Here is a 72,089-nt window from a genome sequence, read left to right as displayed (position 1 = left end):
TGAATAAAATCCAGTAGTTGGTAAAGAACAAAGAAAATTGAATATTAAAAAAAAATGTACATACAGGTACGAAATTATTAATTTGTTACTCATATGTACAGGGTGTCCCAAAATAACGTTTACACTCTTTGGATCATTATAACTTGCCTTGTTTATTGATTTTAACAATGAAACAAGATACATATGATAGCCAAAGGATTTATTTAAATATTTAATACTGAAATCAAGAGAAAAAATAACAAATAAAATTCTTCCCAAGGAAAACTCTCCTTGGTTGAAATTGTAAAATGTCACAATTTGCTTGCTTCACTTCAGGTGTTCAAACTAAAATCCGTTCTGCTCCAGACACATCTCATAATGGGAAGAAATGGAAGTGCACACATCAAACACCATCTCATCTGGTATTAAAGCACATTGTTCTTCAATTGCAACTCTCAATTCGTCAATTGTTGCCCTTTTTGTGCTGTAAACTTTGTCCTTCAGAAACCCCCACAAAAAGAAATCTATGGGTGACAAATCTGGTGATCTAGCAGGAAATTCTACACTTCCTCTTCGTCCAATCCATCTGTCTGGCATCCAGATAAGCTCTCACGTCGCGATGGGAGGATCGCCATCCTGCTGGAAGAAACACTCTTCTCTTCCAAATTGTTCTTGGATGCGTGGCATGGCAAATTCCTGTAGCATGTTGAGATAATTCAATCCTGTTACGTGTCTTGGAAAAAGAATGGTCCGATGAGTCCCCTAGTGGACAGACCACACCACACAGTCACTCCAGGCAAATTCAAGTGATGTTCCTCTGTAACATGTGGATTTTCTGTTGCCCAGTAGGTGTAGTTGTGTCGATTTATTGAGCCATTCAGCGTAAACGTTGCTTCGTCACTCCAAACAACTTTGACTGAAAATTCATCATTGCCTGCACATCTAGCAAGATACCATTCACAGAGCTCAACCCTTCGATCAAGGTCATCTTCATTCAGAGCGTGAACAAGCGATAGGATGAAACATTTGAAGTGGGAACGCTTCAAAATGCGATAAACGCTGGATTTAGGGATACCTGTTTTACGAGACAGTTGGCGCATTGATTTTCTTGGAGAATTCAGAACATTATCAATGACCTCTTGCTCTCTTGTTGGGCTTGTTGATGATCTTTTTTGATCGGAGCGACCCTTTCTCATATGGTGGAGAGTTCCGTGTTCATCAAACTTGGCGATGATGCGTGAAATGCTGGGGCGAGATGGCGCATCCATATGGAACTTTCTAGTAAAACGTCTTTGCACTTCAGCTTTGTTTTTGACTTTCCAAAAAGTTTTGAGAATGAATATTTTGTGCTCGAATGTAAGCTGATTATCCGCCGTCCTTGGACACAAGTCAAATCTGAAAAAAAAGAAACGGTTTATTAGCTATACACAGTCAAAGAGTGTAAACGTTATTTTGGGAGACCCTGTATAATAACATTTGTTTGAGTTCTAGAATTTATTCGTTTGTCTTGAGAATACGAAGTGAACCGAATATAAAATAAATAAATTTGGTGCCGAATATCTTTACTCATACAACTATGAAATATTGTTGGCAGGGTGTGCCAGACTCGTTGCCTACTTAAATACATAATCTGTTTTACTATTCTATTGATAGTTAATAACTGTTTAATAAATATCTAAATATTCTTTCATCTTCTTTAATGTAAAAAACTTAGCATAGTTGAATTAGAAAAAGTAATTTTACAAGTATAATGTACGTCTGTTTTACGCTTCCAGGAAATTTTGAAAACGGAATATTCTAATATGAGTTCAGGCATTTCCCTCTAAAGTTCGATGCCAATAAACTGATAACATTTAGATATTGTGCTTTTGTAAAACTTCCGATTCTGGCTGATATATAATTTTATCCTGATAAAGAGCACACAATTGCACATACCTACATATTTAACAGAACAATAAGGCCACGGCAAAGACAAAAAAAAGGCGAGATGGTTAGTGAACACTGTTCGAAGATATTTGTGTAAGTGATATTTATACCACTACGTTTATTCTGTATAAAATGAATGTTATGGCTACCCGAAATGGAAAATGACTTATCATAGACAAATAATGAAGAAAAATTATAGGCAGCTGTTTTCTCGTGTTTCATACAGACTGAAAGATGAAATCAATTTCTTGTATGAAAAAGGCTGTTGTTAAATGGGATGATAATATATTGTATGAAAAAGGCAATTCTTAAAGGAAAAGACAAGGAGAGCTTCATCATTACAGAGGAGACTGGAAATATGGGTATCTTCACTTATCTCATTGACAAACAAATGTCAGTCTTCAAATCACGATTACGTTGATAAATTTGATCTTCCAGCAATAACGAGAAAAAACAGAAAATGACGTCTTTGCTATTCGTGTAACCACTAATGTATTTTTGCTGCATTTAAGTAAGGGTATCAAACGGAGCTATAAAAAAATAACAAGTAGTGATAGATGAACACTTTATTTATGAAAAATGTACATGAGTTATACGGACGTAACCGAAGTAACGTTTTTATCACGATTTTATATTACATTTCTTTAGGTATAAAATACAATTATTTGCCACATAGATGGGTAGTTTACTATAGTTAGATAAAGAAAATGCATTTAAGCTCTGAAGTTAAGCATCACAGTTGCCTGATGATGCTTTTAAGTTCGCGACTTTATTTGGGAACGACAAATAACTAGAAGCCAAACGCAGCATATTATAAGGTTTCATCATATCCTGTACCATAGGAAATTTATGAACATAAATGTTACTTTAAAGAAACAAAAACGAGTGTAGCAATCGGAGCTATTCATTAACAACTATCATACTACAGAGAGCTTAACGACATTAAACACAAACATCTCTAAGCTATCTGACACAAAATCTGGAAGTTACATATGTCACACATCTTGTACGTAACATGACAGATCCATTATATATTACATTACTTCCTTATTACGAATAATATGCGCTGGAATATTACTTACGTTGCTGTAAGTGTAATATAAGGTCCATTATGATTCATTAAGTTCGTTATAAATATATTTTTATCATAGCTGCGATGGTATAATGATGGAACTGGTGATAATTCCAAAGTTTTCTTTTTATTACCGACTTACTATACCATTTTATTTCAGTTAAAGAGACCATGCCGAAGACAAAAACGTTATTGTTTTAGATTTGTAAACAATAAAGGAGTTGATGTCGCGTGTACTAAGTTTTAATCATTGAACAATCACATATTCAACTATATGTGACAAATATGTTATTAAAGTAATACCCATTCCGATGACATAACTCAGAGGATGTTAGCACACTAATAATTTATAAATTTTATACGTAGAAGATAGCAAAATGTTCGTAGCAGATGCTTTCGTGCTTTCATAAGCCAACGCAGCCAGTCTAATTACTTACAGAATATATTCAATTAATTGTAGACTTTAATTAAAAAGTATTCCCGAGTGTCATCATTTCAGAATTGTTGCAAAAACCGTTTCGGCTAAGAAGATTTTACTTCGATAAATGAAAATATATAACGATCTAAGAAAAACAAAACAACAGATTGATCAACTAGTGTAAAGATACACGAACCAAGCTGTCATTCTCACAGCGCTTATTATCTTGGTAACTTTTGGCATCTAATCGTTTAACAAACACGTACAAAAACTTTAATAAACAATTTTACGTTAAAAGTCAACCTATTGATTAATTTTTTGTAATTTGTTTTCCAAGAGTTTTTTTCTGGGATGTTTCACGGGCTCAGTCACAGCATGTGGATACAATATATAAGATTTATGTAAAATTCACATCTAGTTTAGTAACTTATAAATTGTTTTATAGTATATTAAACTTATCTATACTGTATAATAACATAGTGGCTGAGTGTACAGAATAATTTAAGCTTGTTAATAATTGATAACACGAAAACCTAAAAAAAAGGTTGTGAAAATTTTCACTACATTAAATAATAGTAAAGTAGTTATGTGAAAAAATGTCAAAACATTTCTTCTGTAAATTCTAAGAGCTCTAATGGTTAACATTACATTGTGATTTTGGCAATAAACGTACATAATGAATGGAGTAAACAAAGACCAAGGAACGTTAGTTGTGTATGTACACATATTCTGTTAGATCAATAAAGGCGTACGGGAAAGTAAATAGATGAGTTGATTAAACGAAAATAAGAAAGAGAAACGCGCTTTAAAATTAAAGTTCATAAGAGAAGAAGATAAAGTTTATGCTTAAAAATAGAGCAACAATTTTGAACGTACTTTAGTGCGATGAAAATTATTTCACATCTGCTTTGTGTATCTTTATAAACATACTTCGAGTACTTTAAGTTTGTGTGCACGTAATTTATACTGATTCAAATGTGCATTTTCTTTCATATTTAATTTAACGTTAATCTAGTTACAGTTAACTTGTATCTATAAACATTTCTTCTGAGGGTCGCGGCGGGTTCTGTTGCACCAAACGTGCTCGCCCTTTCAGCCATGAGGGCGTTATAATGTGACAGTCAATCCCATTATTCGTTGGTAAAAGAGTTGGCAGTAGGTGGTTATGACTAGCTGTCTTCTCTCTAGTCTTACACTGCTATATTAGGGACGGCTAGCGCAGATAGCTCTCGTGTAGCTTTGGGGAAATTCAAAACAAAACAAACCAAACTATCAACATTTCATGGAAGTTTAGGTAACAAAACATATTTTCAATCAGCTAAACATGGCTACTCTTTCTAATTACTGACAAATTTTTCTGTCTAGTATTATTTGTCATTATTTCAAGATTTGTAGAGTCTCTTATAATGCATAATAGTACTTACTGGTTTTCACTGACTTTTTAATTAAATACTGCCCAATATCTTTTAATCTCAGTTTAGACGTTTAATTCGGTGTTCTTCAAATATTCGTTGAGTCTTATTACACAACAATTCTTAAAGCATAATCATTTGATAAATTGTCATTACTTCTTCATACCACAGTAAACTCAAATTGTCAGTATAGTTAAACAACTATTGAGGATGCTAATAACATATATTATACAGATAACTGCAATTTAATTTTACCTTGATTGATTAGGAAACTTTTTGTTTATTAAATGTAAAACACATTCTTTCAATCTGTTTTATATTTATCAAATACTTTTTAGTGTGGCTTTACATTACTTAAAAAAAGAAATTCTTATGTGCTGTTATTTTAACTTTTTCTCTAGTAAAGAAGCAAAGATTCAAAATGTTTCTTTTAAGTGTGCTTTTGGGTAAAAAATTGTATTTTATTTTTCATGATTTATTATTTTTAGAGGTATATAGAAAATTGTATGATTTATTTTGAAACTTTGGGGTTCAAATTAACACAAAATAAAATTTATATACAAGTAATAGAGCTAGTAAGTAATGAAATGAGCAATATGAATAACTAATAATATAATACAAACAAGAACAATAAATTAATGGTAAATTTCAAATTCCCGTATATTCTGAAATATAAATTCCAATTGTTTTTCTTTGAATATATTTTTTTCTCAATAGAAATAAAATATATATAATTGAAATGTTCATGTTGTTCTACTTCACTAAAGTGTGTATAAACAGATAAAATTAATCTAGTATTGTATTGAAAACTTAAAACGAACTGATAAACAGTCACGTATATTTTTCTTGCGATTTCACTACAAGCAGTAACGGTTTTTTGTCGTTGTTTTTTATTTCGTGCAAAGCCACACGATGGATTTCTGCACTAGACGTCCCTAATTTAGTAAGCTCAGCATGAACAGGTTTTAAGAAACTCGACTCGCAATCATGCTCGCTCTTTCAGCCGTAGGGGCGTTATAATATGACCGTCAATCCCACTATTCGATGGTAAAAGAGCAGCCCAAGAGTTGGCGGTGGATGGTGATGACTAGCTGCCTTCCCTCTAGTTTTACACTGCTAAATTAGGGACGAATAGCGCAGATAGCCCTTGTGTAGCTTTGCGCGAAATTCCAAACTAAACCAAACCCTACTTTACCAGTCTTAGACTAGGGGTAGGACAGCTAGTCATCACCACCAATTGCAAATTCTTGGGATATCCCTTTACCAATGAATATTGGAAATAACCATGACATTCTAGCAACCTCATGGATGAAGGAGCGAGCATGTTTGATGATGTGACGGGAATTCAAACCCACTGCTCTCAGGTTACGAGTCGAGCTCCTTAACCACCTAGCCATGCTGGGCGAACAAGAACCGACTTTGTCATTATTTCCGACATATCTAACACTTTAAAAGTCATGTAATATAACAAAATATGATTTTAATTATTCAGTCCAGAACAGTAACAAATGATTCGCAACCATTATGAATGAGAATTATACATTTTAAAATAATTCGTTACAGATCATAATGTTTATGGTTACATGACATGCAAAGTTGTTTTATTTTAAAACAACTTTTAAACACACAAATAAAATTCAAATATTATTTCAACTATGTTAGCTGAGAAAAGCAGTTTATTGTTTTTCATACAGAAATAACAATTTTAAACAGTTAAATTTCAGCGTGATTACCTAGGCAAACACAGAAATAATAGCAGAATAGAACAAGATATGAGGAATGTGTTATATACCAAGTATTTCTACTGTGTTCCTTTAACTATAAAATAAAAAAGTATGAACGAAAGTTATCTTTACTGTAATAAATAAACAGAAAATTCAGAGATTTCTTTCCTTCAAAATTAATTTTCATAGATTTATATCATATTATTCTTGAAAGAAGTATCCACTTGACGATATATTTGTAGAAACTGGCTAAACAAAGAATTCCTGATAATTCAACAAGTAAACTAGTTTTCTTTGTGCAAATGACAGCGTCATCTCGTGACGTTCGTTTTTTAGAGCGTTACATATTATGATATCTCATGATGGAATCTCCAATTTATTATTTTACATACTACAATTCCAATAGCCTTAAACTAAGTTAAATCTTCATTGGAATTTAGAAATAAATTCAATGTGGATATGTATAAAATATATGATATTGCTAAGAAGATTAATACAAATATGTTTCAATATCAAAGAATAATACAATCTATAGTAACGAATATTGCAAATAATGACTTATATATAAAATTTTACAAACGTACAAACAATACCACGTCTTCTTTCTTATCTGGAATTTCATTTATATCCAATTGAAAGTACACGATAAATGAATAAATCCGATTTGCTGCAGCTACAATTCACTTAATGGTCAGTTTGATAGCTCTTCGCTGACCACACGCTAGTTTTTCGCAGTTGAAGTCATATAATGCCTTTGTAAAAAGTACTATTCTCCAATGGTAATCCGCTGAAGTTAAACTGTTTGTAAATGCTCAAAATCTATAAACGTTCCTAGTCAAATATATGTATCTGTAGTTTCCTGATTAATATGTGTTCATCACAGTTATAGCGTTTGAGATTTGAAGTACACGAACTGTAGCAAACCAACGATGTACATTTTATAAGCTTTAGAGAAGAGTTTCTAGAAATTTCTTCTAAAACAACAATACTGGCAATAATTAATATTTAAATACACACGTAGTACATTGTGGATTCATACATTCGAGAATTTTTAAGTTTTAGTGAAAAGGCAAGTTTTTGTTTGTTTTTTTAATTTCGCACAAAGCTACTCGAGGGCTATCTGTGCTAGGCGTCCCTAATTTAGCAGCGAAAGACTAGAGGGTAGGCAAGTAGTCATCACCACCCACCGCCAACTCTTGGGCTACTATTTGACAAACGAATAGTAGGATTGACCGTAACATTATAACGCCACCACGGCTGGGAGGGCGATCATGTTTTGTGCGACCGGGATTCGAATCCGTGATCCTCAGATTATGAGTCGAACGCCTTAACCTACCTGGCTATGCAGAGCCGGCAGATTTTTGCAACAAATATTTTAACAGTACAAGTTATAAACAGTTCTAAATGTACATTTAATTAAAACAAACACCCATATTCATCTTTCACAGCAGCATCAGTTTTCTGCAGCGTTTGGTGTACATCATTATCGACCAACAAAGGTTATTAAACTGATAGCCTTCGTGTAGCTTTGCGCAATATTCACAACAAAACAAAACAAAATACTGATGTCATATAACACTGCAATATCCTGTCTGGTAAAAAAAAATATTGTCTATTATAGGAAAAGAAAGAGCGAAAAAGCTATGACAAGATAATTTTAAGAACGTTTTCGGCCGCTTGTTGCTTCAATTACAGTAAGTAAACTCAAAAACAAAAAAAAAAACTAAAATTTTAATTTTACTAAAGAGGTATAAACATGTGATATGCCTGCATATCACACTCCTGTGGTTACACTTCAGCTTTATTTTTATTTTGTAAGTTATTCTACACAAATAATATCTTATCGAATATCATAGTTATATGCTGACTAAAATGTGATTTTAATTTCACACTCACATTCTATTCTTTTATTCTAAATTTGACATTATTTAATTGACATATTATATATATATCACTTGCAATATTGGTACGAGAAAGGGTAACATGATTGAAACAATAATTCATAGTTTTAACCTTAATATTTAAAGAATGCTTATCATTCGAAATTGTTACTAAACATGCTATCGATGATTTTTCTTATTGCTTTATGAATTATATATCGAAAGGAATATTTTTAATCATATTAGAAAATAGAATGGTATAAAAAAATTGGTACTGTTGACAACAATACTTCATTTTATTAATTGTGTTTTCTCTTGCATTTCTCAAATCCCAAATACATCTAATTTAAGTTGTCTATCGGAATATATTCATAACAATAATAATAATAGAATAATAAAAAAATACAGTATCCCAAAGGCAAATTGGACTTACAACGTTAGAATCCGGATTTCGATACATGTAGTGAGCAGAGCACAGATAGCCCATTGTGTAGCTTTGTGCTTAGTAGCAAAATAAACAGAAGATAGCTTGGACGTTATCGATTGTAATCAATTAGCGTATCAGGAAATTTCCTAACATTATAAGACCTGACTATATAGTGTAAATAGTCTCTATTACTGTTGAATAAATTCTGATTGAAGAAAATATCATCACTTTGAAAACAAATACAAAATTTACGGCTATTGTTTGTACTAAGTATAAAAATTTATCAGAATTCTGAAATCATATAAAAAATATCTCTTGACTGGACTAAACTGGATATATAATATATTCTACATAAGTAACAGGTTTAAAGAGTCATTAAAAATCCACCACTATTTAAGTTTCGTATTTTGATAATAAAAAGTTCATAAATGTTGCAAGGGTTATTTTGCAAATATTGTCATATCTAAGATTTTATTTTACTACCTACCAAAGTCTTTGTGAAACAAAAATCTTAAATTATAGAAAATATGTAACATTTTATATTGTTTAAACGAAAATTTCGATTTAGAAGTCAAAATCTCGCTTTCTTTTTCCTGCATTTGATAATGAAAATCAATTTTGTTTAGCAGCTGACCTACGTAACCCCATCAATAACACATTATCCTTAGCTGCTCATAATGACTCTTCATTCTGATACCATTTAAGGATAATTGTGTGGAAAACTCACCGAGATATATCTAAAACAATTCCCATTAATTAATTTTCCAACCTTTCATCTGCGTGTAAAAGCAAGTGCAATTTGAGTACAAAATGTAATAGTAACGGCGTAAACTTCGATTTTGTTCGACGTGAAACGTATATACATACACAACTTTTCACCAGGCTGACCTACCATCTTCATGTAATTGGTCTACATTATTTTGAAAAATAATAAACATGAGCTTAAGTTCAAACCGGCAAAAGAAAATGAATAATACAACTAACGATCCAGCTTAATGTCAATAATATTAATAATAAAATTAAACTACATAAAAAATAATATGTTTATGCTTTTAATATTTTCTCGATTTACTCATGTTTCAAACTGTCAAATGAATAGATATAGTGAGGTAACTATAAGTTATAGTAACTGTTACAACAAGTAACAGACTTGTTGTCAAGAAGTTGCCAAAGGGGGACAAAATTACTGGTCACTGGACCAGAAGCCATTGGGTAATTATCAGCACTACTGGAAATGTATCCACCTGTGTCAAATAAGATAATAAGATGAGAAATCCCAGAAAGTTGAAACAGAATAGGGCTGAGAAAGAACTGGACAGAAAACAGTTACAGGGGTATGCATAGTCTTTGTTCAGTTTCAAGTGCTTATAAACAATCGATTAATTAGCGTGAATTGCTTTGTATATTGCTTTATACGTAATTTCGTTTTTCAATTTCGCACAAAGGTACAGGAGGGCTATCTGCGCTAGTCGTCCCTAATTTAGCAGAAAACAAATACAATTTGTGAAATACAACGATAATTAGAAAATAGTTTTTGCATATATTTGCCTAATCTATGGCGAAAGTAATAAGTTGATATAATATGACGGCATTGTTATCAAGCAATTTATAATCACTAATATCGAGTAACATGAAGGCCTAATTATTTTGCATTTATTTTACTAATTCTTTTAATAGTTATTCGTTATTTCATGACTTAATTTGAGTTACACAAAATTAAATTGAGTTATATAAAAAATATATAAATTTTAACTTCTGGAATAACTAAGATTTAAATTTTATTATTTATCTTTTGTGAATGACTATTGCTGATTTTTAAATCCCAGAAAGCCCCTACGATTATAAATGTGGCTGTTACTTCGAGGCCCGGCATGGCCAGATGGGTTAAAGCGTGCGATTCGTAATCTGAGGACCGCGGGTTCGTATCCCCATCGCATCAAACATGCTTGCCTTTTCAGCCGTGGGGGCTTTATAATGTACGGTTAATCCCACTATTTGTTGGTAAAAGAGCAGCCCAAAAGGTGGCAGTGGGTGGTGGTGACTAGCTGCCTTCCCTCTAGTCTTACACTGCTAAATTAGGGACGGCTAGCGCAGATAGCCCTCGAGTAGCTTTGTGCGAAATTCAAAATCAAACAAAGAAGTAGTGAAAACCCTACAGATGTACTGTAAAATTTTACAATGTGTTTATCTAGTCTTTCGTTAATTTTCTGTTGAATATATTTTAAATAAAAATAATGAATCGTTATTAGGCCTATCAATAATTTCTCATTTGGAGCTATTTTAAGTATAACAGATTTTAATTTTAAACAGCTTTCTAGAGATTTTAAGAATTTTGCAATATATAAAACACTTTCTACCCGACACGTAACCTACATCTAAGTATCAGCCAGCAAAACGAACTTTTGTAATTTTTTACTGTAATTATTATTTAAAATCATGAAAAAGCTCAATGGGCTGAAATAGGGGAAAAATTCACTTTTTCCAAACTATTATTTTGTTTCTATTTTACATACTACAAACAAACTGATAGCGAAACAATTTAAAGGAAATGATAAAGATGATATTAAAAGTAATAAGAAAAAAATTTGCGAAAGAAAAATAAGGATGACTAACACATACAAAATGTCTTAACCTTTACCTGTAATATAAATTTAAGTTTCAATATCGACTTAATGGAGTTTGTAGGAAAAAAAATTGATAAATTCTAATTTATTGCTGCTAAACTCCAAATACATTATTATAATGAACTTATGGCATTTACGCTAATTTTTAGCAAAATATGTTATTTCATTTTAATATTACTTTCCTCTATTTTAGCATTTGTGGTAATTATATATATATTACTGTTATTTTTATGTCTCTTTTTCAACAGGAGAAAAATCTTCAGTGAATATTAACAATATCTCTACTCGTAATTCAATATATATATCTTGTGGTGTGGATTATTTTTATAAATATTATTTCTTAAACTTTCTTTCACGATGCATTACGTTTTTATTCTCAGAATGGATATTCTGCCATTTATATTCATAGTTTCAAGCTGAGTAAAAAATAAGATGACGTTCATATAGATATAGAAATCCACAACACTTTCTATCGTGTAACGTGTTAATCATTCTTCACTGTGTTCATGCGATTTCAGTAAGAAACTAATTTTACGCTTTTCTTTCAGGTTCGTACTCGCAGTTTACATTCGATATATTCATACGTATCACTTTGTGTGAGAGCATAATAGACAAATAAATCTTGTCAGAAGAAAATGTACCTTAAAAAATTAGTGTATTTTTTATTTGCGTTGTGGTAGAAATGAAAAGGTAAACTTTTCTGTATTCTACAAAACGTTTCTCCACTTCTTTAATTCTCTGTCTATGAGAAACATTTATATCACTCACAACATACAATATCATTTGTTAATGCTAATCTATCAAAGTTAGATTCCGCGAAACTTTATTTCCTTTGTAAAAACCGTTTTATTTTAGTAATCAAAGATGACAATGATGAAAACATAATTTTGTAATATTATTAATGATGAGTTTATAAACCCAAATTTAAAGTTACAGTTTTTGTTTTCGCAGCAGCCCTTCACTTAATAAATTTTAAATATTGTATAATTTAAAACTTTATTTTAAACACGAAATCAAAATTATTTGATATAGACATTTTGTGTGTGGTTTTCTTATAATAAAGCCACCTCGGGATTTACGCTCATTCCACAGTGGGGAACCGAATCCATGACTTTAACTTTGTAAATCCGAAAACTTGCTGCTGTCCCAGCGAGGGACTAGACGTTTCATTTAAAATATTATTATTGCTCAGTTATCTTGCCAATAGTATGAATATTTATTGTGAATTACTTGCTTTGTGTTTTTGTAAAAATACGTTATATTTTTCACTGCATTTTGTTTAATTTTTCTTCCATACGAGAAAAAAAAATTACATTTGAAGTAAAATTTGTACAGTTCTCTAAGATTATGACTTGAAAAAAGATATGAAAACTATGGACGTTTTGTTGTATTGTGTTATTAAGAAACAAACAATTATGATCGTTGAACACGAGAAATATCGACTGAACGAGTAATTATCATTAATATATTTATGGTAATAATGAAACTGGCAAATATAAACGGACAACTTAACTAAAGGTGAAAGAACCGAAAATAAAGAGAATGTGAAGTAACTAGATAGACAAAAAAATAAAATTCAATATTTAATGCTAAGAGAAAAGTTATAACATTGAAGATAAAGAAAGAAGAATATATAAGGTGAAGATAAACCTGTAAGTTATAATGGTGAAGATGATACGAGAAGTATGTTCTGTACGTTTGTGTTACGTTTTTTTTTAATATGCTTGTAAATAGATTAATTTTGTGTATTCTGAAGTCCATTTTGTAAGGGTTTTGATTATTAAAGGTTGTTCGTACAATATATTAATGTAAATATTCATTTTACACTTTTATCCTGTTTATGCTTTAATTAAAATCCATATTTTCTTGAAAGTATTATACACTAATCAGAAATGATTTTCATACTAAGTAGTTTCCAGCTATTAATTCTAATTTAAATGCTACACACTCTCTTTCATGTCTAATTCTAAATGTCAGATAAATGTACATTATGAATTGTTGACCACTAAACCATGAGTAAAATGTAGAATATCGTACAAACAAAAAGAAGATTTTAGTTTCAGAAAAAAATATACTTCATGTCACATCAGTGAATTAGAAAATTTGTATTTTAGGTAAATTATAATTTTCATTAGTTTGGAGATTGAACTAGCAGATGTATTGATATGCTAAAATATATTGTACATCTGGAAAAGCTTTTAGATAAAAAATCACTTTTCTGTATCAATAAATTTTACTTTTTATTTTTTACTAAGAAAATATTGAATAAATATCTGTATTCATTTTATATAGTTTAAGATTTGTACATTGTGTTAACATATAAGCCAAGATTTATGAAATATATTTATAAAATTTCTACTATTGTCTCTGAAGTGAAAAAGCAATATATTATAGTATTTAAGGTTAGAAAGAAATGATCCTTAATACCAATGGATAGTGGAATTTTGCAGCCACTTTCATGGTGCACACACTTTCCCAAGGTGCGATTGGCGTTTTTGTGACAGAAGCTCATACTAAGAATATTTACTAAATTTGAAACACTTAGACCTGCATATTTTACGTAAACTTTTTGAATTTCAGAAATAATGTTTATTTTTTTTTACTTTTATATGTACATGGCTCTCACAGACACATGTATACTCAATGCTATTTCATAACTTCGTGCATAAAAATATTTTAATTTATATACTTCCATAACCTTTAAGCTATCTGTAACAAAACTTTTAGAAAATTCTTATGTACGTTTTGCAAAAATGAGTTTATATTTCTAATTCTAACTTTTCTTCGTTTGTATTTAAAGCAACTATTGTCTTTATTTTCGAATAGTCACGAAAAATATGAGAAGCATGCTTTTTATAAATAATCGGACAGTTTTAGGTGTACCAGAAAAGGAAATGGTTATCTACCGTATTTCGAAAAGAAAAGTAAGATCACCATTCATTGATTGCAGATAGAAAATTGAACAGGGTAACAAACGGCTGAATTCAGCCATTTATTTTTTTTTTTTAGTGTGCTTCAGTGTGAAAGCCTGGTCATTAAGGATTCAAAAATTTCAATTCATGATAAAAAATGTCACGTCATTTGAAATTTAACGAGTCTTAGTCAGAAGGCCTTAACATTTATATTTTAAAGAAAATAGGTATTTCTTTGACGATGACGTATATCTGCAATGTATTTTATGCATTTACAGTACGCGTAATACTGCTTTTGTTCAAAGTACATGTGTGTGTATGTATATATACTGAAACAAAAATAAACACTCTGCACCAATTCAAAGGATCCTTAGGGTACAAGTTATAATGTGTATGTTATCATGGTAACATTTCAGATATCTAATTTTACTTAGAGAAATGTGCTTATGAACTATAGATTTGTTACATTGTTTTTGTGTTTAATATGTAACCATCACTTTTGTTAAAAGTCAGCGCAACTTAAGCTGATAGTGAAAGATATGTAAACTTTAATCCGTATAACATCTTAATTTTTTGACCGTCTAGAACACCCATAAAATATGTTATAGTCGTTCATTTTAAAGAAATTCCATGCATAAAGTAACTTCCTTTATGTCACATACGTGTAAGCCAGATCTTACAACAGAACAAATAAACCTAAGAATTCAATACTGCAGTTGAAAATTTATATATTCCCGTAAAAGGTTCTAGGTTCTTAGCTACCAAGGAATAACATGATTTACAGTTTTTTATCATAACGTTAGAGGATAGACTCGGATAGTCAAATTGGGTAAAAAGCTAACAATGCAATCCTCATTATTATAACATAACGTTTTGATACAACATGGAATCTATTGGTCCAGCTCAGCTGTTTCATCCTGAAGAGACATCCTCTAAGTTTAAAAATTATTTAACCAGCCTTTATCATTCATGTACTTACCAAATTTTACCTTAAACACACTTAAATTTACCGACTCTTCAACAACTGAAAGCAACCCATTCGACAGGATAACCATCCTGTCAGAAAAATATTTTTAAAAAAACTGAATATGACTCTTACTTTGCCAAAATTTATACTTGTGTCCCTTAGTTATATTATTCTCACTGTTAAGCATGATAAAAGTGGATGCGTCCACATTATCACTTATATTTACAATCCTAAATAGCTCGTTTAGATCTCTTTTAACTCTTCCTTTTTCAAGAGAAAACAATTTGAGAGATTTCAGACTATCCTCATATTATAAGCGCTCTATCTCAAGCACCATTTTAGTAATCCTTCTTTGAACCCTGTCCAAAATTTAAGGTCTTTCCTAAGATAAGGAGCCAAGACTGAACACAAAATTCCCAGTGTAGCCTAACCTATACAATCAAATTATGACCTGTGATCCGTAATGACAAGAAAACCCACTTGTAGAGAAAATTATATATTTAAAAACGGCTGGTATAGGTAGAGAAGGCACTAATAGAAGAGTGAACAATGTTTCGACCTTCTTTGGTTATCGTCAGGTTCACAAAGAAAGAAAGGGTTACTGACCTGTAGTTGACCACATGTTTGAAGGCTGTTGTGTAATTGAGTGTAGGAATGTAGAGGGCATACTTAAATGTTGGATATATTTATTTATATAGGTATGACACTGTTCCTTTGTATTGACCTTAGACTTGTATACAATATTTCTGTAGATACAACCTACAATCCTTTCTGTCATACTACTAGGAATAGTACATTGCTTGGATGGCTTTAGAGACTGATCGACTATTACATCATAATATCTTTCCTTGATATTACTGTTAAGGCTACTCCCATCCAAATTATATTTATAGTTCAAATTATGATAACCTAAGTGCATTACCTCGCATTTATGATAATTAAAACTTATCTGCTATTTATTTGCCCAACTCAATAAATGACCTAAATCTTTTTCTAAAGCAGCAACATTCTCTTCACAGCTAGTGACACTCAAAACCTTAATATCGCTGATAATTTAAGTGGTTTATTGATCATTCTTTCATCTGTGTCATTGATGTAAAGAGCAAAGGTCCTAAGAATGATCCTTGAGGTACTTTACTTGTAACATTAATCCAGTTTGACTTAATTCCATTTCTCACAAATCTTTGCTTTCTCTTATCAGCCTATCTTCTATCCGATTTGCTGACTTATTCCCAACACCTATAGAAATTGTTTTACAAGTCTTTTATGTGGCACTTCGTCAACAGGCTTTTTGAAAATATACACACCACAAATTCTATACCCTTACTCTCATCTGCATAAGCAATAATCTTTTCGAAAAATGTCAAACGAATTTTAAGGCAATATTTTCCCTTAATGAAACCATGTTTACTGTCCAATAAAATTTTAAGCTTAGTTAAATGACTTTGCAAAGAACTTTTATCAGACTTTTCAAAAGTTTCCCACAACTGCTGTAAGACTAACGGGCCTATAATTACTGGGACAATGTTTATAACCTCCATTGAAAAGAAAAATTACATTAGCTAACTTCAATCCGCTGATATCTGCCCACTATTCAATAACTGTCAAGAAATAGTAATAAATATGTTCTTTTTCGTATATAATTCACTGAAAGGTAACAATGACAAACTTATTATTCACAAAATACACGGGCCCGGCATGGCCAAGCGCGTTAAGGCGTGCGACTCGTAATCCGAGGGTTGCGGGTCCGCATCTCCGTCGCGCCAAGCATGCTCGCTCTTTCAGCCGTGGGGACGTTATAATGTTACGGTCAATCCCACTATTCGTTGGTAAAAGAGTAGCCCAAGAGTTGGCGGTGGGTGGTGATGACTGGCTGCTTTCCCTCTAGTCTTACACTGCAACATTAGGGACGGCTAGCACAGATAGCCCTCGAATAGCTTTGTGCGAAATTCAAAAACAAACAAACACAAAATACACATAAAATTATTCATAAAACCTTCTACTTCGGTCTTCAGAAATCAGTATTTTTATACATATGACTTTTTCAAATATGTCTACCCCACATAGACTACCTAACAAGTGTCCATTTAACTAACAATTTCAGAAAGGTAAAAAAGGTGCCAAGAATGGTGAATAAAAACGTTGATGAATACGAACTAGGAGCTCAGTATGCTCTTCATACTCATTTCGTAGAACCAAAGTGTTCTTGATATTTGAACTGTCGTCTTTGAACAGCACCGGGTTACAGAAATGAAAATTCGGATAATTTTGGGTGGAAAAAAATTAGTAAAAACGTTCCGGATCCCATTAACAATTTAAAAAAAAAATTGTTAGAAACGTTGCCACAAGAACATTCTTCATGGCACTTCCCAAATGGAGCAGTTTTTACAATTGGAAAGTTACTTGCAAAGGCAAGTGTCCTATTATGTTTTTTTCTACGCATGTCTATTCTACTATCAGTACAGATGTTTAATAAAATACTATTCGTCGCCAAGTCCCAATCATCCACAACTTGCATTTTAAACAGTATTAAAGCTTTACTTCATGTATTGTAACTTTTTTGTGCTATTCATATATCATAATTGTAAAAAGCTGCACCCTAAGTTTTCGTGAAGGAGTCGTTAACTAGAGACACACTCTAGCGTTTATTTAACTCTTGCTCTTTCGTCTTGCTTTTCCAGCGATTGATATAACAGATAATTTCGTTTATCATTAATATATATTTATTTTAATATTTATGTTTGTTTAATTAGATATATAATTAGAAATGGATGAAACTTGTACTATTAAATGTCTATAGCAAAATCCTCGCCTATTCACTAAATTTATAGGATACTCACGAGTGTTAAAATTAGCAATATATGTTTTACGAAAGCACTAGCGAATCGTCAAGTATTGTTGAACCAACTGAAATTTCTAGAACCTCACCTAAAGTTTATAAATCGACGAGCCAAGAAAGAATATATATTGTTGGTTTCCTACAGTTGGTACGTTATCAACCTCAGAAACGCTTATTAATTGAGAAACTATACATATTTGACCAGAAACGTTTATAGATGTGGAACATTATAAATCGTTTAAATTAATTGGATTAACATTAGATATCAGTATTTTTACGAAGACATTATATGTCTTCAACAATGAAACACTCAGTTGTGATCACTGTTAGTTTCTTTCCAATTTTCGTGCAAAGCTACACGAGGGCCATCTGGACTAGCTGTCCCTAATTTAGCTGTATAAGCTAAGGCAGCCAGTAACAACCATCCACCACCATCTCTTGGGCTACTCTGTTATCAGTAAAGAGTAAGATTAACCACAACATTATAACGACCTCATGGCTAAAAGGGCAAGCATGTTTTTTTGTTTTTTTTACCTTTGTCAATTTAGAATTGATACGCTTGTAGTGAATCCTTCATAAGATATCAAGTACGTTCGAGGTCAGATAGAAGATTCAATATTGTTTTAAAGTTTGTAAAATTTGTGTTTATAAATCATTATTTGTAGTAACTATTAGAAATAACCGTCATTAAAAAGAATTTGATTGTTTGTATATTAAAATGCATTTATACTAAGATAGAAAAGTGTATGTGCCAGTACCATTGGCAAATATCATAAACTTGATACATTTTTACCTTTAGTTAACTTTTAAATTCAAATTACAATTCAACTCAGTTCTGGAATATTTTAAATCATAACACGTAACAACACTAATACAAGACCCTGATGATAAAACCTATTTTATTTTCGCAGTCAAATAAATTGTATTTCAGAAGAACATTGTTGCTAAAGTTGCACAACTATCAGTTCTCTTTAAAACGTTTTAGAGGTTTATTTGTCATACTCATTGTCTTTTAGACAAATCAGGCTTTGGTGACATTTATTCATTTGCAATGTTCACATCAAATGATCAGTTTATCTTATATTTGCAAATTAAAGATGTGTTCCTCATATTTGTTTGTGAAAGCATTTTAGTAAAATTATCAGGTAGTGTGTTTTTCGTAAGTTTATAATACAGAGCTGGATAATTAATCTTGTTTTAAATCAAAGTTTGTGTGAAGTCACAATTATTTCTTTTTGCTACCTCATTTCCTTCATTTCTTTCAGTAAATTAACATTAAGTGTGTATGTTTTCGTATAGCAAAGCCACAGCAATCTGTTGAGTCTACCGAAGGGAATCGAACCTTTTAGCGCTGTAAATCCTTAGACCTACCGCTGTACCAGTGGGGGACAACTTTAAGTGTAAAATCAACAATTTTCTTGCAGCTAAAGGTGAAGTTTCTCGCGTTATACAAAGAAATATATGTGTACCTTAAATTAATTAAAACATATGTTAGTTTTCAAATCAGTAACTCAAGAAACAACTACAACTGATGTAAGGTCGCGAATGAATGTCATATATCAGACGTATATTTTGACATTACTTTGTTTTACGAAGATTGTTTGATATCATTAAAACTAGATCAGTTTTTAGAAGAGTGCATAGGAATCTTTTCCAACACAAGATATACTTTAGTGTTTAGATTGGTTATTTACAATTCCCAAAACAAAGATATTCCTTGTACTTATTAGCGTAGTATAATAGAGAATATGGATCATTTTGAGGAGAAGAGTCATCTCGAAATATACGACAACAATTTTTGCCACAGCCGTTTTAAACATCGTGTAGTGTTTTGTAAAAATGTGGATCCATAAATATAAAGATCAGTAAGAAATACTGTTCATGTGTTCTATAGAGGATGACCATCTGCAAACCAGACCAAAATGTTATAGGTTCATTACAAAAAGAAAGGCTTATAGTAATATCTCTTGTTCAACAGTCGTATACCTCAAGCAGAAGGAGAATAAAACGAGTATTAATACTATTTCATATAAAGCATACCACTCAAGTGTCCCCACACAGAGACTACAAATGTGATCGTACTATTAAAATGGCCACTGGGAATTTTCGTCTTCGTACATTAGATGGATTATGGAAAGCTTGTAAGTAACTAGGATGTACTTTGGATATGACACTATTATTACAGAAAATTTTACGATACAAATAATGTTATAGAGATATTTTCAATAATCACAATTTTCATAACCAGACTTGGCGACAAGGACTATAATGACGTTTTGAGATTTTTAAATCGTTCTAATTTTGCTATTTTTTTGAGTTAAATGCCCCCGCATGACACAGCGGTATGTTGCGGACTTACAACGCTAGAAACTGGTTTTCAAAACCTGTGATGGAAAGAGCGTACATAGATCGTCTATCATGTAGCTTTGTGCTTAAATACAAACATTTAGCTGACTATGCTGCTATTAAGGTTTGATAAGTATTTTTTAGCATAGTTATCATTTTTAAAACTTTTTATAATTACTAACGAGTTCTATTTTAAAATTCAAAATACTGTGAGATTTCGATTTTGTATTTTCATATTTATGAGAAATATAGCATAACTTTCTAGTTTATATAATCTGTTGCATTAAAAATGTCTCAGTGTTTCCTCGAAAGATTGCAATTTATTTTGAATCTCAAACTTATAGAATTCATTAAACCTTGTTTACACTTGCACTGCTACTCTTTAGTCCTATATATGTTCCTTTAACTCAATGACCTACGCATAGAGTTTATTCCATTTTATTATAAATACTTTACCCGTAATATCCTTGATTATGTTCGACTTTATCCCTAACTCTGTCGATGTTTGTAAATAGTAGTCCAGTTTGAACACCGTACTTTTTTCTCAAGCGATAAAATTTCGTATATCACTACTTTTCTGATTTCCCCACTTGATGCTTGACGTTAAATTATTAAAGTAGAAGTTCTTCAGTTTCACTCTACCTGTTACTGATGTTGAACAACTTAAAGGTCGTTATACTTTTTTTCTCTTTTGATGTCAGAAAACATCTCTGTACAGTTAATATAATTTTTAGATTTAGTGCATTTTCCACTAAGTACATTAGTTTCTTTTTAAAAAAAACGTAGGATTAAACAAATTTATCTGATCTTCCTTCTTTAAATAACTTTTTATTTCCTACTTAGTGTTTACATGCTTATTATTTTTACACGGATGTGGCTTAAAAAATACTACGCAATTAACTATATTGGTAAGATTTCACACCCGTTTACCTTACGTAATTGTTTTCTATTTTGTTATCTTATTAATTTATTAAATGGTTTAAAATCTTCAATGAAAATTTTATCCTTTGCAACTAAAGTATCATTTTTATCTATTTTAAATCTTCACATTGATATTTCCTAAACAAAATTACAATTTAATAGAAACTCTATAGATGGATATGTATTCATAGTTAGCAAAAACAAATTGTAACTGTTGTGCAAACTGGGATAATAGGATCGTGATTCAAAATGCCAAACAATAAATAATAATCGAATAGATATATAAAAAAAAAACTACTTCTTTGAACACAAATCACAGAATAAAATTGGTTTTATATTAATCAAAATGATTCAGACGTTTTACATACAATTCACTTAGCCGTTGGAAAACAGTGATGGAAAGTAGGAACAGGTTGTTATAAAATTGTTTAGAATAAAAACCAAACGTACCACGATCTTCGAAATAGAGTTAAAGATACGTTCGATAAAACTAGAACTAGTTAAGTCAGCTAATTAACTGTAAGTATAATACGTATTCAAAATAAATAAATATACAATCCACATATTTTTATTTCATTCATAAACTTTTCAACAATGAAGACATGAATATCTAATCCTTCCACATTCTATATGTCTCTTTCCTTCTTATATCAGCAAAGATCTTGTTCATCTATAAAATCACATAGATCAATGTTATTGTTAAGATCAAAGCTACACAAAAGGCTGTCTGTGCTCTGTCCACCACGGGTATCGAAACGTGGTTTCTAGCGATATAAGTAAACAGACATAACGATGTGCTACTGAGAGATGTGTGTGTAAAATTATATCCAAACACAAATCTATAAGAAGGATTAACATGATTATATAGATATATAAACAGGAATTCGACAAACAGTCAAAATGGTAGAAAAGTGGTTGTTTCTTCACAAAGAATGAAAAGAAGACCTTCTGAACTGTAAAAGTAATTTAGATTACAACAATTTCTACTTCGTTTTATTTAGTTTAAGTAACTTGGTATTTTCTATGGTTTCTTCATTGAATATATTCATATCGAACATAAACCTTTTTTTCTTTACTATTTACACACTAGAGAAGTTTAACAAAACAAAGGTTCTCCTTCCACAAGTTGCCTTGAATATATAAAAATTAAAAATATTTAAAAAGTTAAATACCACTAAACTTTATCAACTAAACTGGTTCATTGAATGTTATATTGACATGATATATTTTATTTAGATACTTAAGTATTTGTTTTGCCTATGCTAGTGTTTTAGCGTTATGCAATAAAATGTTCAGTATTTGAAATTACTTTGTTGTTCTAGTGATCTTATAATATCTCTTCAGATATCATGTCATGATAATTTAATGTACCTCTCGACTGAAATGAATGAAATGTTTAATACGACTAACAAGAAAGTTCCTTGTAATACATATCTCAGAGCTAAGACTCAATGCAGGTAACCAAGTATTCGTTTGAAAGTTTCTAATCTTTGAGAACATTTTACATACTCTCTAAATGTGAAAACAATTCACAAATAACTAGTATTGTGCTTTCGAAATTACACATTTTATCTTGTACACATACCCAACAGTATACTACCACAAACATTTTATAGAGTTGTTTTTACTTTGGCATTTTCAACCTGACTGGCTAACTTACTCTGACATCTTACATGACTCGATAGCTTCAAATGATTAGAGATGAAAGACCGTGCTAAAAATGACAAAAATACCATTTTTGTTTCAAGGAAAATAATTAGTGATATCTTTTTTATTGCAGCAACACAAAACTTTTTTTCCAAGAACAATAATTTACTTTAAGGGATAAGCAATCATAGTTTTAGAAAAAAAAAATATGCTGCTGAGGAAGTGTTTATTTATTAAAATGTTACCAAGTCATTTTAAACCACTTACACTGAAGTTTTGAATTTTTTCACAGTAGAGTTGTGTTTCACTTTATAGAAATAAATGTCTATTTTTTTATGCTGAATGAGTTAATATAACAACAATGCAGTACAATGATTATATATAACCTGATAAAAGTTAACGTTTGTACATAATTGACCTTTCAATAATGGTGAACAGATAAGAAAACAAAAAGTGTCGTTTTCAAAATTATCAAATGTGTATTAATTCGTTCCCTTTTGTGAATCTTTTATTAAAGATGAATAACTTAGGTGACTTGTAGAAAATTATAAGTATTTACTTTTATAAATATACTCATATACAATTGTAAACGAGCAAACAAAGTTGCATACTTATAAGAAAACTTTATCATTTTACAAAGTTACCAATCACTAAACGATTTTTTAGCTACTTCTCGAAAGAAAGAAAGAATAATATACATAAAGTGAGTACTATATGGGTTACGTGTTGCATCACAACGAAATTTTTACGTTCAATTTTTTTTTCTGACTTAGATGAATTTATCATTCCTTGATACAAAGGCTTTAAGCGTGAAAGACCATCTTTTATTTTGGTTCGGTTTCTTTTCCCGTATGTTTTGTCTTGCGAAGTGTGATAAATTTAAGTGCACTTCTTGTCAAAAGATCCCTTGTGTCACCTATTATTGGCGAGTGCTCAAAGGCGTAAGGATTATCTTAGTATCAAGGCACTGTCCGCATTCTTCAGGAGATGGACCTTTGAATTACAGTGATGATCGATTGGATGTCAACTTAAGGAGAAAAGGCAATCCAGAAGTAACCAATTCTGAAAGCAAAGAAAGTGTATACAGTCAACAGACTATTTATTTCATTTTTTTATTTTCCAATCAAATTTACTCCATTAATGAAGCAGACAATCAATACAGGCTGATTTTTTTATGTGTGTATTATGAGCTCTAAGTAACATTATTCGAAAAATATATAAATCAGTGATAAATCTTGCCAAAATAATCATGAATGATGCAACACGATCACACTAATTTTTTATTTTAATAATTTAATGGCAGAATTTCTTACTTAAAAACACAATCAAACCAACTTTTCACCCTCTCAACTGTTTATTGAACTAATCTCGACAATCATAAACAAAAGTATAAAACATTTGTTAAATATTTATGATTGTCTAAAAGACGTATCTGTTGTTCTTAATTACTGGTGATATTAGTCTTCTGAAAGTAATAACAACAGCTTCCTATCAGTTAGTATGAGTGCTTGTTAGTGCTAGCCTAACAAAGGTTGCACATCACGAAAGCGTGAGGATATGACAAGAGTTCATGGAAGTTCTTGGGTTTGTTCAGTTTGATTTCAACATAACCTCGTTAGTAGGCCTTCCCGTTTTGGGTGAGATTCACAGGTTACGTTAGTGTACGGCATAAAGGTAAAGTACGAAAAATACTGACAAAATTTTATTTCTTTCTGTCTTTCACAAGCTACTACATTTTTACTGGGCTGTAATCGTTTGACAGTCTACAACAAGAAATGTTGGTTATCAATAAGTTGTCAAAAGTGCCAAACTTTGTATTTCGATTCCCTTCGGTGGTGATATCACGGATAGCCGTTTGTGTATATTGGTGTCTGTTTTCGTTATTATTGTTTAAATATTAATAAATGTTAAACATAGCGTACAAATTGTTCAGTTCTATCACATGTGTATATGAGGTGACTGAATCTTGTCACGCTTATATCTGCTGTTATTACATAACCTTTCAGTGTACTTTATATTTTACGGATTATAATTTACGCACGTTGTATTACATGGAATAAAGTCAAGAGAATTTGTTTGTTTGTTCACCTGAACGGTATACAATAAGTACAATTGATAAAAGGTCAGATCGGAAACTCCTACGGTTCAGACGTAGGTGTTCCTAATTCTGACCTGGGAACTAATATAAATAAAATGAGTAAACAGCACTCGCTATCCGAAGAAGATTTTCTTAACGAAAAGAGCGTGACTGACGGTCACTGAATTAATACATCCACAGATTATAGGGCGAAGCTTCTTTGGTAACATCAAGACTCGAACTGGATTTCCAGTCTAATAAGTAAACATTGTAACACGCTAAAAGAAGCATAAACATTTAATTAGAGACAAGACGTTTATTATACGTAAAAAAAATGCACCCTAATAAATATATTTATATATCGAAATACTAAAACTTTGCATTGAATTTATTATGTACTTCACATGCTTGTTTTATCTCTATTTAAAGATTGAGACCAGCCGTGTTTTATTCATTTTATTCTTTGCTTCGTAAGACACAAAATAAATGTTTGGGTGATACAGAAATTAAGATGTATGTAAACAACGTGGCCCCCTCTTACTTTCGGGCTCGACATGGCCATGTGGTAAAAGCGCTTGACTTGTAAGCAGAGGGCGAATTCAAACCCCGTTCCACAAAACACACTCACCCTTTCAGCTGTGGGGACATCGTAAGTGACTGTCAATCCCACAATTCATTCATAAAAGAGTATCCCCATATTTGGTAATACATACATAATTAATATAAATTAGTGACTATTAGCGCAGATAGCCCTCGGGTATTTTTGTGCAAAATTAAACAAACAAACCACCTTCTATTTATCTGGTTGTTTATTCATAGTACTTTAAGCTATATTTTAATATTGTATTTTAAATGTTTAAAAAAGGGTACATGACATTATGATATGTAAAGGTCGTGAAAGTTAAGAATGGAGAAATTTCCTAAAATGTGTAGAAATAAAGGTACAATACAAATATGAAAAATCAGTATAAAGTCATTTAGTTCCGTGTCGTAAAAAACTTATATTGTTCTAGAGTTGAGAGCAATCGTGTCTATTCTGATATTTAATTACTTGCTGAGTTAGCGTTGTTTAGAGTTCAACTACCTTTGTGAGGAAATTATCGCAGCTTATATTTAATCGTAGTATTTGAATGTAGGCGTACATTTATTTAGGAAGTTTATTAATAAAATATCATTTATGATATTAGTCTTACAAGTGAACTAGGTTGTAACAAACGTTACTGAAGAAATAAGTTAATTCGTTATCGTTACGTGGACTGGATATGGCATTATTATTTATACCAAATAATCCAAAAGGAAAGAACACGTTAGAACACACTAGTATCAGCAATTTGATTCTATAGCAAAACAATGCCGTCTCAAAGTAATCCAGTTGTATTAACATTAACTTCGTGGCATTTTTTTCATTTTATTACTAGCTGACTTAAGCCTTTCCTTGAGATCACAATCCGTCATTCAGATAAGAAAAAATGTGTTCCTTCTGCAGTGTACTTTATAATAATAATATTAACTGGTAATAAAAAACAGCAAATCGTATTTGGATCGAGTCTGTTGAGTTTTTTGTGCTGTTGTTAATACGAAAATACATGTTTAATCTCACACAATAGCTCCTTAATATTTTTGATATTTCAAATGTTAATAGTGAAATTTCATTGTTTGTTCGCAGTATAATAGAGGTCCTAATAAACTTCCATGTTGACAGCTTCATTTTATTTCCTTAAGTTATGTATTGAAACGCGAAACTCTTGAGTCTACAGTTGAATAAAAAATATCTTTAGGTGGTTCTTAAAATAATGGGTTTCAAAGAGGTTTTATAATAGATGAAAACTGTCTAACCGATATTTTATTTTGTTTATCTGGTATAATTAATGCAAGCAAATTCATAATAAATTTAATAATAAATATATATGTACTTTGTATTTCAAAACAATTTTAACACACATAGCAAGCTATTCAGAAAAATATTTCAGACTCTCCGCAGTCATTTAATTTTCATTCTAGACTAGCCATGACGACACTCATTTCAAATCACTTTATAGCTTTACTTTTTTTTTACTAACACGTTTAAGCAGCGAATTCGTTGACAGTTGCACCACCAAATCTCGTGAGTCTGGACTACCTTGTAATTCTAAACACCAAACTGACCACAAAGTTCTATTTTATTGTTGTTTAGTTCAGTTACTAAGGGGCCCGGCAGGGTCAGGTGGGTTAAAGCGTGTAGCTTTGCGCGAAATTAAAACAAACAAACAAACAATCCGTTATTAACGTTTTTTTCATAGTACTACCTGTAAAGCCTATTCCCAATATATAATACAAAAAACTCCGTTACTTATTCTGTAGAACTGTCACAAGACATACTCATTATATTTGCATGGTGAAAGTTTATCATTTTTAACGACAAGCCAACCAGTCCGTAGTTTAAATTGTTAGATAGGTTGCTATCGTTCAAGGTCTTACGATTCATGCTCGGAAAGGTCTCCTAATGGTCCTGCTTACATCGTGATTCATTTACTCAGAGAGTAAGTCGCTAGCAGGATCTGGGTAAGTGTTGTTTCTAGGAAAGGGTTGGAACTGGTTTTTCTATTAAGGGCGTTGGAGGTATAAACGTGTTCTCTCATAACTTAAAAATACAGACGATATGGCAACGTAAGTTGGTATCATGAAAAAAGTATATAATATAAATATCATTCAGGCAAAGTTTAGATCATAATTAGATACAAGCGTTGCAGCAAGCCAGTTAGAGGTTTCGGAATTACACACACAAATGTATATGCTAATTAATCAGACTGATAAATGAAATTTAACACTACCAATTGCAGTGAAAATTAAAGCCACAGCTTTAAATAAAATTTAAGAAGTGTAAAAATATACGACGCTACCAAAAATTGAAACAATATAATAACTGCGAAAAAACAATTTAACACGCAATGAAGTTAAAACTTAAATATAAATCTTACTTTAGCAGAAAAACACAATTAAAAAAAAGAAATGCGGACTTTTTTATTAAAGTATTCATTATCCTTTGAAATTGAATCGAAATTTTCAGCTGATATTTTCAGAATAGATATAAACAGCAATAAATTTGATACTTTAAACGTACAAAAATGTATACACCATAATTAACTAATTTTAACTGAAACTAATGAAGTTTTTATACTAAACAATATATCGTTTATCGAAAAAAACTATTATAAAATAAACCTAATTAATAATGTATTATTCCTTGCCGAGCGTCAGATGTTATTTCATTCACACATCCCACTTGAAGTGTATAGCTAATAAATAATAATATTTAATCACCTAACGTTAGCGTAGATATTTTCCATTCGGTTTGTGTCACTGGAAAATTTAGTTTTAATTGATATTGCACCATTTACGTTTGTATACAATTACATTTCTTTATATATACTAAATATGGCATCGAAAAACAAAATAATTATTAGTTTTAATGTACTTTTAATGATTGTATGTTGAAAAAACGTTTTCATGATCAAGTGAAAACCAAATGTTCGCTTTATTTATTTGAACAGAGGTGTAAGATTAAACTTTAGAAGTTTTTTTTATACAATCATTAAAAAGTAATTTGTAATAATATGTATTGGTTTTTATCTACATTTGTTACTAACTTTCAAACTAAAAGATATTTCACTTACATTTTATTTGAAGAGTTAAAAAGAAGACACAGATTTAATATCTCAATGATATGACATGTTTGAAGTTAAAAATTTTCATCTGTATTCTACTCTTCAAAATAAAATTACGTATGAGTTAAAGGAACTAGAATTTAGAAATTCATTCCAAAACACTTTGAAATGACCTGTAGGATGTGTTTTAATATTAATATCAATCACAGTACTTTACTGAATTAGCACATGTGAGATTTTGTATCACTACATTACTCTTAACTATAAGTTATAACCATTCGTGCAATTCATTTTACTAACAAATGAAAACTCTTATATAATTTTAAGACTGTTTTTTTAAATCAAAATACAAGTTTTATACTTCGAAGTGATAAACTAAAACATAATACTTATTCACTTGATATTAATATTATACCATAAATTTATAAACAGAACACTAATCAGCAAATTAAGCCATTTATGTGTAAAAACGGCTGTTATGGGTAGATAAAGCACTATGTAGAAACATTGTTCGCTCCTCTACATAGTGCTTTCTCTACCCTACCCCATACCAGCCGTTTTTACACACATTATTTTCTCTACAAGTGGGTTTTCTCGTAATCATAAATTAAGCCATTTGTTTCCATCCTTTGTATTTGTTTAAATAATATAGAGAAGAAAAAATATGACTTTAAAATATTATACATTTCCTAAAGATAATTTTAAACGCTAACTTTTACACAATTACGCCTCCACCCATTTTATCAGTAGTATATCTGAGGACTTATGACGCTAAAAAGCGGATTTCGATCCCCTTGGTGGGTATACTATAGACAGTTTATTGTGAAGTTGTGTGTTTCGCAACAAACAATCTATAAAAGTGCACAACAAATATATATTGTGTCACATGCTACCTAATTAAACTGCATCATGCATCTTCCACGTAATAATAGAAGTTTCAGAGAGTATTGTTTTTCTCAAGTCTGTTTTATGAGAGTTAAATAATGAATTGCTATTAATTTCGAATATATGAACATTAACACAATCTGTTGAATCCTGGTTTACTAGCAATTTTAATGGACAGTAAAGTTATTTTTTTAAAATGAAATGATAATAAATAATCGTGACCAAAAATAAATAATTAAATAATACCGTCATTTATTATTACCATTATTCCTATTTGTAAATTATTTAATTTATATTGACAGTTGTTAGAATTAACCTACTTACTCTAATTTACAAAGTGACACTTGTTCATGAAAACAAGTATATAAATAGTGCTTGGACCTCTACTATGTCTGTCATATACCAGCCTACTTCAAGAACTTTGGTATCAAGTACAGGCAACGTCGGCAATGAACATGTCAGGTGTAGTTTGGTTAACCTTTTATTTTGTATATTTTACTTTGCTTTTCTTCAGAAGTTCCTCAATTAATATTAGCGTAAAGCTAAGAAACGTTTCAACAAGTGCTAAGATAAATTATAAAATCTATATCCCAAGGAGGGATTTAACTTTAGATCTATTCGTTTAATTTAATTTTCTATCCTATTAGTTGATACTAAGATAACTGCACGATGGGCTGTCTCGGTGGACACAGCAGATATTCCAATATTGTTTTTAAAAGAAAATTTATTTATTTTTTTTCCTTAACGAAAAGTTATTCAGAAGGTTCAATGTACGTGTCAGAAAACATGGCACTCGGATAGTGATCTTTTTTATTTAACAGTAAAAACATAGAAATGTTATTTGTAGATACTCCTGTTACCTTATTTATATATGCATTATCTAATACAGCATATTAAAAAAAGTATTTGGTTGAAACTCTTTGACACTCCCTCACTGCATATGAATGTGACTCCATGGGGTAGAGGTTGTAAGCTCAGTAGCTGCTCAAGATGGCTAGCTGGCTAGTTTTAAAATGCACTATAAAAGCTTGTTTAGGTACCTTCAGACAGGGTATAACTGTAGCACAAGTACTATGATAATATTATATTTCAACACGTCTTCTTATACTCAAAGTTGCTGTCACTAGATACGCTAATGATCAAAGTCGTACAGTTTGTAAAAAAATAAATCACTCGGTAACATTGAAAAAGATATCCGCTCATTTAATATCATATCTTTCAATAATTTATAGAAAGTTCAATGCTGTGCTTCACGAACGGACTGTAGCCAATAAGCCACACGTTACAGCCGTGGATGCAAAAACGTCAGATCCTATGGCGTCTTAAGTGTCTAAACGCGGATGAAAATTAATGGAAACTGTCATATAAGACAGCTAATTCCTTGGTTAAATTTTACTTTCGATGGAAAAGTCTGAGGTTGAGTGCACCCTGGAAAACTCTTGGATACGGCTATTTCATCCCAATAATGATGAGAGGTAAGTCATTACTTACAACTATGTTTAATGGCATATTTTAAAATATGCTATAATCTATGTAGCTTATTATTTAAATTTATTTTTTATTGGAAGTTTCATTTCTAAACAAAGACTTTTAACAATTAGCAGTCAAAATATATATTCATATAAGTATATTGATATTAGCTATGTATTGTAATTTTATTTTATTTTTATTTTGCCGTAAAGAGTTAGGATTTGTGAGATAATTTTCTGTAGAAGCATCGAAACGTTTTAAACCAATATTATATTTTTGCCAAATGTATTATAGGAGTTAATTAATAAGCATTTTTTAAATAACGTTCAACTCCATTTATGTATATTCAAATTAAGATGGCACATGATTGGAAATGCAAGATAATATGATGATCATTTACATATATATATATAAATGAACGTGTTTTTTCTGTTTTACTTTGTTTTGTTTTTCTTGCTTGCACGAACCTCTTTCGCTTAAGTCTTTCCTTCTTGCAGCTAATACGATATATTAAGATATTATATCTTCATTTGAGTATACTGAAGCGCCATCTCGAGAAAAGCATCCTACCCACGGGCAAACAGAAATGAAATGTCCCGTGACACACAATGAGGGAAGAGTGCTGAGAGCAGCTCCTAAACAGCAAGGTCACTCACAACGAGTAGGCACGTGAAGCAGGTTTTCAGTTGTCTCAGTATATCGACTGCTCTTGTGATTGATTGTTTCTACCTTATACCCTACATGTGAAAACCTATAACACAGCAGTTCTTTTCTTACGATGTTGTGCATTTTTTTTCCCAGGATTAATGATACATAAGAGGAAATTGTAATGCTCAGTCAGATAGGACCGTACTGATTGCCACCACAAGAAAGAAACGTAAGATACGATTCTCCACATTTCTTGTCACATAATTTCTGGATTTTAGTTCAAAATTTCAAACTAATTTTATTTCATTTTAACAGTTTTATGGTGCACTTTGCACATTGTTGACAGCAATAATTAAAAAGTTATATTTTTAATGAAAAATCTAATATGGTAACAATAAAAATTTACAAGTGATGTCTTATAGAGAAGCTAAAAGATACGCTTATAAGATGTGTCTAAGTATGCGAATTATGTCTCCATGAGTAATTACAAATATTATGTTCTTAACTGTTGGTTTTTAGTAAACATGTTTATTTCCTATAAATAGGGATAAGAAACATTATTAATAAAAGATGGTTAAGTAAATATAAAACCATATTCTTAACTTACTTTTTTCGTAATATAATTTATATAGAATCCAAAAGAATTTTGATTATCTGACACTGTAACGAAAGCATTTATATGAAAAATACATGAATATACAATACACTCATATATTTACATATTTCAATTATTATTTTAAGAATGTTATATTTTATTGAAATGATGAATTACGATTACTAAAATAACTGTTATTTTTAACTTGGGGAAAAATATTTTGAGGTATTAGAAATTACAAATTTCACCAGTAGAAATCTATTTGATTTAATGACTGGAATTCAAAGAAAATGGATTTAATATAACGTTTTGAAGAAGTCCACGTAAATATATATATATATATATATATTTGAAAGCTACCTTGTCAATGAAAATTTATATGGCATTTTGAAATTAGGGAATGCTGTAATACGAAACTATCAAATTATCACATTCCTAGTTGTGTACTGTATGAAAAATAGAATAATTCGTGATCACTTTGCCAAAAATTTATTATTACTTTTACGAGGTTGAAATTTAATTAAACCCAAGCATGAAATACCCGATCCTATGTTACACAGTACTTATAATCTTGTATTCTACGACTAGAATAATTATGCAGCTGTAACTGATTCTAGTTGCAGGCAAGGTTAATAAAATAAAATTCAAGAAAGAGCACATAGTAGGCTATGAAGATATACAATATGACCCCAAGTGGCAGAGCGGCATGTCTGCGGACTTACAACGCTATAATTCGGATTTCGACACCCGTGGTTGGCAGAACACAGATAGCCCATTGTTGTTTGGTTTATTTTGAATTTTTCGCAAAGCTACACGAGTACTATCTACGCTAGCCGTCCCTAATTTTGCAGTGTAAGACTAGAGAGAAGGCAGATATTCATCACCATCCATAGCCAACTTTTGGGCTACTCTTTTACCAACGAATAATGGGATTGACCGTCACATTAACTACTTGGCCATGCCGGGCCTATACCATTGTAAAACTTTGTGTTTAACTTCAAGAAAACATACAAAAATACACAATACATTTTACTCATACGTATTAAATATTTCTAATTAGTGTAGTTCATTGAGATATGTAGATATGCTTGCTTCATTAACGTTGATGTTTCACCAAACAAATTTTTCTCTTTGAAATTTTACCATCAAATATAATGAATACTCTCCTTTTATCACGCTAACAGAGAAGAATAAGTAATTTAATCTCTTATGATAAATTATTATGTACACGACAATGGATGCTTTACATTCAAGCTTATGTAATGTTACTATAAACACCAACTGCCCTGAGGACAAATGCCCGAGTTTTCTTACTTCAAAAGTTTTACGACGTTTTCATAGTTACAAAAGAAATAATAAAATTCAAAGTATTCTAATTTAAAGGTTAAGAGTAAGGTTTCATAGTTCAGGTAGAAATATTTCCCACGCTTGTTAGTCGTAAATTGTTTTAATCAATATGCTGTAAGCAGTGAACTCATTAGTAAAGCACATTACGTATCCAGTATTCGCTTCAAGCGTTCATATATCAGTCATTTGGTTCCTAATGTACGAGAAAACTATTACCCTGAAATGAAACTGATGTATAACTTCCACTGTCATAATGACACTGCAGATATACGAAAGTATACGTTTTAAAATAAATATGTATATGTACTCTAACAAGAAAGACAAAGAAACGATATACATAAACCATTAAATGTCATTAAAGAGTTAAGCGATGGGCATTCTTCGCTATAAACTCACAATTTGGCTTAAGGCATTAAACATTCCTTCGAAAGAATAAAAACACCGATAATTTACACAAGACTTTAATGAAACATGTTTTTTGCTTGTCTATTCAAATACATCCACAGTACACTATTTTAGGCATTTTATACGTGTTTTTATCATCATCGTGATTTTAACGTAATTCGCTAACTTTGTTTATTTTAGAATAACCTAGGATGTAATAATTTATCCAGCTAAAAATTTTGCCGTAATTACTTAAATGTGACATAAGTGATAAAAATATCTTAGCAGAGTTGCAGTAGAGTTTAAATCGAAGACATTCATAGAAGTAAATCTCACAACTGCTTTTCCAAAAGGCGATTATAGTTTAATTTAAAAAATGACCTTATGACATTCTAACAACGTTTTACTCGTGGTTATGAAACATGAATAGAAGGGCGTAAACTTGAATATCAAAAATTATAGTTGGGTTTTATACCCTTCACATACCATGTATTACTCTACTGCTTTTCATTTTTATAATACAAAGCAATGGGGAATCACCATCTGAATGACATCAATTGTTGTGTAATAGTTTACTTGAATTTTGCTTCAAAAACATTCATAAACTGGTATTTACATACTGATAAAAGAAATTCATACATACTATTGTTAGATATAAAAAAATATAATGTCACAGCTGTTTTAACAATTTATATCTTTTTTTCCTCCTGATTTTGACGTGGTATTGAAAATAAATTACTAATTTCTAGAGGTACTGATTTTATTATTAGCAATGCTATGAAAATTATTATAGCATCATGAATGTAATTGTTTGTACATTTTCTTAAACGTTTCTGTACAGAATCTTTATTAAAGCAGGCTTTTCTCTGATAGCACGATTAATTAGTTTAATTATTGAATATAGATTTGAATAGGTAGTACGGATTATGTTTCTAAAGGCATAATCTATATGTTTATGTAAATTATGTATGTTTTATATTTAAAATGAAACAAATGTTATTAATGTGACAAAAATCATAGCAAGGAAATTATCTGGATAGGTAAACCATTACATGTCAATGACGCGTTTGCAAGTAAATATGTACATACACACATAAACGTTTTTAATCAAAACTTATTTCTAGTTGCGTAAAGAAACATTTAGTTTAATTGCTCACCCAGGAACATTTCACAGTTTGGGTTCTTGTTATTATTTTTAGAAATACTACTACTATGCACTCAGGAACAATTTATCATTTATCTAGATGATTAAAATATCGAACCAGTTGTACTTTTTAAATTAATAAAATTCAAAAGGTTTTATATATATGCACTATAGTAGAGAAGTTAATTGCATTTCACAAGAACCTTGTTCTATGTCTCAGAGTGTCTTTAAAATTATTTCCATCAAACTCAGTTGTGCTTTGCCTCATGAAGATGATCATGCACTGCTACTTGACACTGTAATTTTTATTGTAAAATTGTATTCCAAGATCGTTCTTAACCCACCCAACTTTATAAGTTTTCCATATACCCTTTATTCACTGCGGGTGTCGAATACAAAGATTACATTGAATAGTTCTTACAGGGTAAATTTTCATGAAATATTCACCACGTGACTTAGAATAATCGAATAAAATTGGTGCAGTAACAATTTTCATCTTCGTCTGAAAACAACAGAAGATTTTCAGGAGTATCTGGAAAGTTTTATGATCTCTTTGGTATCAAAGGTCATGGTGAACGACATAGCTTCTTAGGTCGAACAACTTCTTTTTGTAGCGACATCCTTTTGAAAATATCATTCCAGATTAGTTAGGAAAGATAATTCGAAGAGTATCCCTATTCTTTAATAATATGGTGCCCGAGTTCTTCCTTTTCCATAAAGAATATAGGAGTGTTTCGTTGTGGAAAGATTTAGTAACCATTAATAAAAATGCTGTTAGTTGGAATTGTTATTATATATACACATCAAGCCATGATGCAACACATAGCACCTTTCATAAACAGTCGTGATTTTGCACTGAATCAAATATATTGATGTTAAACATTCTCCCATAGCTCCTAAACTTGCATCTTTAGCAGTATGCTACAAAATTAGCTTATACTTGTTGTGATGTAAAACAATAAATATCTGAGCTGACTTTTACTGAAAAAAATTCTTTTTTATTATACATTTACGTATAAATGCTTTTATTTCTTTTACGAGAATAGTATTCAAATTAAAATAATCTTTATTAAATACGATTACTGAAGCTGCTCTCAGTAGTGTTTTTAAAAGGTTAAATATTTTAAAAATGGTATATTAAAGCTGACTTTGTCTGCTATTTTTCTGACATTAATGAATACTTCTATCTTTCCAATAAAATAAATTGTCTACCCATATGATCTGAAGATTTAAGTAGTGTTTCTAAATCAGCATATCCTAATATTTCAATATATTTTATCTTGTTTTGCTATCTGCGGAGTATTATTTCTTCGAAGCCGTATAACACAACAAACAAACAATTAACACTTCTTAAGCTTTATGAAAACAGTCGCACAGGAAATATAGACAAAATACTGAGCTATGAGGTGGGAAAAACAAAACTGATATTACTTAGGAATAAAGGAGAGTTAATCTTGGCAGTCAGTTCTCGACCTCAATGAATGTTTGTTTTATGGGAGTGGATGAATGAGCAAACGTCAGCTGCTGCTTTTGAGTCCGAGAAACGTTCAGTGAAAAAAAAATGAACATTCTGATTATCCAGAGTGAAAAGTAAAGGCTTTTCTTTGCACACGCACGCGCGCACATCTGTATACAGATTAAAATTAAAACACACATCTGTCTACAATAAGACCAACTTTATAATAATTATTTATTCGTGAAGATGTAAAACTTTCTATGCAGAGAAACAAGACAGAGGATTAATTTTATTTACGAAATTATCATTGTTTACTTTATGAAAGCATTTAGTGCAATAATATGTTTTGTAAAGCTATCTCAAAATAAAATGTTACAACTGTAGCTACACTACAGTTAGTTAGTTACACTCCTAACTTCGATATTCATGAAGCATCTCTAACGTTACCAGATAGGACAGCGGTAAGTCCACAAGTTGAATGAGTGGTTTGCTTCCTTGCTGGTGTGACTTTGATATAGAACACACATACACAGTCAGCCCTAATATTTTATTTGTATTAAGATAGGTTAAAAGTTGTATAAGTAATTATTTTTATAAAGAAGTAAACAGCTTAATAGCGAAACGTTTATATTAATATTTTATTTGTATTAAGATAGGTTAAAAGTTGTATAAGTAATTATTTTTATAAAGAAGTAAACAGCTTAATAGCGAAACGTTTATATTAATTTTCCATCTGTACAAATACAAATTATTTGGTTTATGAGTTCTTATATTCAGACTTTCACCTGACAATTCTGAAATAATTTTAGAAAAATACAGCAGGCAGGTACTAAACATGGTATTAAAATAAGAGCATATGCATTAGAATTATACTAGGTGAGATTTTTTTAATTAATTAGAAACTGTGAACATTTTTATAATAAAATATGTTCTTCACCAGTGATAAACTGGTGCAACGCTTATCAAACTGGGGTCCTGACCCCAAAAAGGGTCACAAGACTATTTTAAGGGAGTTGGGATGTTATATAAAATATTACGATAACAGATATTTTAGAGTATATGCATTAATTTGCTATTACGTATTACTCCTTTATTTGTTTGTATGTATGTGAGTGGGAATGGGTCGTCATAACCTGAAACATATTCAAGGAAGTGGGCAAACAAAGTTTGGGAATCCATAAGTCAGAGTTTCCCAAATGTTTATTTCTGTTCATTACATTTACCTCTCAGGTTTAGACCACATGTTTATAAACACTGTGATACATTGGTCTACTATATGCATTACCTTTGAAAAATGTCATAAACAGTAATGTTTATTACATTTCAATGGTAGTTAACGCGTTCATTAAACATTTACCTTATTCAGTGACCAAAGAATGACGTCGGCAACTGGTGAAATGGTATTTAACAAGAAAGGAGACAAGAAGTGGTTGAACTTTTATTTAAGGAAAATGTCGCGATTATATCGTCGTATTTTAATATGTGGTCTATATTTGATACTTAAATAAATAATAGAGGGACGTCGACTAGACCTTTAATTTAAATATTTTATGAAATAAAATTATTTATTTCTATTCTCCTAAGTATACAGACTAACAAGCTAGAAACATTCTCTCTCTATTTTGACAACCGATTAAAAGAGTATTTCGCCTCCCTGTTGTACATTCGAAACTGCATCGTAGACTTTTAAGGTGTTCTTCCATACTTGATAGCAAGTCAAACCTTTTCAGTTAAAAGAGACTAGTGTGAAGCAAAGCCTTGGTAGCCTCAAGCTGTTCATACGATATCCAAAATTAGCTTCTCGTCAGACTTGTTTTTGCTGAACCACAAACGGTAAAATCTACCTTGATGACATTCTTTAGAGTGTCTATATCCGTTTCATGCCCGTATCTAATTCTCATTCTAAAATATTGTTCGTTCCTTTATTTACCTGACCTATCTTTCGACCACTGTACGTGCAACTTTTATAAATTTCCAGTTTGTTATGGTTTCTTATTCGATATTGTTGAGTCAACAACTTTTAGAATTTATTAGTCAACATTGTTTGTCAAGTAACCATTTCACGGAACACAACGTGAAGCAAAGACTGCCAGTTAGGTGAAACGAAAAATGTGTTGTAAGTACTTAGTCTTACACCTTCCCATTTCTCATAAAAATGTTTTTTCCCTTTCTGACCTCGATCATACTCGCGAGGTTATAAAATCCGTACGTCCGTCATCCGGCAGCTTCTTCTGACACTAGTTCTTCTGTTTTAAAATTGCAGTCCTTTCGAATTTTTAATATCAAATACAATCGAATTTCTGTTAAAAAACTGATTATCATGACAAGCATCACTTAGGCAAAATTAATATTTATCATTGAAGAATTAAACGCTTTATTATGACGATTTAACTTTACTATACGTAATAAACAATATAAAATCTAGAATTTACTGTTGAATATTAAGAATAACATACGTTAGTGAAACACAACATGTGCATAATAAACAATATAAAATCTAGGATTTACTGTTGAACATTAAGTCAGTAATGGTTAACATCTCTTCCAAGTCTAAACACAATCTCTATTCAATTTCTCAGTACAAACGTAGTATAAACAGTAAATTAAATTTTCAATTATTTGACGTTTACTTTGTTACTTTGTTACACAGCGCACATATTTTATAAGGATCGACATGGCAAGGTGGTTAAGGTACTCGACTCCTAATCTGAAGGTCACGGGTTCAAATTCCCATCACACCAAACGAGTTTGCCCTTTCAGCCGTTAGGGCATTATAATGTGACAGTCAATCCCACTATTCGTTGGTAAAAGAATAGCCCAAGAGTTGGCGGTGGGTGGTGATGACTAGCTGCCTTTCCTCTAGTCTTACACTGCTAAATTAAGGACGGCTAGCGCATATAACCCAAGAGTAACTTTGTGCGAAATCCAAGCCAATCCATCTTTTATAAAACGAAAGTGTCTTGTCGTTTATAACTTTTATATATAGAATTATTAATTTATTGGATTTTATACCAGTACTTCAGATTTATTTAAAATATTTTTATAAGCCTTCCTAAATTTTATTAAAACTACTTTACACATTTACTAATTAATATTCCTTCTAAGTTTTTCAAGTATTTTTCATTTCACAAAATCATTTCTTTGAGACTGTATGAAAGAGTTATATCTGAAATACGTCTCTTGTAGGGTTTGAAATAATACGTTCAAGATTACCATTATCATCTGAAAAGGAGATATTGGTAATATTTCTAACATGCTATTTGTAAATTTTCCATTTTTCTCCACCTATATTTTCTTAAATAAAATACAAAGAAACTTTACTTTTACTTCAGTGAACAAAACTAATAGTTTTTAATGCCTTAAAAAAAGTGAGTTATCAACTTGTCAAACGAAAATATTGAATTGGAATGTGATTTCTAACTGTACAAAAATAATAACTGCATGATTTTAAAATCAATTCAATAATAATATATATCAAATAATTAAAGAAAAGCTTTAGAAAAGTTTAATATATATATATATGCATTTAGAGAGATTATAAAGTTAGATGGATATGTTATGATAATATGATTTTTAAGCACTTAACCAAATACCTCACATAGATTTGTTTTCAAGGGCTGATTCTAAATAATTCTAATAGGTCTATATAACATATATAGACCTATTTATTTATATAAATAAATAGAATGGACTAGGAATGGCCTAGTGGTTAGCATGCCAGGATTGTAAATTTAAGAGATAATGGTGTGCGTTCTATTTCCACAAAAAATCCCTCCTTTTGTCTTTCAGTGTGATATAACAGGGACAAATAAACCTCGCTATTCAACAAATATTTGGTGGTTCACTTGTTCCATTCTCTTTAGTCTATCATTTGAAAATCAGTGCTAAGCTTTCATAGAGGTTTTTTATGTATCTGTGGTAGAAAATTCCTAACAAGCATAAGTAAGATTTTCTGATACTTACACAAAAAAAGAAATACATTTTTGTAAAATGACAAATCAATATACCTTTGGTTAAACAATACATATAGAAATGCAATTATACTGGTATTACAAAAATGATAGAACTAATTGTTATTATTACAAATACTTGCTAAAGGCACTATTCTTATAGCACCAAACAGTTCAGATGAGAATAAAAACTTTAGAAGTAAATTACTACCTAAAAATTAAAAATAAAACATGTTTTATTGTATCTTTATATGCTATTTTTGATAAATATCAATAGATGTATATGTATGTTATAACAGGTATGCCGGTATTATTATCCAGTCTTATTATACTCAAGTGATAAGAAGATGATAATTTAGAGCTTTACTTGATATAAGGGATAATATATATAAACAAATTTTTGGAACAGCAACTGATACTCAATTTGCATGTACTAAGTGCTTGTTTGTTTTTCTTTTAAGGGAAATATTTATGAGAGTCGAAGTGTTTTGAACAAATCTGTAATATTAACTCTTTTAAAGAAAATCTGAAAAATGTTTTTGATGACTGTTATCTTACAATGATACGATATTTTTGTACTTTAAAATGTGTTTCTGACATACAATTTTATTTTGAAATAAATAAGAAGCGTTTATTCTTTATTAAAACATATTCCGGGAGCTTCAAATTCTACTATAAACCAATAAATTTCTGCCTCTATTTAGGATTCAGCCCTATAAACAGTTTAGAAAAAATATATATTTAAATGCTAACAATACAAAGAAATGTACGATAAAACGATTGGCATACTCATGTTTAATAAATAACGTTGTTGAGATAAAATATTATTTAAAAAGGCTTAACTATAAATATCAACATCTTCAGAATGATAATAATTATCAAATAAAAACACTGGTGTTTTCGTAGTTAGTAAATTGTGAACTAAATGTTTTTGAGTTTTTACACCTGATGATGGAATTTGAAGATGTTCCGAAAAGTCCGTACTTAAGATTTTCGTTTTGGTATTACTATATTTTTAATATTTATTATAAAACTCTGATTAATAATGAAGTAACATATGAACATAAGTCTAAATATTTGAATTTATATTATTATAAATATGTCTTTCATTTAAATTTAGTTTGGAAGTGCGTGTGGATGGCTGATGGGTAATTCTCGTTTGGAATTAATAAACTGGCAGTTGATTTTCTATTTAATTGTTCTTCTTCCTGTCACAGACTGTCAGCATAACGGTAAGTTCATTTTATATTTGTCAATTAGGCGCAAACAGCTATGGCTATAAAACTACTTCCAAAAATCTGCAGTTTACAGAAAGCCTCTGTAGCTAATGCTTGTTTTATATTTCCTTCTGTTGGATAATAAAAGCAAGAAGTTATTAAAGGTTTATATGTAAATTTCTAACTAAATCGCTTCAAAATTGTGTAATAAATCAGATCTATAATTTTTAAGCTTCATGTATAAAAATACCTATGTGAATGTGCATTTGTTGGTGAAACTTACCACAAGAGACTATTTGCGATCTACCTACCAAGGGTATGGAAACCCGGTTTCTAGCAGTATGAGTTCACAGACATACCTCTGTGCTATTGGGGATATAATGATGTATATATATATATATTACTGATAGATAATTTGTATGAGGTAAACATGTTAACTTACTATAGTAATGAAGTGTGCGTGTTTATTCTTATACCAAAGCCACATGGGGCTATCTGCTGAGTCCACCGAGAAGAATCGAACCCCCTGATTTTAGCATTGTAAATCAGTAGACTTACCGCTGTACCAGCGGGGGACTGTAAGGAAATTTGAGGTTTAGCTTTTTAGTAAAGTTAACTATACATTTCATTCTACAAAATTTCTAAATTATGCTAATATAATAAATTTCCTATTTCTGTAAAGAACCTAACATTATAACAAAAATATTATTGAATTATAATGAATTATAAGCTAAACATTTGCTTCTCGACTAATGTTTCAAACTCCCTCATACAATTTTGTTTTTACAATATAAATTTTTAACACGCCTCTCTGGAGCCAAGGAATTTCTTTACGCTGCAATTTCTTGAATGTTAAAGTGAATTCAAACTCCCAAAGAGAATGGTTTCGGACTATCTTTTCGAGACAAATTTTCATTTGTTAAATTATACAATTTTAATTGAAATACAGCATCCTCAAGTCTCCATATTAGCTAGTATTAAGGTCTACTTTATGGGAGTAAATACAGTATATATCAATAAAACCACATTCTCACATTATTAAACAATTGTCAACATTTTATGCTTCTCCTGTCAACTTTTTTATATTTAGCTTTCAAATGAGATACAAACGACTTCATCTGAGATTCATCAGGGTAGGTCGAAGCATCACGGAAGTCAGAAGTAGGATAAACAGGCAGGAACACTTTGAAAGCAGCTGCAGGATTTCAGTTACTTTACCACTTCAAGTCACTTTCCGCAGCCCCAACGCTAAAAGAATGCGGGAAATGCCTTTTATGACAATGAAAATGTCCAAAATATTTGATTTTAAATTAAGCAATTTGAGTAGTTGTTCTTGTTGTATTTGTCGACAATAATGTTCCTTACTGGCTTGTGAGGGGCCTATTAACAACAAACACTGTTTGTGACAAATTTAAGTTTCCTGCAGCTCGACAAGAATCATTATTTCTTTAAATTTCATTCTTATATTATTTGACATTTAATTACGTTAATTAAGCTTTGTATATGGTTAAATACTCGTTGTTAGTGTCTAAGGAAAATAATTCATATAAATCAAAATACCTTGATACATTTAATAATCACCTATAGGAATTAAAAAAAATATTATAACAAAAAGTATCATCAGAAAAATCAATTTAACGAATTTTATTTGATTGCATCTTATATGTATTTACGTTATATTAAAACAATAAAACACTAGCGTAATACTTAGTATTAAACTGTATATAAACGGGACTGACTTAAACCAAAAATACCTTTTATTCTTCTGCAGAATGTATGCTTTCTCCACAGCCTTACACTAGTACAGATACATCGCAAATTTATATTATTTTGAATCCGTCCTTTGCATATCTTTATTTTATAACGTAATAGTAAATCCTTAAAACATAGCGAGTACACTTATTCTTTTTTTAATGACATTGAGCTTTCTACTAAAACTTGAAATTATATATTTAGATACTTGGCCAACTTGTTGCTCACCTTGAAATACAATATTATATATGCGTGTGAGTGTATATGCGTATGAAATAAGATTTGAATTAAAGCATTTCTTATAAAGACAGACCAATTTTATTAACAAAAAACACATAGGAATTTCAAAGCATTATTTTAATAAATTATACATTAATTATGTTTTTCTTTTGTACGTTTATTGTTACCCACCAATACAATCATTATGAGTATACGTTAATCATGGAAGTCAATTTCAACCTTATTCAACATTCAGAGCATCAAAATATTCTCTACATAAACGTATATAGTGCTATACGAAATATATTGACACTTTATTTTTAAACACGTGTAACCTCTAAGAAAAAAACAAATTTACTAAAAATGAAAAAACGTATACCTGCTTAACAACCTTAGAAACCGTGTAGCGTGAAATATAACGTGTTCACCTTGTAAATTTAACGTGATAGCAATATCATCAGAAACATTAGACGCTATCTAGACAACTTGCTAAGTCATAGGTCATGCAATTTATTAGAACTGATGAGAATAAAATCTAGAAATGCAGGTTATTTATGACTATGTAAAGTAAGTGCAACTAAAGAGACAGTATGAAGTTCTGCATTCTAAAACCTTGCGCCTACCATTGGCACATCGATATGTCTGGTAACTTACAACACTATAAATCAGCTTTCGATACCCGTGGTTGGCAGAGCACAGATATCCTATTGTGTAGCTTTGTGCTTACCAAAAGACAAACACTATGAGCTTTAAGTTATGAAACATATTGAAAGATGTTACAGTTCACACAGTTAACAGCAGCAGTTAATAATACAGTATTGTTTTATTGCAGTTCAAAAGCTAATGAAAAGTCACAGTCAATGAAACAAACCGTCAGATAAGTTTAAAATATAGAAACTAGTTTCGCTACCTTCATGTGTCTTCTTCAATCTCATGTTGTCTTCTTAAGATTGAAAGGAACCTGATTATCCAAACCACTTCATCTTATTTAAACTTTTCTGATAGTTTGTTTCATTAACTGCAACTTTACCACAAAGTTTTTTGACAGCAGTTAATTTCTAGGCAGGTGTGTATTTTCAATAGAATATTCTGCTAATTCATAAGTTACCTCTTGTAAACCTTTAGCGTACCTATGCAAGAAAATATTTTATAATGTTTTTAAAAACAAGTAAAAATTACTAAACACATCTTACTTATTTGATAAACGATTTTAAACACATGAAATGTTAACAACAGATACACACACACACATATATACTCTTGTGGAAGCTGCAGAATTTATAGAATATTGGGAAATAGGTGCAGTAAAAGTTTCGTTCAAAGACGTTGATTGTTACTAAGCACAAATGTGCATAAAGGATTATAATTACTCTTTCCACCACGGGTATCAAAATCCGATTTCTAGCGGTGTAAGTCCACAAACACACCACTTTGCCACTGGAGGGCTAATACAAAGACTAAAGGATAAACAAATAATAACAGATCAATAATTAACTAAGTAGGTTTCGGAATTGAAACTGATAAAAATTTCTATATCTTAATGTTATTTCATTTCCATTTGACGTTGCTTATATTTCACATAATCGACAAAATATCAACAAAATTACCTTTTGTAATTTAAGTTTACTGATAAAGTGATTTAAGTAATTTTATACAAAGTCAGAAAATACTTTCTTGTCAAGATTTGTAAAAAAATGCTTAGCCTAATGCTATTATACTTGTTTCTAAAATATATATATTTTTTGTGGTTCATGGATTTGAATCTTCGTCACTAAACATGCCTGTCCTTACAACGGTGTGGACGTTATTATATGACGGTGAATCCCACTATATGTTTGTACGAGAGTAGCCCAAAAATGGACACAAGGTATTGTTGAACTAGCTGCCTTCCCTCTTGTTTATAATTGCTGAATTATGGATGGATAGCGCAGACAGCCCTCGAATAGTTTTGCGCGGAATTAAAATCAATACAAAACAAAAATTTTAATTTGTCTACTGTTTTACATAAAAATACACTTTTTTGCATTATTTTCAACAAATACTTTCACTAGTAAACGTTTAAACTGCTCATTTTAGATAATGTAAGAAAAATATGCATTATATTTTGTCACGTATATTCACTTCGATACCATCTATCAACGATCTAGTTTATTGAATTAATAAAATGAACATAAACTCAGGAGTAATCCATACGAAATGTTTCCAAGAAATAAAAAAAATTATTGCATAAAACAAGTTTATTTCAAATGTACTGAGTTAAAGTTATTGATGGAAATAGTACCCAGTTACTGGTCTTATAAAACAAATACTACATCGCTGCTTTCTTATAAACCAACACCCTTGTTTAGCACATACTCAAAAGAGAGAAAATAACCTTCTAAATATAGCTTAATATTGTATGTCAATTTTAAAAAATCGACATAATAAAAATGCTCTTCTACATGTTACTTTTGTAAACGGTTGTGAAGTAAATGTTTAGATTTAAAATTACTAATACACCTGAATAATATTGAACTAAGCCTGTACTTTAACATTCCTATTAGTAATTTTAGTCACTTGTGCATATTTATTTTATATATCATATGTTAATTGTTATTCCATTAAATTTATTCTGTTTTAACTATATCTACCTTTGTATGTATATGTGTGCTTCCATGTATGCAACAGTATTTTTCTACCTTCAATTATATTTTCTTATTTCAAACATTAATAGTATCTTTTAAATGGAGTGACTAAGCAAACTTTGGGCACTAAACGCAGTTTGTTTAACCTCTACAAATTGATTACATAAACCTGTGTATTTGATACATTTGTGTAATATGAAATTTACAAAGATATTTATATATGCTTAAGTATATTTACGCCGCATTTGCTATAGATTTAAGTTTTTGCGTAATCTTCTGATAACGTTACTATCACATTTTCCCCCTGAAACACATAAATTTATTCAAATGTTTTCTTTTCAGTTTCACAAGAACTTTTAGTTATCTCCGGAAGACAGGCGTTAATTCCGTGTAATGTGTCTATACCCGAGTATGAAACTTCTATTTCACTAATCATGTGGTTTAGAGAAGAATCTGAAACACCAGTTTATACTATGGATGTCAGAAAAGGAAATCTTCGAAATGCTGTTCATTTCGTCGGAGATCAACTTCGGCCTCGTGCCACCTTTGATCTTTCTACTCAACCACCGGTACTAAGAATTGATCCTGTCAAAGATTCAGATTCAGGAGTTTATAGGTGCCGAGTGGACTTCCGTTGGTCTAGAACTATTTACCACGAAGTCAAGCTAAAAGTTATTAGTAAGTACAATTGGAAAATGTACATCACTCGTTTCAGTGATGTCGAGAAACCCACTTGTTGAGAAATTTATATGCAAAAACGGCTCGTTTTGGGTTGAGAAAATATTTTACATAGAAGAGCGAACAACGTTTCGACCTTCTATGTAAAATATTTTCTCAACCCAAAACGAGCCGTTTTTGGATATAAACATCACTCGTTTATTGAGTGATAAATAAAACCATATTCACCAGTCAAACTATATTGTATTATTTGTACGTCCTTTTAATTTAAATGACTGATCAAAATAGATTTTTTCATCGTGATTCTAAAATAAAAAATAAATCCAAAATGATAATAAGACACAGTGCAACTTATTTTATACAAACTTTGGATAAAAGTTGCGTTTTTTTTGGGTAAATGTGATAAAAAATTATACTTTAGATAAACGTAATTAATCCAAATCCACTGCTTGGCTGTCATCGCAAGGTGTTTATTAATATCGTTGACGTGTTATTAGTTAACTTTTAGTAAATAATATAAATCGTTTGAACTGCAAAATACCATATTTAACCATAAAACTAGAGACTTTTATTTTCAAAGAAATGTGATTTACTAATGAAATTTAGAGTACAGTAAGCATGTCTGATGCATTTGCATTGGAAACAAACTGAAATTTTCAAAATAATTATTTGAAGTCCTGTATCTACAGTCATTTTTTTAAAACGATTCTACTCAAACAAATTAATTCTATAAGTAGACACAAGTTTTGGATAACAAGCATACAACATCCGTGCTCTCAGGGTTCAAAAACCTCGCACCTCAGTGGCTCAGAAGCATATATGAAGCTAATGCTAAAAATTGAATTTTGCAAAAGCACAAGTAGTCTGCTTTGCAGCTCTATATTCGACAAAAAAAAAACGGTTAAAGGCCCTCTTATGATTCATAGAAAGCCTTGTGCAAATCAAACTCCTCATCATTCTCAATTCCTTCTTTATTTACTCTATGGATAATCCGTACTAGAAACAAATACCCATTCGAGGGTATGAACATAATTTCAAACATGAGGTCCTGAGATGCAAAGAGTAACAGGAACATAAAATCTGACATCAAATTTTATTCGAAAGACCCTGATAACCTACTCTTGGATTCCTTCTTCGTGCACATTGTAGACCCCAATGTACCTAATTTATATACGAGTAGTGATGCGCCATATTTATAAAGACGTTCCGGGATCACCTTGAGTCTAATGCCAAGTTTGATCTTGACAGATAGCTCCAACACAGTCGGATGAGTTAGCTAAAGATGCATACATTGTTGTGAGCTAAATTAATGTAAGAACCACCTTAACAGCATTTTCTTATTCAGATGTTCTATTATCAGTTAAAAGATTAAACTAGTACAGTGAAATTTATGATGATGAAACAAAAACAAAACATATTAAAGTATAAACATTTCTTATACAGCTATTAAGCGTTATGAAAGGTGTTGTGGGAATTGAAGAGAAGATATAATAAAAATGCAATTACAGCACAAAATATAATATAAGTTTGAACATCAGCAACACCGTACTTTTCCAACAGTGTCCAAGAGTCACGGCAACAAATTTAAGCTGCCTGACGTCGGAATTAGTTTTATATATATATAACGTTCTTTCAATAAAGGCATATGAACTCAGGTCAAGCGAAGTCAACAAATAACGAGACTAGGCTGAGTAAATTTGTTTTCCTTGGAGACAAGGTTTGGCAATAGGTTTGATTGAAGTCTCCGTAAATGTCGTCAGAGAAGCGTATCTAACTTGTTTCTCACTTAGCTTTAATAAAAAAAAGTTGGAGTTAGAGCGAACGACGTGAGTTTTCAATTTTCAAATAGTTGATATAAAATAAATTATGTTGATACTTTTTAGTGCTGTTTTTCATATACTTTAATTATGTATTTCATCACAAATGAAACATCTTCATGTACATTTCTAAATATACAGAAAAAAATTATGAAACAAATAGAGGAAAATAGAAAATAATTATGGACTACAATGATACGAAAATCCTGAAAAAAATATATGAAAAAACCAGAGAATGAAACGGTTTTATTGTCTTATGAAGGTAATAAATAATCACTGTTTTTCATATTATCAGAATCAATAAATTTCCTTTGTATTAACTAAATTTCATAAATATATGTACATTAAATTCAATGAAATCTTCAAAAAAGGTTTTATTTTTCTATCTTATAGACTCCTTGGTGATCTGTGTGATATTTTTGTCTTAAATCTTTAATGACGTTTATTTTTATGAGTTGATTTCAAGCATTTTAAATTTATATAAAAATTCCGTAAAGAAATTCAGAAAAGGAAACAAAACTGTCGTCGCCAGCTAATTAAACATCTGTCATAACTGGTTATTCATTTGTTGTTGTTTTTTTAGTATATTATAAAAAAGTGGGATAAATGATGTACGTATAGAAATCTTTTTAATGTTATTTGCTGTATGCGTTGTTTTCACAAAACAAAACAATCATATAGCGTTTATTACAATTATCACAAATTCGGATTTCCTTAAGTGATACCTATATCCTTTAGTATTTACGAAAATCTACCTTTACTCGTTGTGAACTACTATTATAAAATCCTGGTTAAACGTTTCAAATTACAGACGTGCAATTAATAATGCTCTACGAAGGAAATTGTATTCCACCAATATCGCATTTAAAAACTTTCTAATAACCAGAGTAAACTTCGTCAGCACCAGAGAGGTTCAAAGCCCCTACCTCCTCATGGTTTACGGAAGCTACATTGCACCAATCCATCTCCTCCAGTATCAACAATTACTTCTAGACTTACCATAAGGAGGATCTGTACTCTAATAAATACCCATTGGAACACATAAACATCAGAAGTATCTGAGTACATGTTACAAGTTAAGCCCTGCTAACTTGAGAGTGGGAATATGAACGCAGTTTCAAATATGGCGCCCCCGAACTCTACAGGAGAACATGAACATAGATTACAAAGCTACATTCAGTTTCAGTAATCCTGATAACTTTCTCGTAGACCCTAGGTGGCTTTCTGGACGAATTTAGTCTTTCTTCGTACCCCTTTGATAGAGAAGTGGGGCTCTTTGCCCTTTCAAGTTTGCCTACTAATTTTGATCTTGTTATCTCCAGAGTTGTGGAAGGAGTTATCTGGTTATCTGGACACGTATACAAAGTAACAAACTGAGTTAACGTAATATTTGCTTTTGACAAGGCAAAGAAACTCATATAAATGATAAATAGCACTTTTTAGTTTATTTTTAACAGTCCTCTCTTTGCCATATTTTTGAGTTTACAAAATAATATGCCTATTTATATCCACTAATACATCTTTCTTTTCTTAGAACTTATAAGTTTTACTACTAATCTGGTATTCCCTTTCAACCAATTTAAACAATAGTTCAAGGATTTTGTTGTTTTTCTCTACTTCTATTTAAAATTATTGTTTGGCGTGTACTAACATTTATTAAATTATTTTGTATTATGTTAGCATAACAATGTAATTAATGAATTTACGAGTCGAAAAGACTATTGTGTAGAGTCCCTTATTCCCCAAGAACAAAGTAATTACTGAATGTACGGCTCAAACAGAGTATCGTGGAAACCTTTATTCCCAAAGCTTTGATGATTTTATTTCTGACACGGAAACAACTCAAGTGTATGCAGACAATATTATTTTAACAGCAGACACGAGGATATAGAATTTGTTTCTTCTAAACACGTATACCGTGTATAATATAAACATTTTACTTCTTTTACCAATTTGAATATATTGGTTGATAAACTCTGAGCTTCTGGAAAAAATAAAAATACAATACTGAGGAAAACATTTATTTAAACAAAACAAAAATTTTCATTTTCCTTAATAACCTCATGTAACTTATTGCTTTGGTCTGATTTATCATTTTACATAAGATACTGGATTTTAAATTTGCGACATCAGTAAAGTTCTGTTCCATCTGTGTATTTCTTTGTTAGTATTCATTTAAATTTCTGAAAATGATGTATGATAGAATACTAAAAATAACTTCTTAAGTTAAGTATCATAACACAGCAAGAAAAAAAACGAAAGGTTTAATATTTAAGAACATCAAATTTTGACTTGTTAAGTTTGTATAACACAATTTTTGCCATATTGTGATTATTTTAATTTTTATCCAAGTTCAACTTGAAAGTATTACTATGTATATTTCATAACAATTTTGTGTTTGAAAATGTTATATTTTAAGCACATTATAATGCACAATATTATTTTTTAACCAATAATCTTGAGCTAGTAGAAGTATCTTATGAAATTTATACCGTGCCTATATTTTAACACTGCAGATGAAGCGTTACGGTTTACATTAGTCAAGACAGGCCAAATGTGGCCAAGTGTTATAGTGCTGTAGTGAGATCTGCAGGTGCATCGCTCGTGTCCTTTTACCGAAAAAACAAACAACAAAGTAGCAAAATTCACGCTCTACAGTTTGGGACGTAGGAGAGATATAATAGTAATGATCAACTCTCACTATTCGGTCAAACGTTTCAAAATTATGGACAGCTAGCATATGTAGCCCTTGAATAGATGTGTGCAAATATCTCTTAAAAATACTAATTAATTTAAAATCATTTTTAATAATGAAAATATTTGGGAATTGAATCTCTTTATTTTAGAAACTCTTTGTTTGAATTTGCAATGCTCAAATTTTGTTTTTGCTTTAACTTGTAGGCAATATTTCAATACTGTGGTGATCGCTTTAAACAGATTCCCTTACAAAATATCTTGTTCTAAACACCACGTGTTATAAAATAGAGACAAAAAGGCAATTCAAAGTTTTATGTTAACGTGTTTAAAGCTTAAATAACTAAGATTAGTATCTGTTACTTACTGTTAATGGGTTAATGATATTCTCTAAAAGACGTCCTTTGCTGGTACAGCAGTAAGCCTACGGATTTACAACGCTAAAATCAGGGGTTCGATTCTCCTCAACGGACTCACCAGATAACCCGATGTGCTTTGCTATAAGAAAACACACACTCGAATACGCTTGTCGAGACATTTTATTCTAGAATTATACAATAAACGTGTCACGAAAACAATATTTTAAATTAAATCACTGTATTGAATTGCATGAATAAAATATCGAGAAAGAGAGACTGTAACTTATAATAACTAAATTCATACACGTTACATATATCGCACTAAAAGCAATTTGTTTTGATACCATATATTCTTGAATTAATCAAATACCAAGGAAGTGTTAGTAAAAATATTTTCATTATCTCTTGTACAAAACTGTATTGGAGATGAATGTTCTTGAATATACTATTGTACAAATAAAGAATAAATACGAAGAAAGGGAAAACTAAATGGTTGTTCATACATATAAGTATATATATATCATTTAAGTGTTCTTTGCTAAAGAAATTATTGGTCACAAAATATATGCAACTCTGAATATATATATCTGCTATTCATAGCACAGTTTTACTAGACTGTACTTGAAATGATAACATCCATGGTACAAAAAATAGAATAAATTATGTTTCAGTATGTATTTTTTTATTTTTTTTATTTATTTAAACCTTGTTCATGTTACCCAGAAAACAGCTCAAACCAACGACTTTTAGTTTCATATAATCCCTTAAGCTCAGAATTAAGTCTGAAGGCATATAGCGCTAAAAACTGGGTCTCGATATTTGTGTCAAGAACAACAAAGATAGCCCTCTGCGTAGCTATGTGCTTAATAAGAAACAAACAACTATAACCCATATATTCTTTGCTTCTTTTTTATTTTTTCAGTACCTCCCAGAAGGGTGTTCATTGTTGACCAAAACGAAGAAACGCTCCAAAGCTCAATTGAGAGACTTCAAGAAGGGGATACTATTGCTATTACTTGCGTGTCTGTGGGCGGTATAGCTTATTTTGTTACTCAGATAATGCTAAAATAAATGTAGGAATATATAAAATTATATTAAGTAGGTGTTTTCTCTTACCACTTGATCTTACGCACCATGGTCAATACAATGTTTTTCTTTCATCAGATGTAAAATAATACGTTGTTTTTTTTTAACATTGGTAGTCTTGTTGTACTACATTAGTTGTGAAAAAAACTTATGTGGATGCATCTTCATTTGTTCTGAAAAAGAAACTCACTTTTAATAAACATCCATTATGTGAAGCAAGTTTCTCCAGAGCTCTGATTTTACGTTATTGTAATCCACATATTGAATTTCGCAAAATGGACACTAGTTTAGCGAAATAAAACTTGCAACATGTTATTAATAATTAGACTACCAATAATATATTTATTTAAATAATTTATTTCTCTCTTTTTCGAATAATTTCATTTAGGATTAATGTTAATCCATGTTCCCTTTAAGTTTCAGAGGATTGTTGCTGTTATATATATTTCGTTTCTCAAATAGATATCCTTATTACAACATAAATAATAGACTCCTATTAATTAAAATGGATTTTACTTTTCAGGAAAGCCTCTTCCTAATGTCACCTGGTGGAAAAATTCAAAACTGTTTGATGATTCCTCAAATATAGTTACGAGAGATAAAATCAGGAATGAGCTTGTAATTCAAAGTTTGGACAGAAAAGACGATTTTTCGAGTCTGACGTGTAAGTCATCGAACAGCAATCTGACATTACCTGCAAGCAGCACAGTCATTGTAAAAATGATCCGTTAGTAGCTATTTACATTCAATATTTGTTTATTGTATGTGACGTTAGAGATTTTAGTGCGTTATTTGTTTCAGCTGAAATAACGTACTTAATTTTTTCATTCTCAATTTTGATGTAATGGCTAATATTTCCAGATAATATATCTTCATTCACGCCTACTGACTTTAATGTATCAGAAGCGTACCACTAGCCTTGTATTATTTTATTAGCCGCGATATAGTGGCTCATATAATAGTTCCGAGAGTGTGTATTTTTTTTCAGATACAAACTTTTATCTGTGAGCTCCATCATCTCTTCACCATGTGGCCCGGCATGGCCAAGCGTGTTAAGACGTGCGACTCGTAATTCGCGGGTTCGCATCCCCGTCGCACCAAACATGCTCGCCCTTTCAGCCGTGGGGGAGTTATAATGTGACGGTCAATCCCACTATTCGTTGGTAAAAGAGTAGCCCAAGAGTTGGCGGTGGGTGGTGGTGACTAGCTGCCTTCCTTCTAGTCTTACACTGCTAAATTACGGACGGCTAGCGCAGATAGCCCTGGAGTAGCTTTACGCAAAATTCAAAACAAACAAACAAACAAACTCTTGACTATTTTGAGATTTAATTTGAGTTTCGGACTCAAACTTTTTCACTGATTTATTTGACCATGCTAATGGTTTCATAGATTAATTCACAGTAATTCTGCCTGAAACAATTTCAGTTTTAAGGTATGCTTTTTAAGAGCATGATGCGTGATAAAATCGCCGCATTAAAATACAGCTAGTGAAAAGGGAAGAAAATGGTCTGATAGATTAATTTACTCTAATTTTGCCTAAAATAATTTCGAGGCTTGATGATTCTCTTTTGCTGTTTCTTGAAATTATTAAGCATAAAAAATGAAAGCAACTTAAAAATGTTTGTGGTTACAGCAGGCCATACGTATTGTCTCCTAAACGAATCTATACTTCACTGATTTTAATATGTGGGAAGTACGTATATCAAATGTTGAAGAAATAAAAAATAAAACATAAGGAATATTATTCATCAAGTAGCATCTTTCTCAGAAGTTATGTTATGGAGGCGATTAAATTTGATTGTAAGGTAAAACTTGTGAGCTTTAAATACTGTCTGCCAAAGTTTAGAGAAAACTTGTTCACCTACATGTTGGAAAAAACATATCTATTTATGACATCGCATAAAAAAGTTTTATAAAAGATAAGTAGCACTGCTGGATATATCACAAGCCAGCTGTTTAAGTTCATTACATTAACATTTTGTCGGCAAATAAGACATTATACATTATGTGCAGAACACGTTAGTGTTATGAAAAGTTTGGTTATGATTTATAGAATTAGCTTTGCCTTTATGTCACTACTTTAAAAACGCAATAACATCAAAACAAATTTAGACCAAATATAGTACGCCAAATATAGCAAAGCTACACTGGGCTATCTGCTGAGCCCACCGAAGGGAATCGAACCCCTGATTTTAGCGTTGTAAATCCGTAGACGTACTGCTATACTAGCGGGGGCTTCTTTTAGGCAAGATTACAGTAAGTTAATCTGTGAGATCTTTTTTTTTTACTTTTCATTAGCCATGTCTCGGCTATGACTGCTTATATGGAAAAAACTGATAGGTAGGTAGGAAAATATGAATAAGGCAGGCAGAGGAAATAACGTAAGTTATACTTGTTTAAATAATTATTTTATCTTATTGAATTTTGAATAATTATTTATCATATTGGTGTTTGAATAATTATTTTATCTTATTGAATTTTGAATAATTATTGATCTTATTAGATTTTGAACAATTATTTTATCTTATTGAATTTTGAATAATTAATACATCTTACTGATATATCAAAATAAGAAATTTTACGTTCACCTACGGAACGTTATAAGTTTATATTGATTCTTAAATTTACTCCAATGTGATTTACTCATGTTAATTTTGTTCCTTCTTAACATATCATCAACAGTTAAGCCGTTACTCGTGAAGATAACTTCCCCACACTATCCTTTAATTGCTGGCCAAAGAACTCAGCTCCAGTGCTATAGTTACGGTTCTAAACCAGCGGCTCATATCTCTTGGTGGCAAGGAAACAAAGAACTTACTACATCAGCAGTGACTGCGAAAACTGATAATTCCACTTTCAGTAAATTGAGTTTCACCCCATCTGTTGAAGACAACGGAAGTTATTTGTCTTGCCGAGCAGATAATCCAGTGATACCAAACAGTGGCTTAGAGGACGGACGAATATTGGATATTCATTGTAAGTTATTGTCTCCCGAAATTTTCATGGATATAACTTAGTTGAATGAATTGACCAAGCTGTACATCATACTTTATCAGACAAACTGTTATAAGTAAATAATTATTACCTCGCTTTGTATTAATATCTTGACTATAAGGTCATAGTACGAACAATACAATGACAAAAAATGGGTTTTTATTTCTCTCATTTCTTAATTAAAGATCTACCACAAACATCTTTGACGACCGAGGCAAATGTAGACTTGAGAAACCTTTCCGAAGGAGATGAGCTTTTCTTGAAATGTGTCGCAAAAGCAAACCCGACCTTGAAGAAGTTAGAGTGGATGAAGAACAATCGTGTGTTACAAAGACATCAAAGTGAGAACATCATTATAACAAATACAACGTTGGAGATAAGTAGTTTAAAACCACAGAACAGAGGAAGATATCATTGTGCAGCTTATAATGACGTAGGAAGAGCTGAGAGTAATGCAATCACCCTTGACCTGAAATGTGCGTAACTGTTGTGAATTACTAAATACAATGAATAAACAGAGTACCGTGTAGCTTGATGATTCTTAGAGTATTTACGTATTAAAAAAAAAAGGAATTACTGTGTTTGTTTTATAGAAGAGTCACATTCAGCTATCTGGTGTATCCACTATGGGGAGTCAAACGCCGGATTTAAATGATACAAATCTAAAAACAAACTAACCATGTCCCACTTAGGGAACAGCAGCCTTGAAAATATTGTGTTTATTGTTATTAGTAACCGCTTTAGGGATAAAATATTTCTCTTTAATAATACGTTTTCGTTTTGATGATTAGAAACATTGCCTGAAAAAATACATTTGACAATTTAAAAAAGAGAAGCCAAAAATTATATTTTTAGCTTGAAAATAACATGGTACTTAATTATACTGTCTGGAAAAGGCTTTTATGCTTGTATGTATACATGTTTATGTCGCAGTCAGTGGGGATATATATACCCATAAAATGACTAGCTATCGAATAGTAAAAACTTGATCTTCTGTTACTAAAAGTTTGGAAATATGACATGCGTGATATATAAGTAAAACGCTCCACAGAAAACATTTTGTGACTGCTGTTTTCAATACTGCAACAGCAAACTGCCCTGTTTTTACGAAATTTTGAAATCTGCGAGTCTTTAGATAAAGCAGTTACGATATGAATGTGTGTATGACAACCACTGACACCAAAATGTACTGAAATTAACTGATGAAGACACGTTTGGAAAGTGATGTTATATGCAGTGTCCTTATTTGTAGTATGCATTCGATAGTTATTTCAATAATACTAATTGCGCTCTGCGTAGTATAGAAGTTATATCTAGCTCCAGGTTATAAGTTGACAGATAACATTACGTATGTGTACTTTCTGATAGCAAAGCCACATCGCACTGTCATCTGTGTCCACCGAGGAGAATCGAATCATTGATTTTAACGTTGTAAATCCCATCGAGGGACATAACATCATCTGCTTTTATAACTTTAAAAACTGATGATGCGAACATACATACATATATGTTCATTTAAAGAAAGAATAACAATGTGGCTGAGCGGTATGTCTGTGGATTTACAACGCTAAAAACCGGGTTTCGATATCCGTGGTGGGCAGAGCACAGATAGCCTATTGTATAATTTTGTGCTTAATTTAAAACAACAACAACAGAATAACAATGGAATGCTCAAAAACATTCTTCAAGATAATAATTTGAAAATATTATTTAGGAATTATATTTACTGGTTTTGTTAATTCCATATAATAATTTTGATAACTTATTAGTATATATTTTGAAAATTTCTTAACAACAGTTGCTCCCATCTGTGACCAAAGGAAACAACAAGAATTCAGAGTTATGAGAAACAGTAGCGTAACACTAAAATGCTTGGTTGAAGCACATCCTCTTGACCTTAAGTTTCAGTGGTACTTAAAACGTTCTGCACACATAGAAGAAGTGAACGGATATAAAGAAAATATGAGTTTAAGCACCTTAGTCTATACTCCATCAAAAAATTCAGATTACGGAGTCATCGTATGTAAAGCGAGCAACAGTGTTGGTGTTCAAGAAGTGCCGTGTGTTTTCCACCTTCTTCCGGTAGGTAGGTTAAATTATTTGCTGACATTTTATAATCTTAAGCGTATAGCTTTAATCTACTTTTTTTTTTAAAGTACTGAAAATAAACTGAATATTCTTACCTTAAAGTATAATTATTTAATGTTCTCACTGCGATTGAAACCATGCAATTCAATCAAATACTCGAAATACGAATTTTTGTAGTCTTTAAAAAAAGAATAATGGTTAGTATGGGGATTTAAAATGTATAGATTGTATTTGATTACATAATTACCGCAACAATCTCATAAAGTTGGGTTATGATTTTGTTTTAGTTTCCTCACGTGCAGTTACAAGACGTTTTAGCTGTGGTAAAATATCAGTACTAGAAAGAATAACAGAAAGACAAGAACGAGTAAAATATGGAAGTCGAATAATGTTTTTATTTTTGTTGTTGTTCTTTCAACATTACGAACATCGACTACAGTACGCAAACGTATTAATACGTTATGGTTTACTTTCTTAAATCGTAAATTGCAACATAATTGTGGCAACCGTTTTAAGAAGATAATTTCTTAGCTACTTTTGATTTCTTGAAAGATATGAAAAAAATATACCATTATGTTTACAGTATTAGTTTTCCATACAATAGAATAAAAAAACGATTTTCGAAAGTTATGTAAACTATCTACATCAGGTTTATACCTATCTTCACACTATGCAATGAATAATATTTTTTATTTACTAATAATTCAGATATAGTCTCGTGTGAACTTAAAATATGGACTGGGTTTTGACAGTTATGAATTGTTATTTATGTTATTTATTCTAGTTGTCTGCATAAAGTTTGGAAGAGAATGTGATCCGCGTATTGGATCAATGTAACAACTATAAACATCAGTGTAATTAAATTTTCTTCATATATATATATAACAATATTTTATTTAAAATGTACATTGTAACTGTCAAACTATTTCCCTTTATAAACGACCTTTCTTTTTTTCAGACAAACCCGATTTTCTAAAAAATTGTGTTATTTTCGACCAATCAGCCACCGGTTTCTCTGTTCATTGCCAGGACGGCTACAACGGAGGACTCAACCAAACTTTCCACATGGAAGTGTATGAAGTAACAGCAATGGAGCACAGACTCCTGGCTAACATAACGCAGGACACGATACCTGTGTTTGGAATTCAGACGTTACCGCCAGACTCGACCTTTAGTGTTGTGTTATATGCTTCAAATAATATTGGGAGAAGCAAATCAGTAATTATGAGGGCTCGCACAGCCTCTGCAAAACAACAGCTAAAAGGTAAAGTGCAGGAGCAAATTCATCCGCAAAAACTACCTGATTGAAAACATAACTACTTTTCAGTAATTTTAGTAATGTTTTTAATCGGGTAATTGTCACGAATAAATTTACACAGACCTTTCAGTTCATTTTTATATGGCCTGGCATGGCCAGGTGGTTAAGGTACTTGACTGGTAATCTGAGGGCCGCGGATTGGAATCCCCGTTACACCAGACATGTTTGCCCTTTCAGTCGTGGGGGCGTTATAATGTAACAGTCAATACCACTATTTGTTGGTAAAAGAGTAGCCAAAGAGTTGGCGGTGGTGGTGATGACTAGTTGGCTTCTCTGTTGTCTTACACTGCAAAAATAGGAACGGCTAGAACAGATAGCCCTCATGTAGCTTTGCGCGAAATTCAAACAAACTTTACCTTTCAGTTCATTTTTATATGGCCAGGTGGTTAAGGCACTCCACTCGTAATCGTAGGATCGTGGGGTCATTATAATGTGACGGTCAATCCCACTATTCGTTAGTAAAAGAGTAGCCCAAGAGTTGGCGATGGATGGTGATGACTAGCTGCCTTCCATCTTGTCTTACATTGCTAAATTAGGGACGGCGAGCGCAGATAGCCCTCGAGTAAGTTTGCGCGAAATTCTAAACAAACCCAACCCAACCATTTTTATATACAAGTTAATATAGGTAAGACCCAATATTAAGCATTAAAAATGAAGCAAAAAATTAGTAACAAAGTTAATATATTGTCCAATACAAAATTTCAGAATTTCAAACTGATAATAAACTGGTTATTTTCTAATGTATAATTAAATATGCTTTCTTTCTTGATTTTTCAAAAGTTTGGGTAAAATAAACTTACATTTTAACATCAAAACTGTTGCATGTAATGTACAAATTCAGAAAATATTCCAAGCAAACAAACAACAAAAAAATATCAAAGTCATCAACAGTCCTGCCATCAACAAAGTCCGTGAAATAATTGATTGAACTGCCTTATTTTACATTCCAACAAAGGTTACTTTACAGTATACAGTAGAACAACAGTATGTCTGTGGACTCACACTGCTAAAAACAGGGTTTTGATAACCGTTATGGGCAGAGCACAGATAGCCCATGGTGTAGCTTAATTCTATAGAAACCTTCCACCCTCATTCAATATTTATTTACGTGTGAAATGTTTGTAAATTAGAAATGAATCGAAGTAGCAAAACAGAAATAAATTAATGTGCACTTCTAATTCACATGGCTGGAAAATTGATGTTTCATTGCAACGAAATATATCTTATTTTATCCATGCTATCAACTTTTCAGATGATTCAGGTGACATCGAAGTCCGTCTGTTAGTGGCTGCAATTGCTGGAGCTGTTGCATTTGTTATTATTCTGACAGCTGCTGGGTTTATCATTTCTCGATGTCACAGGAGGCAACACTCCCAATTTTCAGGTTTGTTAAAAAGTTTCATGAAAAGAATAGTGCTTTTAATTCAAAACAGTGCATGTGGAGACTGAACATCAAACAATTCACATATGCTTTAAATAAACGGACGTGAAATCATTTTTTACATCGACCAACCAACAGCATCGCTGTTCCTAATCTGCTAATTGGAATGTAATCACTAAAAAATTGTTGGAATAAGTTATAATTATCGTTGTTTAATTTTTAAGGTATAGAAAGAAATATACATTTTTTTTAATTATTTGAGTCAAAGTTCAATTATAAGTGTGTATGTTTTTCTTGTAGCAAAGCCACATAGAGCTATCTGCTGGACCCACCTTGGGGAATCAAACCCCTGATTTTAGCGTTGTAAATCCGTAGACTTACCGCTGCACTAGCGAGGGGCGTAGCTCAATTATAAATTAATACTATTATATGTGTCTTCAGGCAAATAAATTTAGCACGTGTCTGCGTATTTTAATATTAGAATAATGCTTTTTTTGTTTTATTTAAAACCAGAATTATGTGGCTAAAAATAAAATACAAAATAGTTTTAAATGAAGACCGGAAGTGTGGGATAAATACTTTCGCTTATTGGATAATTTTTTTCAAACATTTTAAATATTAACAGCAACAACAATAAAGATAAAAACGAAATATTAGTAAAGTTTGACGCCTTTAAACTGGTATTTTGTTATTAGAAATAAGAAATTTAATATACATATTTTCACACATGATCTAGTACGACATTTCTCATGTTATGTTTGTAAAACTATAATATTAAAAAAAAAGCTAAACTTTTTTTGGGTTCTAATACGATGCGAGTTAAAAGCTTTTTAATGCTACATGACATAAGTACGGCAGATGAAGCATATATATTTCTTGCATATACTTTAATAGAAAGCTTCATATGTCCAAGGTTACCCATGGTAATGCTTATTAGTTATAAAATTATAGTCATAGATACGCTTTTACCAGTGTTGACAATCTGCATTCCTTTCGCTTGAGTTGATCGAACAGCCATATTTTATGGTTTGTTCGGCCCATGACTAACTAAGCACCCTCTAGCAGCGGATCTTTCTCTGCGGTCTTTCCAATTACATCCTGAATCCAATGCTCGTTTGCCTCGAGTATTACAAGCAGACACTATAATTTCTGAGTGGTAGCGTAAAATGTATACACTTTAATTCCTGATGCATATCTGATGACAGAAATTTCCTCTTCTAACGCGCGGTGGTTTTTAGAGATAAGTTTTAATAGAGAATCGGACAGTTGTCTCTGTCAGTAGATTACAGAAAACGGTACAATTTATGTAGGCTAAACGTATCTCAAAAGCCGAAGGCAACACTACTTAATTGGGTCGCAAAAATGCAAATGATAAGACTTTAGAAATAATGAAAGAAAACCAATTCTGTAAATGATCCAAAATGTGTTTCAATATGAAGGCATAACGTCAGAAATAGAGATAAATTTCCGTTTACATTTTATTCAGATATGATTAAAACGTCATTTAAATGCAGCATAATTCTTAAATGACAGCCATTAAGTTGGGTGCAAAACAAATGTAACATGTTTCAATATCTTTATTTATCTGCTTGGGCTATCGACAATAGCTCTAAGCAATGCTTATCACACGTGAAATACACAATATTATTTTTTTTTCTCTTGATATTAGAAATAGTTTATTCTAGGTAAAATCGCCAAGTTTTTAAATTCGTTTTTATATTAGTCGATATACATTTGTGTGCGTGCGCATGCGTAAAGATGATATGCTAGGTCTGCCAGCGTCAGGAACGTAATTTTTCTCCTTTATATTTTACTAGCAATATGATATAGTAATATTGAAAGTGAATTGGTTTATTACCATATTGTTTCGAAAGATATAAGTGTATATTTTATCGTGATGAACAAGACGATAAAAATAACCTTTTTTAAAGCTATTCTCATAACGAACAATTTTTATAACCTGCACTTCTAATAATGTTTGTTTAACATTGTTATAAAAAGAAATAATGGAATATGTTTTGATTTTTTGCATTCCTTAACATTAAACTATAACTTTTATATGAAATAATCCTTACACGTACATACACACATTGTAATATAATATCGTGTAAATTCATTTTCATTGGATTTCCAATTTTATGGGTAAAAAACAAAATCATCATTAGTAAGTTTTACCATCAAGTATTAAGTTTTGGTCGTAATAGAAGGCTCTTTGTAATTCATTTTACTTCCAGGTCAAGTGGAACAACCCCATAGAGATGAGTAAGTTTCCATTAATTTCTACATTATTTACCTTGCTTTTTAAATAAACACAAATACATTTGGGACTAAAGAGCTCTAACGTCATTTTTAGGAAATTTCACCATTTCAACCTTCTTTTTGTTCGAGAAAAAAAATTTTATAGTCATATTTGTTCTCCTAAGTGAATTTTCTCCATTTCGTGGTAATTTGTTTGTGATATTACGAGCAAATTCAATTAAACATGACCATCAACCTCGTAGAGGTATGAACGTGAAAGATTTTCTTACTGTTATCTTTTACAAATCATTGGTATTTTCAATGCTCTCAATTCCTTGTTAAACAAATTGTTCACTTGTTAATAATTTATTTTACCATAGTCTAAATACTGGATATTTAAAATTTATTCTTAAATATCAGATAGACGTAATAACATCTTGGTTCAATGAAGGTACTAATATGTTACTTCAAATAATTTCCTAATTAGGTTAACGTTAATTTGTTGTAACTTGACCTGCATATATAATAAAACTTCATCAATAAAATACTGGTTTTGTCGAAATTATATTTGTTTAAAAAATCAGGGAATTAAATGCGAAAAAAACATCATAAATAAATCTGGTTCTGAATAATGTTAATTGACTCTACTGAACAGGCGATGTAGTTTCTATCAAACTTCCTGCATCAATTACCAAGATGAGTCTCATTTTTTTTATATTTGTACACTAAGAGCTATAACATAGTTAAAATGTGCTTGAGATAACAATATGTGTAAATGTGTATCCTCAAGACAGCTGGTATTGATATTAAAACTTTAATTGAAATAAAGTACAGAACAACGTTACAAAGTTAAAACTCTTTCTTTGTTAACTTGAAGATGACCTAAGAAGGTCGAAACGTTGTTCTGTATTTTATTTTAATTAAAGTACTAATACCCATACCAGACGCCTTGAGAATACATTTTTACTTCAAATGGATTTCTCGTCATCTGTAAATTAAGATTTGGTATTTTTTCCAATTGGCGAGATGTTTTGCCATACATGTGATGATTAACACTACATCAGTTCTTTTTCATATAATATTATATTTAGTATGTATCTAAACCAGAAAACCTATAAAGTAATCTATTTCCCAAGTAATGGTATTCCTCATGAAAAAAACAAGGCATCATTATAAGCGTTTTCGTATATTTCAGAATTGTATTTCTGTTAAGAATCGTTAATTTTAATTTGGATTATCTCCTTTACATAAATTAACAATTTTCCTTGTCATAATATCAACTTATTATATTTCAAATCAAAGAGGGTGTTGTAGACACATTATGTTATTCATATAAATTTTGGGAAATGCAAATCTCTGGATTTTAAAAATCATAAAGCAGGTTAGAAATGGCAGTGCAGGTAATAAAATCTAGATCCCCTTTTCTTTGACATAAGTACAAAGAGGATTTGAAGTGAATGATTTTGTTTTACCAAACAATTCTCTTTAGGCTGTTTCCTTTGCAAGAAGTTAGTCAATTATCAGTGCCTGTTTCTACTGTGAGAACAGTGACTGGATTTAGGGAAATGGTTCCTGTAGGTGAGTATCGAAAATTTTGTTGTCACGTATGTTTGTAATTTAACGTAAAATTCAAAGCTACTTTTGGAAAGCATCCTAAATGGATTCAATAAGATATAATAAAAATAATAGTTATTTTACTTTCTAATGCAAAGTAAATAATTGTTCCGATTTAGTGACATTAGACAGTGAAATGAAATTGCATCACCAAATCTCAGGTAAAGTATAAAAAATGATGTATTGATATTTTGTACTGTATTTATTCATGTTAATATGTTTGAATTAAAAATAAAAACAAATAACTTTCCACTTGTTCCTTACAGTTGAGGAAGTAACGCTGCTCAGACAAACAATAGAAGCAGATATCACACAGGAGGAGCAAGTACATTAACCTTTGATTGGTTATTTCATTTGGCAAAGGATGGTCCAAAAACATAGTATTAAGGTGAGACTAAAAATAAAAGGCTTTGTGCGTTAGAGTGTGAAATTTTGTACAGGTTGTTTAAGTATTATAATTGCATAATTTACTCTACCTCATTTTTATGTTGAATGTAATGCTTTAAAGTGAACACAAATACATGTTTGATGAAGAGTCATGTATGTGTTGTAAATATATATGAGGAAATGTGTAAATATAGAAATACAACTCATTTTTTACATAGAAGTTTAATATTTGTCAAAAATATTTAATAAATTAAAGGAGAATTTTAATAAAAAAAGGTTATGATTATCTTAAAAGGTATGGAAAGGTGGAAAATAAAATTATAAAGGCTTGCAATTGATGTCAAAAGAAGACAATTAGGAATTTAAATTTAGAGAATAAAAGCAGTGCATTAAATTTTATGAAAATATATTATCAAAATGCTAACCCCAAACCAGTTGTGGAAATAATGTGATTATTGTTGTTTTAACTCTTGAAATTTTTGATAACCGTGTACTCATAAGGTAAGGTTAAACTGTCATCTCTATAGAGCCTTATCATTGTAACCTTACAAAAGAAATTGTTGTACTTAACGTTATTTACCATGCAAATAAAATAAGCACCCAGTAAAAATGAGTAATTGTTATGCAAAATAAAGATTGGAAATGAATTAAAGCATTTGTATTAAGTGTCTCCATAACATAAACTACAGGTAACTTATAGGTACAGTCTTTTTGGCTGAAATCAACTTCATTGGATGGTACAAAAAATGTAATAGTTTTTGTTTCATCTCATTCTACAGCGGAGATAAAATTTTCCATTCTGTGAGTGAGAACTGTATAATTTCAAAAAAACTTTGGTCAAATTTGATGCAAACGTTTCATGTCCCGAGAGGATTTACTGGTCAATAACTGACTAAGTACGTGATGATGATAAACCCACTTGAAGTTAAAATGTAGATAAAGACGGCTGGTATGGGCATTAAAACTTTTATTAAAATAAAGAAGAGAACAACGTTTCGATCTTCTTAGGTCATCCTCTTTGTTAATCTAAAGATGACCTAAAGAGATCCAAATGTTATTCTCTACTTTATTTTAAGAAAATTTTTAATATCCATACCAGCTGTCTTGAGATACATGACTAATTATATCTTGTTGAATGTAATACAAAAAAGTCACACCTAAAATTAAAACCACGAAGTTTTCAAAAACATTCAAAAGTTGAGATACAAAAATGATCCTTGCACCAGCTCCGATAATGGGGAGTGTTTGGTTTGGTGTATATTCTAGGCTGCAGGCAGCGGATGTCAAAAACACTGCTGGGCAAGGGTTGCTCTCTTTGAGTGTCTTTTAAAAGCTTTTTTTAATCGTTTTTCCATAGTGTATCATCAATTTTTATATCAAAATGCATTTTCAATACAGTTTGGCATTTCTAATTCTTTACTTATGTTATATTACTGAGTTAATGCCGTTGCAGCTGTTTAGGCTTCCTTAGTTAAGCCCACTACTATATAAAAAAATCTAAGACAGAACCTTAAAGCCTATATTATATTTTTTATGAAACAATTCTAGCGTCTACATAATACATTTTATGGAAGTTATATATTTTTCTAGTTAAAACCTGATAAGTTGGATATTTCCTAAATTTTATAATTTGGCCGAATTTGGAAAGATTTTAAATACATTATTTGTAGTGAGTTCTTTCATGTTCTGGTTGGCTAGTTAGAGATAGCATTAGTAAGTTTAAACCAGTTAAGCCTCTAAGAAATAACCATAATAGTAGTCATACCATAGTCATTTTTTGACACAAATGTTGAAGAGAATTGTATTTTGTTATGTGTCCCATGCCTTTTTTGTTATTCAATGATGATACTGTGACAACACATAGTGTTCATTATTATCGTAAAGCTTTTTATAATTCGAAATGGTTGGTGAAGCAACATATATAATATATATAGTGGTAGGGAACAGAGTTTCATTGATTTATATGGTTTGTGATAGAATCTTAAGATCACTTTTAAAAATAATTCATTTAAATATTTATAGGAAAAGAACGAGGGGAAAATAAAATGGTGTATAGAAGAATAATGCTCAGAAACTGAACAAGATACCAATATGTCCTCTTATTATACCATTCAACATTATTGTTTCCTTCAAACTACACAGCTAGATCGCAAAGAGTGACTTATTTCTTTATATATATATATTGAGACAAGAAATTGAATCACTAACTCACATGAAGATATATACGAAAATTATATGTATTTGTTATATAACTCGAGTAGCTTTGTGCGAAATTTCAAATTGTTATATAACTAAATCCTACTTTTCGTATCACATATATATATATATATATAATAAATTTCACATTGGTTGTAAACTTTATCAAATATTACCCATAGTAGAATTAAAGATAAGCAATAGTCATTTGCATACATTTATTCCTTTGAACATGGGAAAATATTATCTTATGACAGACTGACTTTCAATAGAATAAATAGAATTAAATATGCTACATAACTCGTGTAGTGCATATTGGTGTATAAAAACATTTTAAAATTAGTTATAAACGACCTTATAACACCAAATTTCCTATTTTTCTTTTATTGGACACTTCAGAAAAATAACAAGTTTGGTGATTGTTTGGTGATGAATTATTTACAGCTGTGAAAATGTTCAATAAAATAGCTTTGTTTCCTGAAGATTCATTCAACGTTTGATTTATTTAATGTCAAGTTAAGCTAAACATAAAACACGTAAATTTAATTCACATTACATCTCATCTTTATTTCATATTTTTATCTTCGATTATAATTTGTGTTGAAAAAAGCAATAAATTAGTTATCCGTTAGTTCTCGTTCGTCGTTTTTATATCTACAAATGTTTAATATTTCATCTCATAATTATATTGTAGACAACTTTTACAACTAGATTGAAATTATAAAAAATTAAATTTGGTACCTAAAAAGAATTGTGAATTGTCTATTTCATGATAAAAATATGAGAACTTTTAAAGACTCCTCTCTTCAGTCTAAATTGACAATAATGTATCCTCTAATTCAACGTAGTATATTGTTATGAGCAACTTAATACACCGCCAAGATCAGATTTAATTTTACTCGAATAAATAAAGTCGAAAGCGATTCTTGGATGATGTACAGCCGTTATAGGCTTAGGATGTAGAACATAACGAAAATTTAGATATAAAAAAGTTAATTATGAAATGGCTTATTTGCTCATTTTTCAGTATTTATGAAAGAAGTGTGACATATGTAATATTTTAAGATCTAGTATTATTGAAAACTTTCACGATACATATTGATAGTTGATCTCTACATTCATACAACTGATACGATTTTCATTTGAAAATCAAAATATTTAGTAATGCGTCGTTTGAAACCAAAATTGACGTTAGATCTAAAATGTGGATATTTAGAGTAAAACTGAGAACTGTATTTTGCAATATAATTTGAAGTTTAGATTTTATCCTTAATTAATACGATTGGACACTTTTATTCATATACGACCCAACATGGCCAAGTGGTTAGGGTGCTTGACTTGTAATCTGAGGGTTACGGTTCGTATCTCTGTCCTACCAACCATGCTCGCCCTTCCAGTTATTGGGAGTTAGAGTTATAATGTGACGGTCAATTCCATTATCTTGCATATTTCTAGCTAAGTACCCTAACCACTAGGTCATGTGGTCTGATGGTATGGAGCATATTGTTTTCTCTAGCTAAACAAATGAGATCATCAATGTACTGCTATCTAATATAAAACATGTCTATTTCATAGATTATAAAACTTAGTGAAAGAGAAACTGCGAAATAAACAAAAAATGTTTAATTCATTTTTATCTTATCGTTGGCACTAAGCACACTGACGTGTGTTTCATAATATGTTTTTTGCAACACGATGAAGTACACTCTTTAAAATAAATAAAAACGCTATAGCAGCTTATCAACAAAGAATTTGGCTTTATAAATGGGAAATTAATCGTATTGTATGAAAAACAATTTCGATGTACCATTGCAATGATATTTTCAGCTTAAAGATTACCTTATTTAAAAGATTAATTCAAAGTTCAGAAACATTCACCATAAATTTAGAATTACTGACGTGAGAGCTACTTTTATATGAAAAGTAGGATTACATAACACTGTTATTTAACATCTCCACAGTATGCTCCGTGGCATGCTACAGTTCAAACTTTTGACTTTCCAATACACAGTGCAGTACATTAGGTAATAGAAAAACCTTACCATTGTTGAATGCCTGCAAGAAACACAGCGGCATGTCTGCAAACTCAAACTGTTATAAACCGGGTGTCGGTACCCGCTGTGAACAAAGCACAATTAGCCCATTGTGTAGCTTTGTGCTTAATTCCAAACAAACAAACCATTGTTGAATAGTGTGTAGTTAAAGGACAAAAAGTTTTCGAAAACAGGAATCTCCATTGTTCTTCTTGGAAGAAGAAAATTCGTGCACCAGCAAGTCTAAGACAGAACTTGTTTCCAAAACTTAGCCACAAAGTGAAGAGTTAGGTTATAATACTCTATTCCATAAAACTATTGTAAGAAATCTGGGTATATTTAAATAATAATAAACCAAAATTTAGAACTGATGAGAAAATTCAAGAGAAACTGCACAGCTTCAATTTATAGATCAAAAGAAAAGTTTTTTTTATCAGAAAATTAAAAATGCCATACATCTCCAAATCCTCCAAAGCAACTGAAATTAGCTTTTGTTCCTTTAGTGTGTTAAAACGTACTCAAGTAAATTTATGTGTTTGTGAACAATAAAAAACGTAATCATAGTTTGATCTTACCTTCCTTCTCAGAAGCTTATTACAAAAGAAATTGCTGAGTTAAGTCACATAATAGTGCGTAATCATGGGTATCAAGCTGAGCGTGACTGAAAATGAATAAGGTATTTCAAGGGCAGAATGTGGCATAAAACATTAATCTTATAAAAATGGCTTTCACATTTGGCAGAGGCTTATTTAACAAAATAATAAATGTAGCTGAATAACACAGTAAGATAAAATATACAAATAAATTTACTTTCATATGATATATAAGTGACTAAATTCAGTCTTTCGTTACAAACAAGTAAGTTAGTTGTCCTTCCAGATTTTGAGTTTGTATTTATTTGATGCTGTAAAAGTATTTCAGGGAAACAAGCACTGAAACAGATTGAGTTAATTCATGACGGAAAAAAAAGTGTATTAAAAAAATAATTTAGTTACGTTAGAACGCACTAGGTTCTGTTTTAATTTTCATGGCATAACTACTTTATTAATAGAACCATGTGACCTACACAAAGTCTTTGTAATTTTTCTTTGCCGCCAGAGCTAAAATTTCAAATGTAAAGAAATATTCCTTTTTCTAAGTTACGGATATACAATTTCCTTGACAAATATATTTATTTCACCTTAAAATAAATAAATGCCAGCTTATAAGAATATATAAATACGATAAATAAGAACTCAGAACTAATGAGGTGAGAAAATACGAGAAATAGCTCACAAATTTCACCAATATCAAATACTTTTTTAAGAGAAAAAAAGGCCTCATAACTCAAGTTTTACACATCTCTATCTATTGCTTATTCTTTTTTCACTTTACAAACGAGAGTGGGTCCTATTACCTAGATAATCCTATCCTGTGATATGGAAACATCGTAAGATATTTCTTATATATTTCCTTACTTTACTTAACATGGTCAAATAGCGAAGGGGATTGCGAACTACCCAAAGAAAAAAAAACAATAATACTTCACACTATGAGGTCGTAAGTGCGTTATAAGAATAATGGTCAAATCTCATTATTCGGTCTCACAGAAGTGTCGGAACATTTGTCCATTGATTGTATTGGTGTTTCTTCCCTGTAGCTTACCAATTCAAAGCCAGGAATGTTAGTTTAGATATTCTTTGTGGAGTTTGGCCTAAAATTAAAGTGAAAACTAAAACTGGATGGCTGGTTGTCCTAAATGGAATGTGTATAGAGTTCTTTAATATTTTACTCATAATTTGTTTTGAATTTTTATAATTGTAATGTACAGTTCTTTACATTTCTTTTAACCAGTTTCTTATATTAGAACAAGGAAAAATAAAAATATAAAACACCATATGTTATAGAATACTTAGTGGGTCAAATTTTATATCTTAACCGCTATGAATCAAATTACGTTAGCGACCCCCCCAAAATAAAACAAAACAACAACAAATAAATAGCAATAAAGATTGAGCGTTACGGCCGTGGTTGGTATAAGTGTAATAGTCAAATCATGTTATTTAATCTCATGAGATTATCGTATTTGTTTGTTCTGAAGCACAAAACTACACAATAGGCTAGTTATGCTCGGCATACTTCAGGTGCAGAAATTTGATTTTTAATATATAAGCATTCAGACTTATTGCTGAGCCATTTGAGAGAAATAAGATGTCTAACAAGAGCAGTCTAATAGTTGACTCGTTGTCATCCCATTGTTATTTCAAAATTAGGGACGATAAATGCAGATAGCCATAGTAAAACTTTGCTCAAAAATTAACAAACAAAATAATAAAAAACCCACGAATATTTTCAGTATTATCTACGAGCTGTCACTTTTTATCTTGCTCTTTTTAATTACGAAAATATGTTACTTAAAATCAATCATACTATGTGGAGATAATGTACGTTAAAATAAAAATTTTTGTTCTAGGAGATTTTAGACAAAACACACGATATGGTCTATCTAATCAAAAACACCTTAGATGTGAAAACAAATGTATGGTCATAAATGTATTGCACGTGGGACTTTAAGGAATCTTTCTCTCTCATCTGTCTCCGTCCAATTATTTGTGATACCAGGTCATGTTGGTATTTGTGGAAATGAGCAGCAAAGTCTGTCTGTTCTGGATCTATCATCCCAGTACCCATTCCATACATCGACTATGGTCCAGTTATCAA

The 72,089-nt window shown here is 30.9% G+C and overlaps 2 protein-coding genes across 11 annotated transcripts; one reads left to right on the top strand and one right to left on the bottom strand.

Annotated features, from left to right (window-relative positions):
• Window positions 1-704: 704 nt before the first annotated feature.
• Window positions 705-1,247, bottom strand: LOC143236129 (uncharacterized). Its single transcript, XM_076474417.1, has one exon. It carries the CDS (start codon window positions 1,245-1,247, stop codon window positions 705-707), a length of 543 nt encoding a protein of 180 aa, XP_076330532.1.
• A 30,509-nt stretch (window positions 1,248-31,756) lies between these two features.
• On the top strand, window positions 31,757-67,987 carry LOC143237753 (protein turtle-like). Of its 10 annotated transcripts, none has more exons than XR_013020238.1 (15): window positions 31,757-32,047; window positions 41,815-41,926; window positions 45,732-45,749; window positions 46,849-47,184; window positions 52,977-53,087; window positions 53,664-53,804; window positions 55,823-56,116; window positions 56,320-56,610; window positions 57,933-58,220; window positions 59,181-59,486; window positions 60,793-60,924; window positions 63,156-63,183; window positions 64,649-64,737; window positions 65,040-65,161; window positions 67,183-67,987. XR_013020238.1 is itself a non-coding variant. In XM_076477315.1 (14 exons), the coding sequence occupies exons 2-14, from the start codon at window positions 41,839-41,841 to the stop codon at window positions 65,105-65,107; spliced, it is 2,253 nt and encodes a 750-aa protein (XP_076333430.1). In that variant the 5' UTR covers window positions 31,758-32,047; window positions 41,815-41,838; the 3' UTR covers window positions 65,108-65,162. The 10 variants fall into 10 exon arrangements, 1 of the variants encoding a protein (XP_076333430.1); XR_013020234.1 differs by having other exon boundaries at window positions 31,758-32,047; window positions 53,664-53,867; XR_013020235.1 differs by lacking the exon at window positions 31,757-32,047 and adding an exon at window positions 38,709-38,860 and having other exon boundaries at window positions 53,664-53,867.
• Window positions 67,988-72,089: the final 4,102 nt, after the last annotated feature.

The sequence above is a fragment of the Tachypleus tridentatus genome, chromosome 13 (genome assembly GCF_004210375.1).
Source record: "Tachypleus tridentatus isolate NWPU-2018 chromosome 13, ASM421037v1, whole genome shotgun sequence".
Taxonomy (NCBI): domain Eukaryota; kingdom Metazoa; phylum Arthropoda; class Merostomata; order Xiphosura; family Limulidae; genus Tachypleus; species Tachypleus tridentatus.
The sequence above is the reverse complement of the archived record's forward strand: the minus strand, read 5'-3'. Positions and strand labels throughout refer to the sequence as shown.

What these genes read in the sequence shown, in the direction of transcription:
- LOC143236129 (XM_076474417.1), bottom strand. Translation starts at nt 1,247, where the DNA reads ATGGATGCGCCATCTCGCCCCAGCATTTCACGCATCATCGCCAAGTTT.
- LOC143237753 (XM_076477315.1), top strand. Translation starts at nt 41,839, where the DNA reads ATGGGTAATTCTCGTTTGGAATTAATAAACTGGCAGTTGATTTTCTAT. An exon ending in AATCACCCTTGACCTGAAAT is followed by an intron (nt 56,611 to 57,932) that starts GTGCGTAACTGT and finishes TCTTAACAACAG; the next exon opens with TTGCTCCCATCTGTGACCAA. An exon ending in TTTCCACCTTCTTCCGGTAG is followed by an intron (nt 58,221 to 59,180) that starts GTAGGTTAAATT and finishes TCTTTTTTTCAG; the next exon opens with ACAAACCCGATTTTCTAAAA.